General features: G+C 43.9%; 1 protein-coding gene across 1 annotated transcript; it reads right to left on the bottom strand.

Moving 5' to 3' along the window:
* Nucleotides 1–20,084: 20,084 nt before the first annotated feature.
* sike1 (suppressor of IKBKE 1) lies at nt 20,085–51,827 on the bottom strand. The gene is made up of 6 exons (XM_078546824.1): nt 51,699–51,827; nt 35,488–35,649; nt 33,916–34,021; nt 31,672–31,814; nt 24,216–24,329; nt 20,085–22,844 (listed from the first exon to the last, which is right to left on the bottom strand). The coding sequence occupies exons 2-6, from the start codon at nt 35,644–35,646 to the stop codon at nt 22,752–22,754; spliced, it is 615 nt and encodes a 204-aa protein (XP_078402950.1). The 5' UTR covers nt 35,647–35,649; nt 51,699–51,827; the 3' UTR covers nt 20,085–22,751.
* Between the last annotated feature and the right edge of the window lie 20,262 nt (nt 51,828–72,089).

Here is a 72,089-nt window from a genome sequence, read left to right on the forward strand (position 1 = left end):
TGTAGTACAGAACACAAACAATTAGCTCACATTTATGCACAATCCCATTTCCCAGTGCAATGTCACACATGCTTCCTCTATGCCCAGTTCTCAACACCAGGTTGGAGACATTCTCATTGTTGTATTAATACCCCAGCCTCGCCTTCCGCAACTAAGTGTCTGCTTTGTTCCCCAGCCAGTTCAGCCGCCTCCTAGGGACATCGCCACCAGTCCAAGTGCTCCCTGATGTTTTGTGTTTTTTTTGTCCTGCAGGCAGACAGGATTGAGTGTCATCTCAATGGTCCACAAACTCTTTTAAGAGCGTGCAGGCCAATGACAAATAACGTCACCTCCCTTGTGAGTGTTCCACAAATACACGCTCCTGTAACTGGTGCAACTTTCATAGCCTGAACTGGCTCCCACACATTCAGTGCACATTTTCTATCTGGTGCTGAGGCCTAGAATCCAATCTTCTGCCTGGCATACCTCTCCACTCGCACATTTACATTGCTTGATGCCATTATGAGTACTTTGTAGTGACTACTTTCCCTTGGGGAAAGCAGGTCAGGAAGTTGTTGACCCTTTAGAGGCATTGGACCGAGTTTCACTTATTTACCCCTTGGCTGCTACTCTCTGCTGCAATCTCCATCCAGGCCAGCTTGGTCAGGTGGGAGAGTCCCTTCACCTCAGCTGCCTTAGCTGGAAAACAGGATTGCCCGCCGTTGGAGGAGAAACAGCAGGGAAGAATCACTAAACCGTGGGGCCATTAGTTCTCTGCACTGAGCCATGTATCCACTTTTGAATTCGGTGACAGCAGATGATTAGGTTTAATAGGTAGGCATGGGGTAGCAGCAGCTCCAGGGATCCCAGGGTGGCAGGTGGGGTTGGGTTGGCAACAGCTCCAGTTCAAAGTCCTCCTCTCAGACAGGCAGAACGATGCTACTAGCTTACAGGGAGCAGATGTCCGCATGGGTGCTGTTTAAATATGATGCTGGGATCTTCAACCCTGTGAGGTAATGGCAGGGTTGGCAACTTCCTGCCCACCCTCACTGCACAACTGGCCAGGCTCCAAAACAGTGTACAGATAATTGGCTGGCTGCAGCATGATTGCATGTGGCTAGCCGTCCCTACTCCGAGTAGAAGTCTCGCTCACTTCCTGTTCTGCCGTCAGGATATTCACCTCTGCATAGAAAATAGGAGCAGGAGTAGGTCATTCGGCCCTTTGAGCCTGCTCCATTATTCAATATGACCATGGCTGATCCTCTATCTCAATGCCATACTCCCGTTCTCTCCCCATGCTCTTTGACGCCTTTAGAGTCTAGAAATTTATTTCCTTCTTAAATATCTTCAGTGACTCTGCCTCCACAGCCGCCACAGAGTGCACCCACAGTGGCATCTAGAGGAGAGTGCGACCTGAGGACCCTGGGACAGGCAATCAGCAGCACCTAGAGTGCTGAGGTTCTACCTGTCCCTGGTGTTGCGAGGAACACAAGGAACGCTCCAAGTAGTTGGACTGTGCCGTACCACCTGTCCCTCGTGGAACAGTTTATGCAGAGAAACACCTTTGACCACAAGTCCATCAGGCAGTGGTCGGCACGTAACATCCTAGAGGCCCTGCGGGAAAAGGAGATGGCGGGTCCTGTCGGATGGTTTCCCCGAGCAGACTTTCAAAGTCATTTGGCAGAATGCCTCATCGCCAGAACTTTCCAACAAGCACCAAGATGTAGCTTGGCTGGTGGTGTGCAAGACCCTCCCCGTCAGATCCTTCCTACATGCCATGAGTCTCACCCCCTCTGCACGTTGCCCTCAAGGTGGCTGCAGTGGGGAAGAGACCATTGTTCACCTCCTTGTGGAATGTGCCTTTACAAAGAAGGTCTGGAGAGAGCTGCAGTGGTTTTTATCGAGGTTCATCCCGAGCAGTGCTGTGACACAGGACATTGTGCTCTATGGGCTGTTCCCAGGGACACACACCGAGACAAACATCAACTGCAGCTGGAGGATCATCAACTCGGTGAAAGATGCTCTTTGGTCTGCCCGAAACTTGTTGGTCTTCCAGTGCTAAGAGTTGTCCCCGACACACTGGCACATTCCAAGGTCCAGGACTACTTGCTGAGGGACACACTAAAGCTTGAGGCAGCCGCCGCAAAGGCCCAATGGGGAAAGGCCGGTGTCTAAGACCTTTCTGCCTCAGTGCATTGAGGGGCTGGGAATTGTATAGACCCCTCGGGCTGTATGACTCTCAATAAATGTATGTAGTGATTACTAAATGTATCATAATTGTATTAAGCAACCTCTGAGTGCAACATGGTGCATGTCGATATATCCAATCCCATTGTACTGTCTGTCTGTAATGGCCATACTGAAATGACCGTAATGTTCATTGATTGCATTAAAGCACCTCATGATCCATGTGTAAAAGTTGAATCTGATTGCACTTTTTGTGATGGCCATTTAGAAATGTTTTGTAATGTTCATTCAGATATTTTATGAATAAAGTATATTTTTCCAAAAAAAAATGTCAGAAGCACCTAGAGGATCTAGTCTATTTAAAAGAGCTAGTCTATCTAGAGGATCTAGTCTATCTAGAGGATCTAGTCTATTGAATACTAATTGTATTATAATTGTATTGAAGCACCTCAGAGTGCAACATGATGTATGTTGATAACTCCAATACTATCGTCTGATTGTCTGTAATGACCATATTGAAATGACTGAAATATTCATTGATTGTATTGAAGCACCTTGTGATCCATGTGTAAAAGTTGAATCTGGTTACACTTTTTGTGATGGCGATTTAGGAATGTTTTGTAATGTTCTTCCAGATATTCTATGAATAAAGTATATTTTTCAAAAAAAAATCTAGAGGATCTAGGCTATCTAGTCTATACTCAAGTAGAAGTAAGAGTAACATAAAAGCAAGGGCCCATATTCTATTTAGTTAAGATATGCCTGGGGAGCTCAGTCCTGTGGTTTGCACATCCTGCGCTATGTGTGAAACCCTAGATGCTCCTGGTGGTCTGGATGACCATGTGTGCAGGAGGTGCCTCCGACTGGAGCAACTCGAGCTCCAGGTTTTGAAGCTTGAATGGCAGCTGGGGGCACCACGGTGCATTCACGAGGCTGGGAAGTTCATGGATAGCACATTTCAGGATGTGGCCAATCTGTAGCTTAAGGAGATGCAAGCAGCGAGGGAATTGGTGACCGCCAGACAGAAGAAGGGGACCAGGCAGATAGTGTGGGAATCCCCCGAGTGCATCCCGCTCACAAACCATTTTGCAGCCTTAGAAAACGGTGAGAGTGATGGTTCCTCTGTGGAGGCCAACCAGAAAAAAGGCCAAAGCACTGTCAGTGGTCCAGCTGCTCAGTGGGGGAGGAAGAAGTGTGGAAGGGCAATAGTGGTAGGGGATTCATTAGTGAGGGGAGTGGACAGGTATTTCTGCAGCCGTAGATGTGTCTCCAGGATGGTATGTTACCTCCCAAGTGCCAGGGTCAAGGATATTACGGAACGGCTGCAGGACATTCTGAAGGTGGGGTGGTGAACAACCAGAGGTCGTGATCTATGTTGGGACCAAATGACATAGGAAGAAAGAGAAATGAGGCCCTGCAAGCAGACTTTAGGGAGTTAGGTAGGAAATTGAAAAGCAGGACTTGAAAGGTAGTAATCTCCGGATTACTCCCGGTGCCACGCATTAGTGAGTATAGGAACAGAACGATAGAGCAGATGAATGCGTGGCTGAAGAGATGGTGCAGGAAGGAGGCATTGGGACCGTTTCTCGGGGAGGTGGGACCTGTACAAGCTGGACAGGTTACATATGAACAGGCACAGGACCAACATCCTTGCAGGGAGGTTTGCCAATGTTACAGGGGTGGATTTAAACTAAATTGGCAGAGGGATGGGATCCTGAAAAGTAGTTCAGAGGGGAGAGAAGCTGAGATGGAATTAGAAGTTAAAATGCTAGTAAGTGAGTCTGGAAGGTAGAGGAAACATAGCCTAGATAAGAAAGAAATGAGTTTAGCAAGGCTAGGTGGAATATATTTTAATGCAAGGAGCCTGAGGAATAAGACAGACGAGCTGTGGGCACAGATATGCACATGGGAGTATGACATCATAGCTATGACTGAGACTTGGCTACAGGCTTGGCAGCTCAACATTCCTAGTTGTAGGGTATTCAGATGAAATAAAAAGGGGGGATAGAAGAGGAGGGGTTGCAATGTTGATCAATGAATCAATTAAAGCAGTGAGAGTGATATTTTGGAAGGATCATCAAATGAAGCCATATGGGTAGAAGTAAAAAACACAAAAAACACGTTGTTGGGTGTGTTCTATAGGCCCCCAAACGGTCAGGGAGAGATAGAGGATCAAATATGTAATAAATTTCAGAGAAGTGTAAGAATAATAGGGCAGTAATACCAATTTTTAAAAAAATTCATCCATGGGATGTGACCCATGCCTAATTTTAAGAGTCAACCACATTGCTGTGGGTCTGGAGTCACATGTAGACCAGATCAGGTAAGGGCAGCAGATTTCCTTCCCTAAAGGACATTAGTGAACCAGATGGGTTTTTAATGACACTCAGCAATAGTTTCATGGTCATCATTAGATTTTTAATTTCAGTATTTTTTCTTTGAAGTCAAATTCCACCATTTGGGATTTGAACCCAGGTCCCCAGCACATTACCCTGGGTCTCTGGATTACCAGTCTACTGACAATACCACTACACCATCACCTCCCCTGGGATAATTTTAGTGTGCAAGGTAGGGAGGGAGCAAGATTTGGCAGGAGGGAGCAAAATGGCATCCATTAGAACTTTTTTAGCCTGTACGTAGAAAGCCCAACAAGGGAGGGAGCAGTTCTGCACTGAATATTCGGAAATGAGCCGGGGCAGGTGGAAGGCATATCAGTAGGGGAGCATTTTGGAGACCATAACTTGGTTAGATTTAGGATAGCTATGGAAAAGGATAAGGTTGGGCCAGGAATAAAAGTTCTAAAATGGGTAAAGGCTAATTTTACTAAATTGAGATGTGGTTTGGCCCAAGTGGACTGGGAGCAGCTACTTGCAGATAAAACAGTATCAGAGCAGCGGGAGGCGTTCAAGGAGGAAATAGCGAGAGTACAGGGCAAATATGTTCTTGTAAACATAGCCCGGACCAAGCCCGGAGAACCCTGGATATCAAGGAACATAAAGGTTAGGGTTAAGAAAAAAAAGAGAAGCTTATGGCAGATACTGAGGGCTCAATATGACAGAGTCCCTAGAGGACGATAAAAAGTGCAGAAGGGAACTTAAAAAGGAAATTAGGAAAGCTAAGAAAGTGCATGAGAAAACATTGGTGGGTAGAATAAAGGCAAACCCAAAGGAGTTTTTTAAATATATAAAGAGCAAGAGAATAACTAGGGAAAGAGTAGGGCCAATTAGGGGCCATAGAAGCAATCTATGTGTGGACCCAGAAGACATGGGTACAGTCCTCAATGAATACTTTACGCCGACCTTCACAATGGAAGGGTAGAGGACTGTGAAATATTAGAGGAAATTAACAGAGAGAGGAGGTACTAGTGGGTTTAGTGGCCTTAAAAGTGGATAAATCCACAGGCCTGGATGAGATGTATCCCAGGCTGTTGAGGGAGGCAAGGGAAGAGATATCAGGAGCCCTGGCAGTAATTTTCAAATTCTCTCTGGCCACAGGTGAGGTGCCAGAGGACTGGATGACTACTAACATTGTCACATTATTAAAAAAGGGAGGAAGGGATAGAGCAGGAAATTACAGGGCAGTCAATCTAACCTCAGTAGTGGATAAGTTACTAGAAAGAACTCTGAGGGACAGAATATGCCGGCACTTGGAGAGACTTGGATTATTCAGGGAAAGTCAGCATGGATTTGTTAAGGGAAGGTCGTGTTTGACAAATTTGATTGAATTTTTTGAGGAGGTAACCAGGAGTGTTGATGAGGGCAAAGGATTTGATGCAGTCTACATGGACTTTAGCAAGGCTTTTGATAAGGTCCCTCATGGCAGACTAGTCAAGAAAGTAAGAGCCCATGGGATCCTAGGCAAAGTGGCACGTTTGATCCAAAATTGGCTGAGAGGCAGGAAGCAGAGGGTGATGGTAGAGGGATGTTTCTGTTACTGGAAATCTGTTTCCAGTGGGGGTCCGCAGGGCTCGGTGATGGGACCCTTGCTGTTTGTGGTGTACATAAATGATTTGGACTTAAATGTAGGAGATATGATAAAGAAGTTCGCGGATGACACGAAAATTGGTAGGGTGGTAAATAGTGAGGAGGATTGTCGTAAACTGCAGGAGGATATCGATGGACTGGTTAGGTGGGCAGAGCAGTGGCAAATGGAATTCAACCCAGAAAAATGTGAGGTAATGCACTTGGGGAGGGCTAACAAGGCAAGGGATTACACTATGAATGGTAGGACCCCGGAAAGTACTGAAGATTAGAGGGGCCTTGCTGTGCATATCCATAGATCCCTGAAGGTAGCAGGGCAGGTAGATAAGGTGGTTAAGAAGGCATATGGGATACTTGCCTTTATTAGCTGAGGCATAGAATACAAGGGCAGGGAGGTTATGCTGGAACTGTATAAAACGCTGGTTGGCCACAACTGGAGTACTGCATGCAGTTCTGGTCACCACATTATAGGAAGGATGTGATTGCACTGTAGAGGGTGCAGAGGAGATTTACCAGGATGCTGCCTGGGCTGGAGAGTCTGAACTATGAGGAAAGATTGAATATGCTGGGGCTTGTTTACCTTGGAGCAACGGAGGTTGAGAGGGGACCTGATAGAGGTGTATAAGATTATGAGAGGCATAGATAGGGTGGATAGGAAGACACGTTTTCCATTAGCAGAGGGGTCAATAACCAGGGGGCATAGATTTAAGGTAAGAGGTAGAAGGCTAAGAGGGGAGCTGAGGAGAAATTTTTTCACCCAGCAGGTGGTGGGGGTCTGGAGCTCACTGCCTGAAAGGGTGGCTGAAGTCAGAAACTCTTGTAATATTTAAGAAGTATTTAGATATTCACTTGCATTGCCAAAGCCTCCAGCGCTATGGGCCAAGTGCTGGAAAACGGGATTTTCCATTGTTGACCGGCACGGATACTATGGGCCGAATGATCTCCTTCTGTGCTGTAAACGTTAAGAGTCTATGTTCTGTGGCAGATAATTCCACAGGCTCTCCACCCTCTGAGTGAATAAATTTCTCCCCATCTCAGTCCTAAATGGCCTACCCCATATCCTGTGATTGTGATTCCTTGTTCTACTCACCGCCCACAGACAGAGGGAACATCATCTCTTCATCCAGTCTGTCCAGCCTTGTCAGAATTTTGTACGTTTCAATCCCCTCATTCTTCTAAATGCCAGTGCATACAGGCCTAGTCAGCCCAATCTCTCCTCATAGGACAATCCTGCCTTCCTAGGAATCAGTCTGGTGAACCTTCGGTGCACTCCCTCTATAGCAAGTATATCCTTTCTTAGGTAATGAGACCAAAACTGCACACAATACTCCAGGTGTGGTCTCACCAATGCCCTGTACGGTTGGAGCAAGACATCCTTGCTCCTGCACTCAAGTCCTCTCGAATTGAAGGCCAACATATCATTTGCCTTCTTAACTGCTCGCTGCACTTGCATTCTTAATTTCAGTGATTGGTGTACAAGGACACCCAGGTCTCTTTGTACATCAACATTTCCCAATCTATCACTAGTTATTCCCTGGATTTGGGGGAGGTTGAAGAGGACTGGAGAATTGTAAACGTTGTAACCTTGTTCAAAAAATGTTGTAAAGATCTGCCCTGCAATTACAGACCAGTCAGTTTACTTCAGTGGTGGGGAAACTTCTCGAAACAATTATTCTGGATGGAATTAATTGTCACATGGAAAAATATGGATTGATTCGGAAGAGTCAACATGGATTTGTTAAAGGAAAATCATGTCTAACTAACTTGCTGGAGTTTTTTGAAGAGGTAACAGAGATGGTTGATAAGGGCAAGGCCATTGATGTTGTGTATATGGACTTCCAAAAGGCATTCAATACAGTGCCACACAACAGGCTTGTGAGAAAAGTTATAGGTCATGGAATAAAAGTGACAGTAGCAACATGGATACAAAAATTGGCTATGATGAATTGGGAAATGTTACTTGAAGGGATGACGGTGGATAGGCAATGGCAAACGTTCAAAGAGCGCATGGGTGAACTGCAATAATTGTTTATTCCTGTCTGGCACAAAAGTAAAATAGGAAAGGTGGCCAAACCATGGCTTACAAGCGAAATTAGAGATAGTATTAGATCCAAGGAAGAGGCATACAAATTGGCCAGAAAAAACAACAGACCTGAGGATTGGGAGCACTTTAGAATTCAGCAAAGGAGGACCAAGGGATTGATTAAGAAGGAGAAAAAGGGTATGAGAGTAAGCTTGCGGGGAACTTAAAAACTGACTGTAAAAGCTTCTATAGGTATGTGAAAAGAAAAAGATTGGTGAAGACAAATGTAGGTCCCTTACAGTCAGAAACAGGGGAATTTATAATGGGGAACAAAGAGGCTGACCAACTAAATACATACTTTGGTTCTGTCTTCACAAAGGAGGACACAAATGTATTACCAGAAATGTTGGGGAACACAGGGTTTAGTGAGAGGGAGGAACTGAAAGAAATCAGTATTAGTAGGGAAATGGTGTTGGAGAAATTGATGTGATTGAAGGCCGATAAATCCCCAGAGTCTGATAATCTACATCCCAGAGTACTTAAGGAAGTGGCCCTTGAAATAGTGGATGCATTGGTGGTCATTTTATGAGATTCTATAGACTCTGGAACAGTTCCTACAGATTGTAGGGTAACTAATGTAACCCCATTATTTAAAAAGGGAGGTAGAGAGAAAACAGGGAATTATAGACCAGTCAGCCTGACGTTGGTAGTGGGGAAAATTCTAGAGTCCATTATAAAAGATTTAATAGCTGAGCATTTGGAAAACAGTGGCAGAATTGGATAGAGTCAGCAAGGGTTTACCAAAGGGAAATCATGCTTGACAAATCTACTGGAATTTTTTGAGAATGTAACTAGTAGAGTTGATGAGGGGGAGCCAGTGGGTGTGGTTTATTTGGACTTTTGATGAAGTCCCACCTAAGAGATTAGCGTGTAAAATTAAAGCGCATGGGATTGGGGGTAGTGTATTGAGATGGATAGAAAACTGGCTGGCAGACAGTGACTAGTGGGGTACCACAGGGATCGGTGCTGGGACCTCAGCTATTCACAATATATATTAATGATTTAGATGAGGGAGCTAAATGTAATATCTCCAAATTTGCAGATGACACAAAGCTGGGTGGGAGGGTGAGCTGTGAGGAGGATGCGGAGATGTTTCAGGGTGGACAAGCTGAGTGAGTGGGCAAATGCATGGCAGATGCAATATAATGTGGATAAATGTGAGATTAATGGGTCTTTTTCAGGTTGGAAAGATGTAACTAGTGGAGTGTCACAAGGATCAGTCCTACGGCCTCAATTATTTACTATCTATAATAATGACTTGGGGGAGGGGGCGGAGTGTAATGTACCCAAATTTGCTGACAATACAAAAATAGATGGGAGGGCATGTTGTGATGAGGACATAAGGAATCTGCGATTTTAAAAATAGGGAAGTCTTGGTACAACTTTACAGGGTGTTGGTGAGGCCGCACCTGGTGTACTGTGCACAGTTTTGGTCCCCATATGTAAGAAAGGATATACTGGCATAGGAGGCAGTTCAAAAGAGATTCACTAGGCTGAGTCCTGAGATGAAGGGGTTGACTTATCAAGAGCAGCTAAACAGTTTAGGCCTTTATTCATTAGAGTTTAGAAGAATTAGGGGTGATCTTATTGAAACGTGCAAGATTCTGAGGGGGCTTGACAGGGTAGATATTGAGAAGATATTTCCACTAGTGATGGGATCTCAAACCAGGGGACGTAGTTACAGAATAAGGTGACACTCATTTAAAACCGAGATGTGAAGGAATTTCTTCTCGCAGAGGGTAGTGAATGTCTGAAATTCTCTACCTCAGAGTTGTGGAGGCTAGATCACTGAAAGTATTTAAAGAGGCGGTAAATAGATTATTAAAATATCGGGGAGTTGAGGGCTATGAGGAGTTGGCACAAAAGAGGAGTTGAGGCCTCGGGTAGATCGGCCATGTTCTTATTGAATGGCGGGGCAGGCTTGAGGGGCCAAATGGCCTACTCCTGCTACTACTTCTTATGTTATGTTCTTACATGAATGCATTGGAGAGAGTGCAGAAGAGGTTTACGCGAGTGGTTCCACTTCAGTTATGAGGAAAGATTGGAGAAGTTGGGACTGTTTCCCTTGGAAAGGAGAAGGCTAAAAGGAGGCTTGATAGAAGTTTTCAAAATCATGAGGGATCTGGACAGAGTGGATAGGGAGAAACCGTTCCCGCTTGTAAATGGATTATCAGAGGGCACAGTTTTAAAGTGTTTTGCAAAAGAAGCAATTGTTTATTCCAGACAGGAATAAATCACAAGAAGCAGTGATAGTTAGGGTTTGGAATGCACTGCCTGGAAGTGTGGTGGAGGCAGGTTCAATGGAGGCATTCAAGAGGGCATTATTTCTCTTTAAATAATAATCCAATGTGCAGGGTTAGGGGGAAAAATCAGGAGATTGTCACTAAGTTAAAATGCTCAGAGAGCCCGTGCAGACACGGTGGGCCGAACAGCCTCCTTCTACACTGTAACAATTCAGTGATTTGGATAATACTCTGCCATTCTGTTTTTCCTACTGAAGTGGATAACTTCACACTTGTCTACATTATACAGCATCTGATATGTATTTGCCCACTTACTCAACTTGTCTAAATCACCTTGAAGCCTCTTAACATCCTCCTCACTACTCACATTCCCACCAAGTTTCTTTTCATCCACAAACTTTGAAATATTACATTTGGTTCCCTCATCCAAATCATTGGTATATATTTTGAATAGCTGGGGCCCAAGCATAGTCCCCTGCGGTACCTCACTAGTAACTGCCTGCCACTCCAAAAGAGACCCATATATTTCTACTCTGTTTCCTGTCCGCTAACCAATTCTCAATCCATGCCAATATATTACCCCCAATCCCGCGTGCTTTAATTTTGTACACTAACCTCTTACGTGGACTTTATTTAAAGCTTTCTGAAAATCCAAATACTCCACATCCACTAGTTCTCCCTTATCTATTCTGCTAGTTATGTCCTCAAAAAAGTCCAGTAGGTTCATCAAACATGAGTTCCCTTTCATAAATCCATGCTGGTTTTGTCTAATCCCATTGATATTTTCTAAGTGTCCTGTTATCACATCCTTTATAATAGACTCTAGCATTTTCCCTACTACTGATGTTAGGCTATCCAGTCTATTTCCTTGTTTTCTCCCTCCCTTCTTTTTAAATAGTGGGGTTACATTTTCCACCCTCCAATCTGCCGGAAATGTTTCAGAATTTTTGAAGATGACAACCAACCCATCCACTATTTCCATGGCCACCTCCTTTAGTAACATGGGATGTAGGTTATCAGGCCTTGGGGATTTATCAGCTTTCAGTCCCATTCATTTCTCCAGCACTTTTTTCAGTAATACTAATTTCCTTCAATTCCTTCTTCTCACTAGACCCTTGGATCCCTAGCATTTCTGGGAAGTTATTTGTGTCTCCCTCCGTGATGACAGAACTAAAGTAGTTATTTAATTGTTTTGCCACTTCCTTGTTCTCTGCTATAAATTCTCCTGTTTCGGACTGTAAGGGACCGGCATTTGTCTTCACTAAACTTTTTATTTTTACATCCTTATAGAAGCTTTTACAGTCCGCTTTTAATGTTCCTTGCAAGTTTACTCTCATACTCTATTTTTCCCCTCATAATCAATCTCATGGTCCTCCTTTGCTGAATTCTAAACTGCTCCCATTCCTCAAGCTTACTACTTTTTCTAGCAACTTTATATGGCTCCTCTTTGGATATAATACTACCCTTAATATATTTTGTTAGCAATGGCTGAGCTGCTTTTCATGTTGTTGTTTTGCACCAGAAAGGAATGTATAACTGTTGCAATGCATACATTAGTTCCTTAAATATTAGCCATTACCCACCCACATTTTAATGAAATTCCCCAATCTATCTTAGCCAACTCATGTGTCATACGTTCAAAGTTTCTTTTTTTTTTTAAGATTTAGGACCCTAGTTTCCAGGGTGGCTACTTCACTTTCTATCCGAATGAAGAATTCTATCATGTTATGGTCACTGTTCCCTAAAGGACCCTGCACAACAAGATTATCGATTAACCCCTTCTCATTGCACAATACCAAATCTAGGATAGACTGTCCCAAACAATCCCCATCCACCACTACTCTCCTCCGTCTGGCTGAACTTGTTCTCTCACTGAACAATTTCTCCTTAAACTCGTCTCACTTCCTCCAAATAAAAGGTGTGGCTATGGGTACCCACATGGGCCCCAGTTATGCCAGTCTCTTCATGGGGTATGTGGAACATTTCTTGATCCAGTCCTACTCAGGCCCCCTCCCACAACTCTTTCTCTGGTACATCGATGACTGCTTCGGTGCCGCTTTATGCTCTCGTCCGGACCTGGAAAAATTAATTTTGCTTCCAATTTCCACCGCTCCATCATTTTCATATGGTCCATCTCTAACACTTCCCTTCCTTTCCTTGACCTCTCTGTCTCAATTTCTGGTGATAGACCAATATTCATTACAAGCCTACCGACTCCCACAGCTACCTTGGCGACAAATCCTCACACCCTGCTTCCTGTAAGAACGCCATCGCATTCTCTCAGTTCCTTCACCTCCGTCGCATCTGTTCTGATGATGCCACTTTCCAAAACAGTTCCTCTGACATGTCTTCCTTCTTCCTTAACGGAGGTTTTCCACCCACAGTGGTTGACAGGGCCCTCAACCGTGTCTGGCCCATCTCCCGCGCATCCACCCTTACACCTTCCTCACCCTCCCAGAACCATGGTAGGGTCCCCCTTGTCCTCACTTATCACCCCGCCAGCCTCCGCATTCAAAGGATCATCCTCCGCCATTTCCGCCAACTCCAGCATGATGCCACCACCAAACACATCTTCCCTTCACCCCGTCTGGCGGCATTCCGCAGGGATCGTTCCCTCTGGGACACCCTGGTCCACTCCTCCATCACCCCCTACTCCTCAACCCCCTTCCACGGCACCTTCCCATGCAACCACAGAAGGTGCAACACCTGCCCCTTTACTAACCCCACCCCCCCCACCCCCTCACCATCCAAGGGCCCAAACACTCCTTTCAAGTGAAGCAGCACTTCACTTGCACTTCCCTCAATTTAGTCTACTGCATTCGCTGCTTCCAATGCGGTCTCCTCTACATTGGAGAGACCAAACGCAGACTGGGTGACCACTTTGCGGAACACCTTTGGTCTGTCCGCCAGCATGCCCCAGACCTCCCTGTCACTTGCCATTTCAACACACCACCCTGCTCTCATGCCCACATGTCCATCCTTGGCCTGCTGCAATGTTCCAGTGAAGCTCAACGCAAACTGGAGGAACAGCACCTCATCTTCCGACTAGGCACTTTACAGCCTTCCGGACTGAATATTGAGTTCAACAACTTCAGATCATGAACTCTCCCCTCCATCCCCACCTCCTTTCCAATCCCCCCTTTTCCAATTATTTATATTTTTAAAATATATTTTTCCTTTCCCACCTATTTCTATTATTTTTAAATGTGTTTCCATCCATTGTTTCATCTCCACCTTTTAGCCTATTTCGATCCCTTCCTCCCACCCCACCCCCACTAGGGCTATCTGCTACTTGCTCGTCCTGCTTTCTACCCTTAATGTCACCATTGGCACATTTCTTAGCTAATATCACCACCGCTAACACCCCTTTGTCCTTTTGTCTATGGCATCTTTGGCAGTCTCTTCTTTGTCTCCACCTATCACTGGCCCTCTACCCAGCACTACCTGTCCCATCCCCCTCAACCAGCTTATATTTCACCTCATTTCTATATTCCCTCAGTTCTGATGAAGAGTCATACGGACTCGAAATGTTAACTATATTCCTCTCCACAGATGCTGTCAGACCTGCTGAGTTTTTCCAGCTATTTTTATTTTTGTTTCAGATTTCTAGCATCCGCAGTATTTTGCTTTTAGCCTGTTCCCTAGTTGGTTCCTCAACATACTGGACTAAAAAAACCATCTGGTACACACTCCAGGGATTCATCTGCCACTGTATTTTGCGAATTTGGTTTGCCCAATCTATACATAAAGTCACCCATGATTACTGTAGCACCCTTGTTACATGCATCTCTAATTTCCTGTTTAATGCCATCCCCTACCTTACCACTACTGTTTGAGGACCTATAGACAACTCCCACTAATGTGTTCCGCCCTTTGTTTCTCCTAGCTCTATCCAGACTGATTCTACATCTAGATTTTCTGAGTTAATATCCTCTTTCACTATTGCACTGACTTCATTTTTAACTAACAACGCAACCCCACTTCCTTTTCCTTTTTGCCTGTCCTTCCTAAATACCAAGTATCCCAGGATATTCAGTTCCCAGCCTTGGTCACTCTGCAGCCTTGTTTCTGTAATCATAACCATAATCATATCGTACCCGTTTACACCTATCTGCGCTGCTTATTCGTCTACCTTATTGCAAGTGCTCAAGGATTCAGATACAGTGCCTTTAGATTTGCCTTTTTAACATTTCTACACATTTTTTTTGTACTACGATCCTATTTGCTGCTAGTCCTCGTTTCCTCTGACTTCCACTTTTGCTTTCTACTTTTGTCTTTCATTCCTATCTTTGTTTCCCTCTCTTGTGTCTCCCTGCTCAGCTTCCCATCCTCCTACTACTCTGGTTTAATCCCTCCCCCACAGTCCTAGTGAATACCGCCGTAAGGATATTGGCCTTGGTCCTGCTGGTGTGCAACCTGTCCAGCTTGTACAGGTCCCATCTTTCCCCTGAATTGGTCCTAATGCCTCAGAAATCTAAATCCCTCCCTCCTACAACACCTCTCCAGCCACACATTAATCTGGTCTATTCTCCTATTCCTGATCTCGCTAGCATGTGGCACTAGAAGTAATCCTGAAATTACTACCTTTGAGGTCCTGCTTTTTAATTTGTTTCCTAGCTCCCTATATTCTGCTTTCAGGACCTCATCCCTCTTTCTACCTGTCATTGGTACTGATATGAACCATGACCTCTGGCTGTTCACTCTCCCCCTTCAGAATGTCCTGCAGCTGCTCAGTGGCATCCTTGACCCTGGCACCAGGGAGGCAGCATACCATTCTGGTATCATGCCTGTGGCCACAGAAACGTCTCTCTGTTCCCTTTATGATAGAATCCTCTGTCACTATTGCTCTCCCACTTTTTCTCCACCATCCCCCACCCCGGTGCAGCTGAGCCGCTCGTGGTGCCATGGACTTGGCTGTTGCTGCATTCCCCTGAAGAACCATCTCCCCCAGCAGAATCTAAAACGGAAAATCTGTCAGAGAAGGAGATGGACTCAGGGGACTCTTGCACTACTTGCAACGTGCTTTTACTCTGTCTGGCAGTCACCCATTCCCTTTTTCTGCCTGTGCACTCTTTACCTGCAGTGTGACCACCTCACAGTATGTGCTATCCATGAAAATCGCATCCTCGTGGATGTTCCAATGACTCCAGCTGCAGCTCCAGCTACGAAACGCGGATTTCGAGTATCTGCAGCTGGAGACAATTCCTGCACACATGGTCCCCTAGTCCACTGGAAGTGTCCCTGACTTCCCACATCGCACACGAGGGGCATTCCATGTGGCCAAGCTGCCCTGCCATGACTTACCCTTAAATTGTTCCCTTTACTTTTACTTCCTCTAGTTTAGACAATATCAAGGACAGTAGAAATACTCACCGGGTGCTACTTACCAAGGCTGCTGCTCTTCTTTGAGGAAAGGTAGAAAATGAAAGGATCACCTTCTTCCCTCTTCACCAAACTACAACGTAAGCACTCAAATGCAGCCCAAATCAGCACTCCAGTGCAGACCTGATTCTGCCCCATGACACATCATCATAATGCATAACTATCAAAATAAAATAGAGACCCGTTTCCTAAGGTAAATGATTTACCTGGTTTTGGTATGTGCCACCTTGCTGTTGAGGTGTGGCTTGGGTAAGTGGGATTACTGGAACGAGATCTCTGGATTTTTGGTGGAGGGTTATAAAGAGGCAAAAAAAAAATCAAGACAGGTTTACAGATAATTCAAAGTTCAGGCAGAATTCTTCTACAGCAGTGCAGGGCTTGTGACACACATCCTACTTCTAACAAAACAAAATGAAATACAGCAAAGTCTAAATCCCCAATTAGTCATGTAAAACCCCATCTGCTGACTGGCTGAACAGTCTGAGAGATCTCATTACTGCTAACAGTAACCAGGTTTTTTTGTAGTAAGCAGCAATCTGCTCAGTTATTTCTTAAAAGGCATTTTTACAACCATTCTTCCTTTCCCCCCCTCAAAGCATGAATAAAAGGAGAAAAGCAGCAAGCATTGTAACACAGAATGGCCTACCCCAATTTTAAATTGGCCCAGCCCAGCTGCTCTAGTCATTAACATTACTGCAATGCAGATGATATGAGATATCACTTCGTCAAAGATAGGAATTTGATTTCACTGAGAAAAACTGTCAGAATTGTTTGGGGGCACTAATACAGACAGAGTAACCTTTAATGAACCACAAATTAAAATCAATATTTCAAATTAAACTCAATATTCACTTCTTGGCATCCTGCTGGAGACATTAAGTCATTCAAAACGATGTTCCCAGATTTTAATGTCATGTGGAAAATGTGTTATTGAATCAATGTGACGCCGTCAAGATTTCCAACTCAAGATGGGCTGCAATTCCACACATGGAGATATTCCAATCTTATCCACATGTCAGGGTGAGGTACTGAGAAGGGCACCATCTCTCTGTGAGGGGACAATTATCAACAGGGGCAAAAGGAAAGGGCAGCAAGTCTGCAGGTCATTCATGCACTTTGTTGTGATCTGCCAGCTAGAGTAACAGAGGTCTCGGAGTGATAGGGGAACAAAACGCATGGGGAGAAAAATCTTCAAATTACAATAATATCAGGATTCCTCCAATATCCTATCATCTCGCAATAAATTTAAACTCACACAAGGCAAAATACATGGATGCCAGAAATCTGAAATAAAGACCCTTCTGATGAAAGGCATCGACCTGAAATGTTAACTCTTTTTTTACTCTCTACAAATTCTGCCAGTTCTGCTGAGTGTTTTCATCAAATTCAACTCCTGATTTAACAAAATTGTTAGTCGCGGAGAGGTCATCCAGTCAGTTAGCAGCTTTGGAAACAATGAGAATATTTTTATACCTCCATTATCTCCTAATCATAAAAAAACTCTCTTCTCGACAATATTTATCATTGCTATACATTTAAAAGAGGAAATTTTCCCACTGAACATCATTTATATCATGTTCTGGATACACTTCAAATTCCACGTGGTCAGTGAGAGTTTGCATGTTAGGGCACTCCATGAAATGACAGTACAGAAAAAACAGAACAATGTACTTGCTAAATCAAACAATAAAAACATTTTGGTAAGACTTAACATTTTGCAATAGCATATACATTTTTCTACAGATTTTTTTTCTTGCGAGACCAAATCTTTTCAGATTACTGCCTTCTTCCTCCTTTTTCTTACCAATTGCCATTTCTTTCCCTGAGCCTGTTAACTACATGGTGCTCCAGGCTTACCCACCCACCCTGCATTCACCTGCCCATTAATCATGGTTGAGCCTTGGGGGTGTGGGTCATCACAGCCAAGGCTGATGTTGTTCTTGTCTTGCATGCACGCACATCCACTTTCCAGCTGGGGTGACTGGATAGCAATCAAGTGCAGTAACCTTGGCAGATTTTTCCTCCTGAACACAATGACACTGAAGCTAGTTATAAAACCTTTACAGCAAGGAAAGACCAGGTTAAAACCTGAAACCATGCGATACTGGATAGTCCAGATACTCACTGAATAAATTTACTGAGTACAGGTAGAGTCAGATAACAAATCGTTAATTGACTGATTAATTTGGGGGTTAACTTTTTTTGCTCACAACACGAAGGATGTATGGATCGTGCCGATCTCGTGTAATCCCAGACCTCTCCGCCAAATTGATCTCAGTAACTGTCTGAATCCAAATTTAGTTAAATTTCCAACCTTACACCAGTTGTACTCAAATAATTTTTCAAAGTGGCTGTTCATTTATACTGAATTCTAGTTGTGGGTCCAAACCTATTAAAACCTGGGTTGGTTGCCAGTAATTTAACTTCCATGAAGGTTGGAAGAAATTTCCATCAGTCTGGGCCAAATTCAAAACTATGTTTCAAAAGATAAGCTCTTAAACATTAATTATTGGGATATGGCATCACTGGCATTTATTGCCTAACACTTGTTGCCCTTGAGGTGTTGGTGAGCCATCTTATTGAACCGCTGGTGAAAATGCTCCACAGTGCTGTTAGGATTGCGTCCCAACGATAATGAAAGTGACATTTTTCAAGTCAGGACAGAACGTGACTGGAGGAGAACAAAGAAAATAATGAAATTCCCTTGCCCTTCTAGCTACAGGAATTCACAGATTTGGGAAGTACTGTCAAAGAAGCCTTGGTAAGTACAGCAGTGCATCTTGTACATGATATACACTGAAGCCAATGAGTGCCAGTGGTGGAAGCAGTGGATGTTGCCAATCAAGCTGTTGTCGTGGATGATGTCGAGCTTCTTGTGTATTGTTGGAGTGGCACTCATCCAGGCAAGTGAAGAGTATTCCATCACTTACCTAACTTCTACCTTTCATGTGATGTAGAGGCTTTGTGGAATCAAAAGGATACCCACTACAGTATCCCCAGCCTCTAATGTATCCCCAGCCACTACAGTATCCCCAGTCTATAATGTTTTCAAAAAAAGAATGAGCCTGTTTAATATAAAACCAGACAAAAATATAACACAGAAAGAATTTACAATACATGTTTTAAGATACAGGCAATCAACACAGCTAACAGAATGCAACTTTAGTACCTGGATAGTGGAATCATGCCAGGACCACGACTGTCACTCAATCGCCGCATGTCTTGATAACCACTGCCTTGGGAACTGGGTCCAGCAATGCTAACTGTTCCGTGGTCCTCCTGAATCACGACCATGACGTTCTACCACTACGTGTCTGTTATCATGTCATACTGTCTTGTAAACACAGTATTTACATGGTCCAGTTGAGTTTCTGGTCAATTTCAACCTCCAGGATGTTGCTGATTGGGATTTGGTGATAGTAATGCTATTGAATATCAAGGGGAGGTTGCTAGCCTCTTGTTTTGAAGGTTATTGCCTGGCACAGATTCACTTAATACTGGTCAGCCGAAGCCTAGATATTGTCCAGGTCTTGCTGAATGACAGCACAGACTGCTTCATTATCTGAGAAATTGTGAATGGAACTGAACATTGCAGTCATTCATGAACAATCACATACTTGACCATACAGTAGAGGATGAACATTGATGAAGTAGCTGGAAATAGTTGGGCCTCAGATGCTGTCCTAAGGAACTCCTCCAGCAATGTAAAAATTTGGTAATGCACAGAATCATCCAGTTCCTCAGCAAAAATGTTTACAGGCAACATGACATTGCCCTTTGTACTAACAAGACACAATTGAACCATTGGCAGGGTAGCACCTTTAATATCTCAAAGCACTTTACAGGAGTATTAAACAAAATATGAGAGATAACCAAAAACTTGGCCAAAGCTTTAAATGAGCAGAGCTTAGGTCCTAGGCAGCTGAAGGCAATGCTCGAATAGTTAAAATTGGGATATGCAAGAGGATAGGACTGAACCAGAAGGACCCATTGCAAACAAAAAACTCAATTAGACCTTCATGATTAAAGTTTTGGATCTTTTCATACTTTGGATAGATCTGCAACAACTCTCCATAGGTAAGTTCTTCATGCAGTTTTAACCGAAAGTGATTGTTTTGTATTGTAGGTTTTTAAACCTGTGCTTTTTAACCATTTTTGTGATTTACCTATACATTTATGATTCTGTAAACGTTTGGCACAAACACTCAAGGTGTTATATATCTTGAAACATTTGGTAAAAACTGAGAAAATTTATTTGGACATTTACAAACTTTAGGCCTAGGCTGAACAAGTTAAAGGTTCCAGCTATAGCTCCCCAGTCTTATAAATGATAAGATGCAAGATGAGCACAACTCCCATTACTCATACCCTAGGCTCCTCTTAAGTCTTGCTGTCAATGCAGGGCAAGCAAAACTCTTACTGAAAATAAAAGCTCATGGTGTAGGGGGTAACATATTGGCATGGATAGAAGATTGGCCAGCTGACAGGAAACGGAAAGTAGGCATAAATGGCTCATTTTCTGGTTGGTAGGTCATGACAAATGTTATTCCATAGGGGTCAGTGCTGGGGCCTCAACTATTTATAATTTATATAAATGATTTGGAGGAAGGGAGCAATGGTACGGTTGCTAAATTTGCTGATGACACAAAGATAGGTAGGAAAGCAAGTTGTGAAGAGGATGCAAGGAGGATACAAAAGGATATAGAAAGGTTAAGTGAGTGGACAAATATCTGGCAAATGGAGTATAATGTAGGAAAATGTAGGGTCATCCATTTTGGCAGGACGAATAAAAAAAGAGGCATATTATCTAAACAATGAGAGGTTGCAGAGCTCTGAGATGCAAGGGGACCAGGATGTCCTCATGCATGAATCACAAAAGGTTAGTAGGCAGGTGCAGCAAGTAATTAGCGAACCTAATAGAATGTGATTGTTTATTGCAAGGGGAATTGAATCCAAGAGTAACGAGGTTATGCTTCAGTTCTGCAAGGCATTGGTGAGACCACATTTGGAGTACTGTGTACAGTATTGGTCTCCTTATTTAGGAAAGATATAAATGCATTAGCAGTTCAGAGAAAGTTTACTAGATTAATACCTGGAATGGGTGGGTTAGCTTATGAGGAAAGGCTGGACAGGCTAGACTTGTATATGCTGGAGTTTAGGAGACTAAGAGGCGATTTTATTGAAACATATAAGATCCTGAGGATGGATGTGGAAAGGATATTTCCTCTTGTGGGAGAATCTAGAACTCGGGGTCACTGTTTCAAAATAAGGGGTTGCCCATTTAGGGCAGAGACAGGAGAAGTTTTTCTCTCAGAGGATTGAGAGACTTTGGAGTTTTCTTCCTCAAAAGGTGATTGAGGCAGAGTCCTTGAATTATCTTTAAGGCAGAGGTAGATAAATTCTTGATAAACAAGGGGATAAAAGGTTATCAAGGGTAGGCAGGAATATGAGGTTAAAATCAGATCAGCCATGATCTTATTGAATGGCACAGCAGGCTAATTCGGATGTTCGTATATCTCCAAATCGTCCCAGGACAGAGAGACTTCCATTCTGGATAAAATATTGTTGTACTGACCATTTTTGTTTTAATCAACAACAACATTTTCCAAAATATTCTCTCAGAGTAGGTTAAGTGCATAATAAGTAATGATCAGAATTCAACGATGTGATCCTTCTGGCCTCACACAGCCATATAAATTGTGGAGGAAAGACAGGAAGGAAAAGAACCAGGAAAACAAAGTAAGATTTGCTTGTGTGGAGCAAGAACACCAGCTGGGCTTACTGTTCTATTTGTTCTATAAATTCTTGCATATTCTAACTGATTAATCAGCAGAGAACAAAAGATAAAGTGTTACAGTTTAGATCTGCTTGAGCCTTCACCGTAACCATACTCCTGCATAACGAGGGGGCAGCATGATCACTAGTCTTAAATATTTGCTGCCTCAATTATTCCCCCACATCTCTTCTAAAGATTCTAGCCCATGTTGGGATGACATGTTGACAGTAACAGTAGTCCTTTAGTGACTTATCCAGGTAGTCATTCATCCTGTGCAAGCCTGCGACAGGAGGATAGTCACTCTGTGGGGCATCAGAGTCCGATCTATGCTCACCCCAAGCCCACACACATTCTTCAAAGTAAAAGTCAACGAATAAGGAGTGAAATTCTTGGTGGATTATCCCCTCTAGGCTGGAACATTAAGGCCAATAATACAACATTGGCTGAGATCAGCTAACTCAGCAAGGATCAATCGTGAAGCTTTCAGGCCTGTACAGCTGCGCCACCGAGGGGAACTCAGGAACATACATTCACACACAGCCCCCCCAATATTTCTCAGGTCAGAAGTTTGAAGTCAGAGCTGCTGGTCCACTGAAGATTTTCTTTTTTGTTTCTCAATTGGCTCATTGCACAGTGCACTAAAGATCTGAGGCAATCTTCCTGGATAAGAGGACCAATAAATCAGGCAATAAATCAGAACCGGACCCACCAAATCTGAAGTGATTGTCCTTTTGGTGGGTTCTGGAGCAGTGGCCATCACGTGAAGAGATCCACAGGCTTAGTTCGACGTGTCTTCTTACCAGAAACAGATCTCAAGGAGATGAGTGACAGTGATGGTGGGATAGAAATGTCAATGCGAAAAAAGAAAATGCATTTTTTTTAGAACAGGTTGTATTGGGGAAAAGGACACCTGCTTCACTAAAATTTCCCCAAAGCCAATGAAAGCACCATAACATTCAAATTTAACATACAGCTGCATTGATTTCTAGTGAAAGCTTTGATCTTTGTTCCAACGTCAGTAACATCAGTAGTAACACAGCCACCTGTGAACTGGAGGCACTGTTCCAGTGGCTGCAAGGCAGTGCAGGAGCCTGATTCAGAGATGTTCCAGCACAGTAAATTTACTTTCCACATTGAGGAGGCAGGTGAAGATTCTCTGGATGTAATATTTCCTTACTGAACGACATAAGCTCCCGTAATTCTTTATTTTCAAGCTTGAAAACAACAGAGAAAAAAAATGACATGAGACTTTGCGCAGCTTAAGATACGTTAATGTACAAGTAATTTCTAGGCCTTGCTTATGTCCCATCCTCTTCTTTCCTCCGTCTTATTGCTTCTGGAGGAGAGATTCATGCTGAGCTGAGTCTGTAGCTATCAGCTTCACTCTGCCAGCCCAAATAATGAGTTGGCAGGTATACAATAAAGTGGTATCACAACCAAACTGTATCCTGCACAGATGTTGTCTGACTGGCTGAAGATTTCCAGCCTTTTCCATTCAAGAAGGGTTAGGTTCGGCTGTGATACCCCTGCTGTTGAATATCTTCCAATTCACTATCTGGAGTCACATGAAGTATGTCCGCGGAGACTGTCGGGGGGGGGAGAACTGAGCCCTATTAATGCATATCGAAGATTAACGCCACAGAGAGTCGGAATTGGAGGAAAGAGGAGCAGAAACTTGGGAAGTGACCACATGTTCAAGGACATGAGAAAAGGGAATTTAGAGATGCAGCAGTAGTGTGCAAGTGGAGAGGGGTCAACAGGGGGTGGCAGCAAAGTGAGGACGTCAGATTTGAAACAGAAAGGTGACCCATTTACAATATCAGGCAACATGGGGTCAGGAAGAACAGGTGGATGGTCAGCAGTTTAGAGGCAATGGGATTAATGGAGAAGGAGGTGGGTCTCATGGATAAGATGAGCTTGGAGATGATACGAGGAGAGATAATGTAGAAAGAGGGGAGAGTTCAAGGCTAGGGCAAGGTCAAAGGGGAGCAAGGTAGATGATGAGAAAGAGATGGTGGCTGAAACAGCACAGACAACAGAATGGATGGACTCAAGTCTAGTGTCAATCAATCCATGAACTCCTCACCAGGTTGAAAGCTAGGGTGGAGGGTGCTTGGAAAAGAGTTTAAGGAGATGGTGGGTAGTGGACAAAATAATTTATGGGTTGTCTTGGTTTTCCAGGGTGGTTCTGGAATAGTGGGAGTTTTAGTAGAAAAGAATGAGACCCAATAGCACTTGGCATGGTCCAGCCAGATGTGATGATGGATGCCTAAACCTAGGCCTTCTTCTTTTGCCCGGTCCCTACTTCTATGTTTTCCGCACCTGTAAATCATCCACCATTCGCTCCAGGTCCACACCAGGACTGACACCCAAAACACACTGTACAAGAAGTCCACCAGCAGGGTACTGGTACCCAGTAAAATATCACAGTGAAGGAACTCACTAAAATATCACAACAAAAGGACAATGAAAAGGAAACCAAGGATATATTGACTAAATAGGTTTTACAGATATTAACGCATTTCAGAGCTGCACCTGCACAGGGGCTATGTGAAATCCTGCAGCACCCACTGAAAATTTCTTACCTCCAGCTGGGCTATTTTCTCTTGAATTTGACAATACTCTTGATCATCCACTTGAACGGCTTTTCTCATTACTGTGGCCATGTCACATATCTGTTCTACCTGGGCTTGCAGCTCCTGGAAGTACAATAATCAATAAGGATCACTCAGCTCCATTGGACCTAGCAAAGTACGGAGTCTTGGTGTACACAATGACCAAGATGCTCAGTTCTGTAAACATCTTAATCCAACAGGTTGGGAATTGGAGAGAGCCTGCTGGAACACTGCAGCAGTCAGACGATTGTGGTCCAATGCTGCTTGGACATGAGATACCTTGGGGTAGGGTTCGCAAAAAGTCAGACAGCACTTCCAATTCTCACCAAACCTGTTACAAAAAGAGTGTACATGTGGGCATTGGGCAAGGACATGTTCAGGCTCTTTGTAATTCCCTAGTCAAATAGCTCAATAACAGTGTTGTACAGCAACCCAGCAGAGCCCTAATTCAGTATTTTATACCATCTGCTGTGTTGAAGACTTTACTGAACAGCCTTCAATAGAAGTTATAGGAAGCTCAATTGATAACTTGTACGAACATACATACGAATATACAAAATAGGAGCACAAGTAGGCCGTTTGGTCCCTCGAGCTTGCTCCGCCATTCAATAAGATCATGGCTGATCTGTTTGTGCTTTGAATTCCACATTCCCAGCTACCCCCAATAACCTCCGATTCCCTTGCCTAACAAGAACTTGTTACCTTCTGGGGCTGAGTGGGCCTGTGAGGGAGCACGTTCCAGAGCTGTGAGAAAAGAGAGGCCGAGTCTTGGGGCCTTTCACTTACCTTCTGGGGCTGAGAGGAGTTAGACCTGCATGAGTGCACATTCCAAGGCTGTGAATAAAGAGAGGCCAAGGCTCGGGGCCTTTCACTTACCTTCCGGGGGCAAGAGGAGTTGAGCCTGCGTAGGAGCACCCCTCCCGAGCTACTCCTTTTGAAAAAAGTGCGGGAATGACATCACAGGAAAGTCGTGAGTTGATTGGTTCTTGAGCAGCTGCTGTTAGGGACTGTGTTTCAACCCCAGTAATTTTGAAAAACAAACTTCTAAACTAGCACAGGGAAAGTAAGAATTTATAGGCACAGGAGAGGGGGTGGATTTATGAATAAGGCCGAAGAATTTCTACTTTCTATTAATCTCCAGTTTATAGCTAATAGCACAGGAGTAAGGTTAAAGTAAGTAAAAGTAACTAAAGTTAAAGTAAACAAAGTGATTTAAAAGTTTGAGGTTAAGGCATGGCAGGACAGCTCAGCCAAGCGGAATGCCTGTCTTGTGGCATGTGGAGAGTAGTGGACACTTCTCATGACCCAGACGAGCCCATGTGCAGGAAGTGTCATCAGCTGCACAGGTTTGAACTCCGCTTTTCAGAACTTGAGCAGCAGCTGGAGTCACTGAGGTCCAACTATGTGGATAGCATGTTCAGAGAGGTGGTCACACCTCATGTTAGGGGCAAGCAGGCAGATAAGGAATGGGTGACCGCCAGGCAGTCCAAGAGAATCAGGCAGGTGGTGCAGGAGTCCCCAGGGGGCCTACTCACTAACCAGTTTTCCATTCTGGAAAGGGCAGTAGTGATAGGAGATTCTTTAGTTAGGGGAACAGACGGGCATTTCTGCAGCCATCAATGTGACTCCAAGATGGTTTGTTGCCTCCCTGGTGCTAGGGTCAAGGATGTCACAGAACAGCTGCAAGACATTCTTGTGGGGGAGAGCGAACAGCCAGAGGTCATGGTCCACACTGGTGCTAACGACATAGGTAGGAAGGAGGATGTGGTTCTGCAATTGGAATTTAGGGAGCTAGGTAGAAAATTAGAAAGCAGAATCTTGAAAGTAATCATCTCCGGATTACTCCCACGTGCAAGTGAGTACAGAAATAGGAAGATTTGGCAGATGAATGCGTGACTGGAAAGATGGTGCAGGAGGGAGGGTTCTAGATTCCTGGGATAGTGGGACTGGCTCTGGGGGAGATGGCACCTGTACAAGCTGGACAGGTTGCATCTGAACCGAGCTGGGACTGAGTTCCTTGCCGGGGTTTTTGCTAGTACTGTTGGGAGGGCTTTAAACTAACTCAGCGGAAGTGTGGGAACCAGGAGAGAATATTAGAAAGTAATACCAGGGTGCATGAAATGCTGGGAGAGGCAGATAGCACTAAAATAGAGAATAATAAGTTAATAGATGGAGTCGCAGTAAGGGAGCAAGTAATAAAGTCTAAATCAGGCTTACACTGCATGTATGTGAATGCATGGAGTATAGTTAATAAAATTGGGGAGTTACAGGCACAGATTGTCTTGTGGGATTATGATGTTGTGCTGATAACGAAGACCTGGCTTAAGGAAGGGAAGATCTGGGAGTTAAATATTCCTGATTATAAGGTGTTCAGAAAAGATAGGAAGGGAAAAAAGGAGTAGGGGTGGCGTTTTTGGTTAAGGAGAATATTCCAGTACTGGAGAAAGAGGATGTGTCAGACGATTCAAGGACAGAACCAATTTGGCTAGAGCTAAGGAATAAGAAGGGTGCAATTACATTGCTCGTTGTAATATATAGACCACCAGCTAGTGTGAAGGATATAGAGGAACAAATCTGCAAGGAAATTACAGAGAGGTGTAAACATCATAGAGTAGTTATAATGGGAGACTTGAATTACCCATATATAGACTGGAATAGTGGTAGTGCAAGGGGCAGTGAGGGACAAACTTTCCTAGATTGTATTCAGTAGAACTTCCTACAGCAGTATGTGTCCAGTCCAACAAGAAAGGAGGCACTGCTAGACCTGGTAGTTGGCAATGGGGTGGGCCAAGTAGATAAAGTGACAAGGGGGGAACATTTAAGGAACAGTGATCATTGTATCATAAGGTTTAGGATGACGGTGGAAAATTACATTGGTCAATCCAGAGTAAGAATAATCAACTGGCAGAGAGCGGACTTCAATGGGGCAAGAACGGAGCTGGGCCGGATAGACTGGAACCAAAAGTTGGCAGGAAAAGCAGTAGCTGAACAATGGGCTACCTTCAAAGAGGAGCTGGGTTGGGCACAGTCAAGGTATGTTCCCTCAAAAGGGAAGGGTAGGATAAACAAATTCAAAGTTCCCTAGATGACAAAGGGGATAGAAATTAAGATAAAGAAGAAAAAGTGTGCTTACGACAGGTGTCAGGTAGCAAATACAATTAAGAACCATGCTGAATACAGAAGGTTCAGAAAGTATGTGAAAAAGCAAATATGAGAAGCAAAGAGGGATTATGAAAATAGACTGGTGGCTAACATAAAACGAAATCCCAAAGCACATCAATTGTAAAATGGTGGTAAAAGAAGGAGTAGGGCTGATTAGGGACCAAAAAGGGGATTTACACATTGAGGCAAGAGGCATGGCTGAGATGTTAAATGAATACTTTGCATCTGTCTTTACCTATGAGGCAGATGCTGCCCAGGCCATGGTGAAAGAGGAGGAAAGTCAGTCACCGGAAGGGTTTAAAATTGATAAGGAGGTGGTATTGGATAAGCTGTCAGTACTTAAATTTGATAAGGCACCAGGACCAGATGAGATGCATCCAAGAATACTGAAGGAAGTGAGAGTGAAAATTGCAGAGACACTAGCAATGATCTTTCAATGTTCCCGGGATTTGGGCGAGGTGCCAGGGGACTGGAGAATTGCAAACGTTACGCCCTTGTTCGAAAAAGGTTGTAAAGATCTGCCCTGCAATTACAAACCAGTCAGTTTAACTTCAGTGGTGGGGAAACTTCCAGAGACAATTATTCGGGATAGAATTAATAGTCACATGGAAAAATGTGAATTGATTCGGAAGAGTCAGCATGGATTTGTTAAAGGAAAGTCGTGTCTAACTAACTTGGAGTTTTTTGAAGAGGTAACAGGTTGAAGAGGTTGATGAAGGCAAGGCTGTTGATGTGGTGTATATGGACTTCCAAAAGGCGTGCAATACAGTGCCACACAACAGACTTGTGAGGTAAGTTATAGGTCATGGAATAAAAGGGACAGTAGTAATGTGGATGCAAAATTGACTGAGGGATAAGATGTGCAGGAGCAGAGAGACCTGGGTGTATATGTACATAAGTCATTAAAGGTAGCAGGACAGGTAGGGAGAGCTGTTTATAAAGCATACAGTATTCTAGGCTTCATTAATAGGGGCATAGAGTATAAGAGCAAGGAGCTTATGATGAACTTATATAAGACACTGGTTAGACCTCAGCTGGAGTAGTGTGTACAGTTCTGGGTGCCACACTATAGGAAGGATGTGAACAAACTGGAGAAAGTGCAGAAGAGGTTTACGGGAACGGTTCCAGGGATGAGACACTTCAGTTATGAGGAAAGATTGGAAAAGTTGGGACTGTTTTCCTTGGAGACGAGAAGGCTCAGAGGAGACTTGATAGAAGTTTTCAAAATCATGGGGGGTCTGGACACAGTAGATAGGGAGAAACTGTTCCCACTCGTAAATGGATCAAGAACCAGAGGGCACAGTTTTAAATGTTTTCCAAAAGAAGCAATTGCGAGGTGAGAAAAATACTTTTCCACACAACGAGCAGTTAGGGTTTGGAATACACTGCCTGGAAGTGTGGTGGAGGCAGGTTCAATCGAGGCATTCAAGAGGTCATTGGATAATAGAAACAATGTGCTAGGTTACGGAGAAAAGGCAGGAGATTGGCACTAAGTTAAAATGCTCAGAGAGCTAATGCAGATACGATGGGTCAAATGGCCTCCTTCTGCACCGTAACAATTCTCTGATTCTGTGAAGAACCTATCTACCTTTGCCTTAAAAATGTTTAATGATCCCACCTCCATTGCCTTTGGAGGCAGACAGTTCCAAAGTCGCACAACCTTCAGAAAAAAATTCTCATCATCTCTGTCTTAAAAGGGCAACCCCTAATTTTAAAACAGTGCCCCCTAGGTCTAGACTCACCCACAAGAGGAAGCATCCTTTCCACGTCCACCTTGTCAATACCATTCAGGATTTTATATACTTCAATCAAATCACCCCTCACTCTTCTAAACTCCAGTGGAAACAAGCCCAGTCTGTCTAACATTTCCTCATAAGACAACCCACTCATTCCAAGTATCAATCTAGCAAACCTCCTCTGAACCACCTCCAATGCATTTACATCTTTCTTTAAATAAGGAGGCCAAAACTGTACACAGTATTCGAGGTGCGGTCTCACCAACGCCCTGCGCACCTAGAATTTGTGGGCCGTGCCGATTGAACCGTAGCAGCATCTTGATTGGGCACAGTGGGAGTGTACAGTTCTCTCAGTCAATGTTGTGTGTAATCAGCACGCACCTCATTTCACGTGCCCTTGATTTGCAAGCGTATCATTTTAGTTAAACCGGTAGGAAAAAAAACTAAGCGGACAGAAACCAGCAGACTCTGGCAACCCTGCATGTGGGCAACGGTCAACAAAATGTCTCGCAGGCCGCACTCAGGACCCTGATGTACCACATGCAGTCCGTGGGCCGTAGGGAATTGCCCATCACTGTGCTAGAGGACCAACACTCACCTTACCTACTCTTTCCCTTTTTAAATATCTGTGGAAACTCTTGCTATCCGTTTTTACATTTCTGGCTAGCTTCCTCTCATACTCTAATTTCTTTCTCCTGATTAACCTTTTAGTCATTCTCTGCCATTCTTTATATTCTGACCAATCATCTGTCCTGCCACTCCATCTTTGTGCAATTATATGCTTTTTCCTTAAGTTGATGCTTTCCCTAACTTCTTTAGTTAACCACGGATGGTGGGTCCTCAATTTAGAATTTTTCTTTATCGTAGGAATATACTTATTCTGAGTATTCCGAAATATCCCCTTAAATGTCTGCCACTGCTTCTCTATTGATCCATCCCTTAGCCTAGTATCCCAGTTCATTCAGCTAACTCAGCTTTCATGTCCACATGGTTGCCCTTATTTAAGTTTAAAATATAGTCTTAGACACACTCTTCTCCCTTTCAAACTGGATGCAAAATTCAATCATATTGCTGCTACCTAGGGATGCCTTCACTCAGAGCTCATTAATTAATCTTGTCACATTGCAGAGTACCAAGTCTAATATAACCTGCTCTCTGATTGGTTCCAGATGTGTGGCTTTTAAAAAAATCTCTCAAAAGCATTCTATGAACTCCTGATCCAGGCTACTACTGGCAATCTGATTTTTCTAGTTTACATGAAGATTAAAATCACCCATAATCATTGCTGCTCCTTGATCACAAGCACCCGATATTTCTTCTTGTATAATTTGTCCTATATTGTGGTTATTGTTAGGAGGTCTGTAGGTCACTCCCACTAGTGACTTCTTTCCCCTACTATTCTTCATCTCAACTCTAACCGATTCTACATCCCGATCTCCTGAACCAAGGTCATTTCTAACTACTGCACCAATGCCATCCTCGATCATTATGCTACCCCTCCACCTATACCTAGCTTCCTATTCTTCTTGAATATCGTACAGCCCTCAATATTCAGGACACAATCCTTGATATCCTGCAGCCACGTCTCCATAATGACTATCAGATCATATTTATTCACTTCAATGTGTGCTATCAATTCATTTATTTTGTTATGAATGCTACGCGCATTCAGATACAGAGCCTTTCATTCTGACTTTTTGTTATCTTTGTAACATCTAGTCTTGACTACTGGTGTACTTTAAGGTTTGATCTTCCTGTCCTTTCCCGCTATTTTATGACCCTCATTTCCCAAATTACTATTATGGTCTCCTGCCTTGAATCTACCCCTTGATTTGCCACATCCACCCAAACCTGATCCCTCACCCACCTTGTTTAGTTTAAAGCCCTCTCTATGTCCCTAGTTATGCAATTTGCAAGAACACACATCCTAGTACAGCTCAGGTGTAAACCATCCCAAAGGTACAGTCTCCATTTTCCCCAGTATTGGTGCCAATGGCCCATGAACCAGAACCCACTTCTCCCACGCCAGTCTTTGAATCAGGCATTGCCCTTGAATAAACTGGCATTCAGTACTTTGAAACAATCTAGAGTGGTGAATCAATTATACACTACAAAGAGCTTAGTTAAACAAAACTAATGTACAATAGAAGCAACTTTCTGTACAAACACAAATCTAATTACATATAACAAATATATGCTTTATAATCTCAGTGCTTGAAAAAAAAAATCAAGGTCAAACTGAACGCAGCATAACACTGCTGGAGCTCTACAACAGACACCATTTACACTGATGTAAATTGCCCCTAAACCCATACAACGCAGAGCATAGAACATCATGTAACAGTATAGGTATGGAGAGCCAGTTTGGCTTAAGGTCCTTTACTGTAACCTTTTCCAAAGTTGCACACCTCTCAATTTAAGTGCAAACGGAGATGAATTTGCACATTGAGCCCCAAAGGAAAAATCTGATTTCAGGAATATAGCCTGTGCCTGTATATTAGAATGCAGTTAGGAATGTAGCTTGTTACCTGGGAATGTTCCTGGTGTAAAGTGGTAATTGGTGCACTATCCAGCTTTTTCTTTGACGCTAGAAGCCGTAACATCTGCTTTCGGTATTTACTCATGATCAGTTCTAAGGCATAGCGGTGCTCCTCCAGGGAAAGCCACAACTCTGACAGAAACAAGAAGTCACCAGCAAGTTAAAAGATAACCGCTATAGTCTCAGGCCATGCAGGTAATAAAAATGTTCAAAACAATCCTCACTGTAGATCTTCACTTCCTTAAGAATAACATATTACCACACAGAACTGGATGAAACAGGAAGCTTCCCCCCTTGATGTGCCATCCTCATAGGAATTTCTGGCTGAAAATGGCCAGTGTCATTAGTTTATCATTTAATACCCTGGCATTTGTCCAACAAAGACAACCAAGTTGTTGATTAATCAGTCTCTGTCGATTAGTCCACAGCAGACTCAGGCATGGTGTGAAAAGAAACCCCACATGGAGGAGAGCTCTGGGAATCCTTGGCCCAAAGACCCCTGTTCCTCCCAAGCATGTTGCACTCAGTTATTGTTCAAATGATTCATTTTTCAGAAAGGAATTTAAATAGAATCCAAAAAGTTCAGTTCTATTCTATTTCATGAGGTGCATGTTTAGTGAGTTTCCTCTGATAAACCCATGTTCACAATGGCCAGCTGAGTTAAGGCACAATCTCCATTCTTCAACAATTTAAAGTGATAAGCTTTTGTATTGTTTTTTGCCCTTTACGGCTTCCATTCCTGTTGAGAAAGTTTAACAGGTTCTGATAACTCATCCAGAAAATCAATTCTTCATGTTTGAGTAAGTAGCCTCTTGCCCACAATTTTTACCAGGAGTTACTGGGTTATGTTCAAGAGCAGGAACCACCTGCTTTCTTTTCCCCAAAGCCCTGGGCAGAGACTAAACTGAATTACTTCTACCAGTATCCCAGCTAATGTACCACAACTATGATGGCAAGCAAATTTACCACAGGGCCATCAAGCCAGGCCAGGGCCTTCCTTCACCGACGTATTTGCGCCTTCCAGAAGGGAGCACTATCCGGTGTCCCAGGAGTGGGAACCTTGGCCGACTTTCCTCTCCTTAGTTCAGGGGCAGCAATTGTGATGTCACGGACACCCTAGTCAAGATCACCTAACACCACACAGACTTCCAACAGTTCAAAGCTGGAACACACTTGGTCCCGAATACTCAGGACTACACCATGTAATACCCCTACCTCTGTTGGGGAAAATCATCCACTCTTAAATCAAATGTTGAAGATTAAAAAGTAGAAGTTATAGCAACCAGGCTTCAGAGGAAATAAAAAGTTAGAAGGGTGTGCAGCACAAAAATTATAGAGTGCACAAATGCTCCCCTACATCCTCTCATAGAAATTCGTGACAGGAGCATTCAAAAGGTATACATGCTCAGTGAATGCACCAAATACAGTTTTATGCTGCTGAGAAAAGAAGTGCTATGACGACTCTCACTTCCTGCTAAACATTTACACAAAGTTATTTGACAATTGAACATTTTCAAACTTCCAGAAATAAGCATGGTTCATTTCAAAATATCTAGTTGCTGGGAATTTAAGTTTCAATAAAGTGGTTTCTCTTTGCAGAGAGGGTTTGACAGGCTTTCTGTCTTCAGCTGCCTGTACACACCCACACATCAAGAGACAGATCACAATTGGGAAAGATTTGGATAACCTCACTCAGGTGCCATAAAATAACAGGAATGGCATGATGTTTACAGCTTAGAGTCTGTCTTTTCTACAGGCTGTGTGAAATTGCTCTCTCATGGACACTATCCTCTTAATCACCCAATTATCTGAATAACCACACAAACTCTTTTGAGTACAATCACAGTTCTTGGTTTCCGGGAGTGGGACACTGAAAGTGTACAAGGTAAAACTCTTGGTTGAGGAGGAATGGCAGAAGAAACAGTACAATTACACTGATGCTGCTGTGAATTATGCTGCAATTTCCTTCTGCTTCTCTGAGCCGGGGTTTGCTAGGTTACTGTAGAGGGAGCTCTAAACCAGGCTTCACTTGACGTGCTCACTGAAGACAAGGAAAAAAATACATTGAAACTGAATTTGCTCAGCATGAAATCCCTCATCTTTGGTAAACATGTGATATACCATAAAATACACATCAATATCAGGTTGTAATTGTGTCAACTGAAATAACTAGACACTAGTTCACCATACACATGCACTGTAAATAGGTTTTAATTTGCAAGGAAAGAAAAACCTTTATTTTCCTGCTGCAGATCCCGGATCTGTGTGTTCTCCTGAGCGAGGATAGCATGTGGTTTGTGACTGGCCAGCTTTTTCAGCTCAGCAAAATCTTCTTGGCTCTGAAAATCGAGCAAAGCAAAATTACAGACAATCCGCAGGCCAAACCGTCACCATTTTTCCCTACTCTTCTGAACTTGGAGGCCTGCTGCTATTATCCACTTTACAAATTGTTCATAGGACACATGTATGCAGGTGCTGCTGCTTGTTCTTTTAATTAGACTGACACATAGAGCAATTAACAAGTCGGTTTTAATTGGCATGGAGATATTTCGTTCGGCAATTCCAACTCTGGCCTGCTCCAACTCCCTGCACCAAGCTGTTCCTCGATTCCAGGGGATCCTGAACTTGTAGAATGTTTCACTGCAGCTCTGTGACTTGGATCACCAGAGGGCTCCATTCACTGCTGGGAATTAAATGGTCAGCAACAGGGCGTTGTACAATGACTGAATCCAGCAGGTCCCATGGAAAATGTGTCACAGAGGTGGGTGAGAAATAGAAGAGGCACAACTGTAGGGAGGGACTGCAGAAACCAACTGGACTGCTAACGTTTATAAAAGCAAGACATTTCATAATTAGGTGTTTGGGCCGAATGAAAAAGACACTAAGCCGGGAAAAGTGAAATCAAAGGAGGCCTGACCAAAAACTTGGTGAAATAGGTTTGGTTTTTTTTTGAGGTTTTTAAAGGAATGAGGTGGAAGTTACAGACAGTAACTTCAGGTGGCTGAAGGCTCTGCTGCCAATGGTGGGCTGAAGGGGTGATATCCAACAGCGCTATAGGATCACCTTTTTTTTATTCTTTCATGGGATGTGAGCATTGTTGGCTAGACTAGCATTTGTTGCTTATCCCTAATTGCCCTTGAGAAGGTGGTGGTGAGCTGCCTTCTTGAACCACTGCAGTCCATGTGGTGTAGGTACGCCCACAGTACTGTTAGGGAGGGACTTCCAGGATTTTGACCCAACGACAGTGAAGGAATGGTGATACATTGCCAAGTCAGGATGGTGTGTGACTTTGAGGGGAATTTCCAGGTGGTGGTTTTCACATGCATCTGCTGCCCTTGTCCTTCTGAGTAGTACAGGTCCCTGCAGGTTTTCTCCCCTTCCTGTTCCACAGCAATATGTGTACTTCCTCTTCAAACCCCAACTCACCACGTGGACTGAGAGGCTTCAAGGTGGCAACTCACTAATACCTTGGTAAGGACAACTAGGATGGGCAATAAATGACAGCACCCACACCCCAAGAACTAATTTTTAAAAATGCACAAGAGACTGCAGTCAGAGCAATGGAGAGCGGAGGAGCTGAGGGGCCCCTGATGGAGGTGATTGCAGAGTTTGGAGGGGGAGGCCCTGGAAAGTGTAAAGATGAGGATAGAAAGAACAGGGACGCAGTTACACAGGGAAAGCTTTGTGAACTGAGCAAAGAACTAGCACAGAGCAGCACAGATAAATGGAAGAAGGCAGCCATTCCATGGCACAAACAGTGCCAGTTAGAGTTTCGGATTTATTTGCCAGCTGGCTTTAGACTTACCCTGTCTGGGATTGCTGTCCCAACTTCCTTCATGCTCTCCACCCGCTTGTTGAGTATTGTTGTCTGTTCGATTAGAGATTCAGCTGCATTATCATGATCCTTCAGTCGCTCCACCAAGACCTTTGCATCAGCCAACACCTTCTCTATTGTACAGGCCATCACCTGGGAACAGAAATAGAAAAAAACTGTTGGTTTGGGAACTAACAGAGAGCTTGGTTAGAGAACCTGCTGGTCTAGTCTGGTTTTTACTTCCCACTCTCCTTCTGTGAGAATGTTTCAATCCTGAGGTGAACTCCTGCAGTGCATCTTGTAGATGGTACACAATGCTGCCACTGTGTGTCGGTGGTGGTGGAAGGGGTGAAAGTTTGTGAATGGGGTGTCAATCAAGTGGGCTGCTGTGTCCTGGATGGTGTCAAACTTCTGGAGGTTGTTAGAGCTGCACTCATCCAGGCAAGTGGGGAGTATTCCATCACACTCCCGAATTCCGCCTTGCAGATGGTGGACAGGCTTTGGGGAGTCAGGAGGTGAATTACTCGCCACAGGATTCCTAGCCTCTAACCTGCTTTTGTAGCCACAACACCCAGGATGTTGATAGTGGGGGATTCAGTGATGGGAATGCCATTGAATGTCAAGGGGCAATGGTTAGACTCTCTTGTTGGAGATGGTCATTGCCAGACACTTCTGTGGCACGAATGTTACTTGCCACGTGTCAGCCTAAGCCTGGATATGGTCCAGGTCTTGCTGCATTTGGACATGGACTGCTTCAATATCTGAGGAGCTGCGAATGGTGCTGAACATTGTGCAATCATCAGCAAACATCCCCACTTCTGACCTTATGATGGAAGGAAGGTCATTGATGAAGCAGCTGAAGATGGTTGGTCTGAAGGCACTACCCTGAAGAACTCCTGCAGTGATGTCCTGGTACTGAGATGATTGACCTCCAACAACCACAACCATCTTCCTTTGTGCTAGGAATGACACCAGCCTGCGGGGAGTTTTGTCCAGATTCCCATTGGCTCCAGTTTTGCTAGGGCTCCTTGATGCCACACTCAGTCAAATGTGGCCTTGATATCAAGGGCAGTCACTCTCACCTCAGGAGTTCAGTTCTTATGTCCATGTTTGCACCAATGCTGTAATGAGGTCAGGAGCTGAGTGGCCCTGGCAGAACCCAAACTGAGCGTCAGTGAGCAGGTTATTGTTAAGCAAGTGCCACTTGATAGCACTGTTGATAGCCCCTTCCATGACTTAACTGATGATGGAGAGTAGACCGATGGGCGGTAGGGTAGGTAATTGGCTGTGTTGGATTTGTCCTGCTTTTTGTGTACAGGACATACTTGGGCAATTTTTCACATAGCCAGGTAGATGCCAGTGTTGTAGCTGTACTGGAACAGCTTAAACATAGAAACTAGGAACAGGAGTAGGGCATTCGGCCCTTTGAGCCTGCTCCGCCATTCATTATGATCATGCCTGGTCATCCAACTCAATAGCCTGCCCCCACTTTCTCCCCATACCCTTTGATCCCTTTCGCCCTAAGAGCTATATCTAACTCCTTCTTGAAAGCATACAATGTTTTGGTCTCAACTACTTTCTGTGGTAACGAATTCCACAGGCTCACCACTCTCTGGGTGAAGAAATTTCTCCTCATCTCAGTCCTAAATGGTCTACCACATATCCTCAGGCTGTGACCCCTGGTTCTGGACTCCCCCACCATCGGGAACATCCTTCCTGCATCTACCCTGTCTAGCCCTGTTAGAATTTTATAGGTTTCTATGAGATCCTCCCTCATTCTTCTGAACTCCAGCGAATATAATCCTAATCGACTCAATCTCTCCTCATATGTCAGTCCCACCATCCCAGAAATCAGTCGGGTAAACCTTTGCTGCACTCCCTCTACAGTAAGTACATCCTTCCTCAGATAAGGAGACCAAAACTGCACACAATATTCCACGTGTGGTCTCACCAAGGCCCTGTACAATTGCAGCAAGATATCCCTGTTCCTGTACTCGAATCATCTGGCTATGAAGGCCAACATACCATTTGCCTTCTTTACCGCCTGCTACACCTGCATGCTTACCTTCAGCGACTGGTGTACAAGGACACCCAGGTCTCGTTGCACATTCCCCTCTCTCAATTTATAGCCATCCAGATAATAAGCTGCCTACCTGTTTTTGCTACCAAAATGGATAACCTCACATTTATCCACATTATACTGCATCTGCCATGCATTTGCCCACTCACTCAGCTTGTCCAAATCACACTGAAGCATCTCTGCATCCTCCTCACAGCTCACCCTCCCACCCAGCTTTGTGTCATCTGCAAATTTGGAGATATTACATTTAATTCCCTCAGCTAAATCACTAATATATATTGTGAATAACTGGGGTCCCAGCACCGATCCCTGTGGTACCCCACTAGTCACTGCCTGCCATTCGGAAAAAGACCCATTTATTCCTACTCTTTGTTTCCTGTCTGCCAAACAGTTTTCTATCCATCTCAATACACTACCCCCAATCCCATGCGCTTTAACTTTACACGCCAATCTCTTATGTGGGACTTTGTCGAAAGCCTTCTGAAAGTCCAAATAAACCACATCCACTGGCTCCCCCTCATCAACTCTACTAGTTACATCCTTGAAAAATTCCAGTAGATTTGTCAAGCATGATTTCCCTTTCACAAATCCATGCTGATTCTGTCCGATTCTGCTAGGGGCGCGGCAAGCTCTGGAGCACAAGTCTTCAGTACTATTGCTGGAATATTGTCAGGGCCCATAGCCTTTGCAGTATCCAGTGCCTTCAGCCATTTCGTGATATCACATGAAGCAAACTGAATTGGATGAAGACTGGCATCTGTGATGCTGGGGACCTCTGCAGGAGTCCAAGGTGGATCATCCACTCAGCACTTCTGGCTGAAGATTGTTGCAAATACTTCAGTCTTATCTTCTGCACTGATATGCTGGGCTCCTCCATCACTGAGGATGGGAATATTTGTGGAATCTCCTCCTCCGGCGAGTTGTTTAATTGTCCACCATCATTTACGACTGGATGTGGCAGGACTGCAAAGCGCAGGTGAGTGAAAACGTGAACCAGGAAGTCGCAAACGGCGGGACTTTACTACATATTACCCCCAACACCAAGAGCTCTTATCTTAGGTAGTAGCCATTTATGTGGCACATTATCAAATGCCTTTTGAAAATTCAAATACACTACATTCACTGGATCCCCTTTATACCAGCTGCTTGCTAAATTTATTAGCGTTCTTTGAGAATGTATCAAACACAATTTCGCTTTCATACAATCAAGCAGAGTCAACATAGTTTTGTTATTATTTTCTAAATATCATGCTTCTACTTCTTTAATCATGGGTTCCAGCATTTTCTCAATGAAAGATGTTAGGTCCCTGCTTTCGGACTCCCTCCTTTCTTGATTAGAGGTGTTACATTTGCAGTTTTCCAATCTACTGGGACCTTTGCAGAATCTTGGGAATTTTAGAAGATTGCAACCACCATCTCTGCAGTCACTTCACAGAGTCACAGAACTGTTACAGCACAGGAGGCTGCCATTCGGCCCAGTCTGTCTCTTTGAATGAGCAGTTCACCTGGTGCCATTCCCCCATCTCCCCGTGATATATTCTTCCTTTCAGATAATGATTCAATTCCCTCTGGAATGCCCCATTTGACCCTGCCTCCAGCATTCCAGATCTTAACTACTGAAAAAGATTTTCATGTCGCCATTGCCTCTTTTGTTAATTACCTTAAATTGGTGTCCGATAGTTCTCAATTTAAAAAAAAAAAATTCTTTCAAAGGATGTGGGTATCACTGATTTATTGCCCATCCCTAATTGCCCTCGAGAAGGTGGTCGTGAACTGCCTTCTTGAGCTGATGCAGTCCATGTGGTGTAGGTACACCCACAGTGCTGTTAGGGGAGGGAGTTCCAGGATTTTGACCCAGCGACAGTGAAAGGATGGCAATATAGTTCCAAGTTAGAATGATGAGTGACTTAGGCCCCTCCAACTTGCAGGTGGCAGTGTTTCCCATATGTCTGCTGCCCTTGTCCTTCTAGATGGTAGAGGCTGCAGGTTTAGAAGGCACTTCCACCAATGGGAATAGTTTCTCCTTATCTATTCTATCCAAACCCCTCATAATTTTGAACACCTCTATCAATCTCCTCTCAATCTTCTGTTCTGCAAAGAAAACAGTCCCAACTTCTCCAATCCTTCTACTTAACTGAAGTCCCTCAACCCTGGAGCCATTCTCATGAATCTTTTCTGCACTCACTTCAACGTCTTCACATCCTTCCTATAGCATGGTACTCAGAACTGGACACAATACTCCAGCTGAGGCTAAACCAGTGTTTTATACAAGTTTAACATAACCTCTTCGCCTTTATACTTTATGTCCCTATTAATAAAGCCCAATAGACCGTATTCTTTATTAATCACTCTCTCAACCTGTCCTGCCACCTTCAATGATTTCTGCACATATACACCTAGGTCCCTCTGCTCCTGCACACCTTTAGAATTGTACCCTCTATTTTATATCGTCTCTGCACGTTCTATCAAAATGAATCACCTCACACTTCTCGGCATTAAATTTTATCTACCACTTGTCCACCAACCTGTCTATGTCCTTTTGAAGTTCTACATTACCCTCCTCACATTTCAGTGCTTCCAAGTTCTGCATCGTCCGCAAGTTTTGAAATTGTGCCCTGTACACCAAAGTCTAGGTCATAAATATACATCAGAAAGAGCAAGGGTCCCAAGTTCCACCTTCCTACAGTCCAAAAAACATCAATTAACCACTACTCTCTGTTTCCTGTCACTCAGCCAATTTCATATCCGTGTTGCTACTGCCCCTATTATTCCATGAGCTATAACTTTCAGCACAAGCCTGTTGTGTGGCACTTTATCAAATGCCTTTTGGAAGTTCATATGCACCATATCAACAGCATTAGCCACATCACCCTCTGTTACCTCATTAAAAACTCAAGCAAGTTAGTTAAACATGATCCGTCCTTATCAAATCTGTGCTGACTTTCCTTAATGAACTCCAACAGCCTGGCACCGGCACCGACCCTGCGACAGTGCGGCGCTCCCTCAGCACCGGCCCTGCGATAGTGCGGCGCTCCCCCAGCACTGGCCCTGCGACAGTGCGGCGCTCCCTCAGCACTGGCCCTGCGACAGTGCGGCGCTCCCTCAGCACTGGCCCTGCGACAGTGCGACGCTCCCTCAGCACTGGCGCTGCGACAGTGCGGCGCTCCCCCAGCACCGGCCCTGTGACAGTGCGGTGCTCCCTCAGCACTGGCCCTGCGACAGTGCGGCGCTCCCCCAGCACCGGCCCTGTGACAATGCGGTGCTCCCTCAGCACTGGCCCTGCGACAGTGCGGCGCTCCCCCAGCACCGGCCCTGTAACAGTGCGGTGCTCCCTCAGCACTGGCCCTGCGACAGTGCGGCGCTCCCCCAGCACCGGCCCTGTAACAGTGCGGTGCTCCCTCAGCACTGGCCCTGCGACAGTGCGGTGCTCCCCCAGCACCGGCCCTGCGACAGTGCGGTGCTCCCTCAGCACTGGCCCTGCGACAGTGCGGCGCTCCCCCAGCACCGGCCCTGCGACAGTGCGGCGCTCCCCCAGCACCAGCCCTGCGACAGTGCGGCGCTCCCCCAGCACCGGCCCTGCGACAGTGCGGCGCTCCCTCAGCACCGGCCCTGCGACAGTGCGGCGCTCCCTCAGCACCGGCCCTGCGACAGTGCGGCGCTCCCGCCAAGTGACTATTAATTTTATCCTGAATTATTGTTTCTAGAAGCTTTCCCATCACCAAGGCCTGGCCTATAGTTGCTGGGCTTATCTTTCGACCAATTTTTAACAAGGGTGTAACATTTGCAATTCTCCAATAATCTCAGACTGAGGAAGACTGGAAAATTATGGCCACAATTTCTACTTTCACTTCCCTCTCCATCCTTGGATGCAACTCATCCAGTCCTGGTGCCTTATCAACTCTAAATATAGACAACCTATCCAATAGCTCCTCTTTTTCAATTTTAAGCCTTTCTGGTGTCTGAATTACCTCCTCTTTCACCATGACCTGTGCAGCATTTCTTCCTTGGTATAAATAGATGTGAAGTATTCATTTAGTACCTCAGCCAAGCTCTCTGCCTTTTTTGGTCCCTAATTGGCCCTACTCCTCCATTTACCACCATTTTTACTATTTATATACCTGTACAAGACTTTTGGGTTCCCTTTATGTTAACTGCCAGTCTCTTTTCATACTCGCTCTTTACTTCTCTTATTTGCTTTTTCAAGTTCCCTCCGAACCTTCCTATTCAGCCTGATTCCCAGTTTTATTATTCCCCGACATCTGTCATAAGCATACTTTCTCTTCTTCATCTTAATCTCTATCTCTTCTATCATCCAGGGGGCTCTGGATTTGTTTGCCCTACCTTTCCCCTTTCTGGGAATATACCTTGTCTGCGCCCAAGCCATCTGTTATTTAAAGGCAGCCCATTGTTCAGTTGCAGTTTTGCCTGCCAATCTTTGATTACAATTGATTTGGGTCAGATCCACTTTTACCCCATCGAAATTGAGGTTTACCATCAATTAATTATTCTTACTAGATTTTTCCTTGCCCCTTTCCATTATCAACCTAAACTTTATGACACAATGATCACTGTCCCCTAAATGTTTCCCTACTTGATCCACCTGGCCCACCTCATTCTCAGGAACTAGGTCAACAGTGCCTCCTTTTTCATTGGACTGGCAACATACTGTTCTAGAAAATTCTCTCATCCCTCTCTGGCCTTTATACTGCTACAATCCTGGTCCATGTTCAAATAATTAAACTCCCCATTATAATAACTACTCTATAATTCTTGCACCTTTCTGTAATTTCCTTGCAAATTTGTTCCTCTACATTCTTCCCACTAGTTGGCAGCCTATGGGCTACACCAAGCATTATAATTACACATTGTTTTGTTCCTTAGCTCAGGCCAAATAGATTCTGTCCTTGATCCCTCTAGAGCATCCTCTTTCTGCTGTACAGGTTGAGTATCCTTTATCCAAAACCCCTGGGGCCAAAAGTATTCAGATATTTTTGGTTTTGGATGTGATATGCCTACTGTATTGGGTACAGTAAGGATGATTAAGTAGTGACTTGTGGAAACCTAGCTAGTAATGAGGAGTTGGAGAAAAGATTTTGTATCCCGCAGTGGTACGTTAAACAGTCTGTGAAGCAAGGGAAAACAGCCGGATTTGGCACTCGTACCTGTACTCCAAAGACTTACTGGATGAGATATTGTTATTTACCCCAGGGGCAGCATTTTCTTAGTTGAACATAGTTGCCGTGATAGGGTTTGGGTTCAGAAGCAAAAACTCTCACAGCAGCTGGGCACACAGTAAGGCAAGCAACTAGACTTCCTGCGCTAAAAGTTGGGCATGATCAGCAAGGTTCGGGTCATGTAGACTCGGGTCAGGGGCTTTCTGCGCTAAAGGTTGATGAGATTCAAAAAAATGTCCAGTTTTTGGACTTATGGATAAAGGATACTCGATCTGTATTGCAGTGTTTTCCGGAATCAATACTGCAAACCCTTCCTTCCTTTCAGACCCTAGGATGCAGGCCATCAGGTCCAGGGGCCTTGTCAGCCTTCAGTCTCATTAAATACCTTAGTACTTTTTCTCTAGTGATTGTGATTGTTTAACTTCCTCTCTCCCTTTTGCTCTTAATTTCTACTATTATTGGAATGCTTTTAGTATTTTCTACCAAGGTATATACAAAATATTTGTTCAAAGTCTCTGCCATTTGTTTCCCATTATTAATTCCCAGTCTCATCCTCTAAGGGACCAACATTTACTTCAGCTACTCTCTTTTTAACACATTTGTGGAAGGTCTTACTGTCAGTTAGTATAAGATTTTAATCCAGGAAACCATCACAACCCTGAAGTTATTTCATGATGATACAATTGACACTGTCTTGAGTGGGAGATCTGAAACAGGTACCTTGAAAATCCGGACCGGGGTCAAGCAAGGCTGTGTGACAGCCCCCACACTATTTACAATCTACCTGTCAATAGACATTCACCTCATCAAAGACCAACTGCCCTCTGGCGCCAGCATTAAATACCACCGAGATATAAAACTCTTTAATCTTAGTCACCTTTGTGCCAAAACTAAACTGGCCACCATAGACATACATGATCTACAGTGTGCAGATGACTGCAGTGTCATTTCCCACTCTGCAGCAGATTTGCAAGCCACTCTCGATCTTTTCAAATCTGCATACAAGAAACTCAGCCTGTCCTTAAATGTTGCCAAAAGCATATCAATCCACACCTGGTCAGCCAAATATTTCACCCCTCATACAAGTTGAAGGAGAGTATCTGGAATATGTTGAGCATTCCCATACCTTGGCAGCCACCTCTCTCAAAAGGTCATCATTGTTGAGCAGATACAACACCGGATCAGCTGTGCCAGCTCGACCTTCTACAAACTACAGCAGTGAGTGTTTGTCAACAAAGACTGCCACAAATCTAGAATTGAAAATTAGTCTCAGTAATGGTGACCATGAAACTATCATCGGTTGTTGTACATCCGATCTGGTTTACTACTGTCCTTTAAGGAAGGAAATCTGCCATCCTTACCCAGTCTGGCCTACACGTGACTCCAGACCCACTGCCCTCAAATGGCCTAGTAAGCCACTCAGATCAAGGACAATCAGAGATGGGCAACAAATGCTGACCTTGCCAGCGATGCCCAGGTCCCATGAAAGAATTTTTTAAAAATCAACAAAAGTTCTAGTTTACAGAGCAGTTGTTGTAACCACACTCCAGTACTGCAATGAGATCTGGACTGTGTATCAGCAACACATAAGGGTGCTAGAGAAATTCCATCAACAATGTCTCCACCACATTTGCCAGATTCAATGGGAGGACATTTGAAAAAATGCTATTGTCCTTCTTGGAACCAACTCCACAAGCATTCAGTCAAAACTCCTGCAAAATCAACTTCGATGGACTGGACACTGTGTCCGGATGGCCAAAAACATCTCCCCGCCAGGTCCTGTTCTCTTATACGAACATATGAATTAGGAGGAGTAGGCCACTTGGCCCCTCCAGCCTACTTCACCGTTCTAGAAGATCATGGCTGATCTGATTGTAACCTCAAACCCACATTCCTGCCTACCCCCAATAACCTTTCGTCCCTTTGTTAAACAAGAATCTATCTAGCTCTGCCTTAAAAATATTCAGACTCTGCTTCCACTGCCTTTTGAAGAAGAGAGTTCCAAAGACTCTCAACCCTCTGAGAGAAAACATTTCTCCTCAGCTCTGTCTTAAATGAGCGACCCCTTACTTTTAAACAGTGACCCCTAGTTTTAGATTCCTCCACAAGAAGAAACATCCTCTCCACATCCACTCTGTCAATACCCCTCAGGATCATAAAGGTTTCAATTAAGTCGCCTCTTAATCTTCTAAATTCCAGTGTAGACAAGACTAACCTGTCCAACCTTTCCTCATAAGACAACCCACCTATTCCTGGTATTAGTCTAGTAAACCTTCTCTGAACTGCTACATCATTCTTTAAATAAGGAGACCAGATTTGTACATAATACTCCAGATGTGGTCTCAACAATACCCTGTACAACTGAAGTATAGCCTCCCTACTTTTGTAATCAATTCTCTTCACAATAAATGATCATTTATTAGCTTTCTTAATTACCTGCTGTACCTGCATACTAATCTTTTGTGATTCATGCACTAGGACACCCAGATCCCTCTGAATCTCAGAGCTCTGCAATCTCTCACCATTTAGATAATAAGCTTTTTTTTTATTCTTCCTGCCAAAATCAACGATTTCACATTTGTCCACATTATACTCCATTTGCCAGATCTTTGCCCACTCACTTAACATATCTATGTCACTTTGTAGCCTCCTTATGTCCTCTTCACAATTTACTTTCCTACCTACCTTTGTGTCATCAGCAAATTTAGCCACCATTCCCTCGGTCCCTTCATCCAAGTCATTTATATAAATTGTAAAAAGTTGAGCCCCCAGCACATGCCTGTGGCAGGCCACACATCTGCCAACCAGAAAAAGACCCGTTTATGCCAACTCCCTACTTCCTGTTAGCCAGCCAATCTTCTATCCATGCCAATATGTTACCCCCTACACCATGAGCTTTTATTTTCTGCAATAACCTTTGATGTGGCACTTTATCAAATGCCTTCTGGAAATCTAAGTACAGTATATCCACCAGTTCCCCTTTATCCACAGAACATGTGACTCCTTCAAAGAATTCCAATAAATTGGTTAAACATGATTTCCCTTTTACGAAACCATGTTGACTGCCTGATTGCCTTGAATTTTTCTAAGTGCCCTGCTATAACATCTTTAACTCCAGCTTCTAATATTTTCCCTAAGACAGGTGTTAAGCTAACTGGCCTGTAGTTTCCTACTTTCTGTCTCCCTCCTTTTTTGAATAAAGGAGTTATATTTGTTATTTTCCAAACTAATGGAACATTCCCCAAATCTAGGGAGTTTTGGAAAATTAAAACCAACGCATCAACTATCTCACTAGCCACTTCTTTCAAGACCTTAGGGTGAAATCCATCCGGACCTGGGAATTTGTCAGTCCGCAGCCCCAACAATTTGCTTAATACCACTTCCCTGGTGATTGTAATTTTCCCCGAGCTCCTCCCTCCCATTTCCTGATTTTCAACTGTGGTTTTATACAAAGTGATTGGAAAAAATGCAAGTGGCAAACGTATGTCCATCCTATAAAAACGTGCTTAAGCATGAAAACACGGTAAAGCGCTGAGGATGTGAGATAAAGAAAAATCTGCAGGGGTGGGGAGCATGATGCAGAATCTTTTAATTTATTCTGTTTGATAGAATCAAAGATTTGGGACAAATATATGAGTAACCCACATAATGAGGTTTGCAGGCAATTCCCCTTCATGTCAAGAGTCAACCCTTGGGCCAGAATTAAAAATTCTGAGTTACAAATAAACACAGCAGAATTGTTATTCAACAGTCCCAACAAAATGCACACCCCACCAGCACACCATCTCCCAATGCAGCCCATCTCCACCCCCAATCCCAATCTCCCAGCTCAGCCCATCCCCACCCACAATCTCAATCCCAATCCACTAGCTCAGCCCATTCCCAACATCAATCACGATCCCCCAACTCAACCCATTCCCAACAGCAATCCTGATCCCCCAGCTCAGCCCATTCCCAACCCCAATCTCAATCCCAATCCCCCAGCTCAGCCCAACCCCACCAACAATCTCAATCCCAATCCCCCAGCTCAGCCCATTCCCAACCCCAATCTCAATCCCAATCTCCCAGCTCAGACCATTCCCAACACCAATCCCAATCTCCCAGCTCAGCCCATTCCCAACACCAATCCCAATCCCCCAGTTCAGCCCATCCCCACCAACAATCTCAATCCCAATCTCCCAGCTCAGACCATTCCCAACACCAATCCCAATCCCCCAGCTCAGCTCATTTGTCAACACCAATCCCGATCCCCCAACTCAGCCCATTCCCAACACCAATCCCGATCCCCCAGCTCAGCCCATCCCCACCCCCAATCTCGATTCCCCAGCTCAGCCCATTCCCACCCTCAATCCTCCAGCTCAGCCCATTCCCAACACCAATCCCAATCCCCCAACTCAGCCCATTCCCCAAACCAATCCCCCAGCTCAGTCCTTTCCCAACACCAATCCCGATCCGTCAGCTCAGTCCATTCCCAATACCAATCCTGATCCCACAGCTCAGCCCATTCCCAACACCAATCCCGATCCCCTAGCTCAGCCCATTCCCAACACCAATCCCGATCCCCTGGCTCAGCCCATTCCCAACACCAATTCCGATCCCCCAACTCAGCCCATTCCCAACAAGAAGAGGGGAAGAGCAATAGTGTTAGGAGGCTCGATAGTAAGGGGAACAGACAGGCGTTTCTGTGGCCTTAGACCTGACTCCAGGATGGTATGTTGCCTCCCTGGTGCCAGGGTCAAGGATGTCACTGAATGGTTGCATGACATTCTAAAGGGAGGGCAAACAGACAGAGATTGTAGTACATGTTGGTGCCAATGACATAGGTAGAAAGAGGGATGGGGTCCTGCAAGCAGAATTTAGGGAGCTAGGAAGCAGGTTAAAAAACAGGACCTCAAAAGTAGTAATCTCTAGATTAGTTCTGGTGCCACAGGCTAGTAAGTATAGGAATAGGAGGGTTAGTCCAGATGAATGCGTGGCTGGAGAAATGGTGCAGGAGGGAGGGCTTTAGATTTGTGGGACATTGGGACCGTTTCTGGGGGCAGTGGGACCTGTACAAGGTGGACAAGTTGCACCTGAACCAGATGGGATCAACACCCTTGCAGGGAGGTTTGCTAGTGCTGTTGGGAAGGGATAAACCCTAAGTCCTAAGTTGGCAGGGGGATGGGATCCTGAGAGGAGGTTCAGCAGGGGGAGATGCACAACCAAAGTTAGAAGAGAGAGCAAGTGAGTCTGAAAGGCACAGAAATTATAGGCCAATTAAGGCAAGGGAGTTTGGCAAGGTTGGATGGTATTTATTTTAATTTAAGGAGTCTGACAAATAAGGCAGATGAGTTGAGGGCACAAATTGACACATGGAAGTACGATGTCATTGCTTTCACAGAGACATGGTTGAGAGAGGGGCAGAATTGGCAGCTCAACATTCCAGGATATAGGGTCTTCAGGCGAGACAGGGAAGGAGATAAAAGAGGAGGGGGTATCGCAATATTGATCAAGGAATCAATTACAGCAATAAGGAGGGATGACATCTTAGAAGGCTCCTCAAATGAAGCCGTATGGGTAGAACTTAAAAACAAAAAAGGAACAATCGCAATGCTGGGTGTGTCCTATAGGCCCTCAAACAGTCAGAGAGAAATAGGAGAGCAGATAAGTAGGCAAATTTCAGAGAAGTGTAAAAATAATAGGGTAGTAATAGTGGGGGATTTCAACTTCCCCAACATTAACAGAGTTACTCAAAGTGTGATAGGTTTAGAGGGAGCAGAATTCTTAAAATGCATCCAGGGGAGCTTTTTAAGCCAGTAGAAGGTCCTACAAGAGAGGGGGCGGTCCTGGACTTAATTTTAGGGAATGAAGCCGGGCAAGTGGTAGAGGTATCAGTGGGGGAGAAGTGGTAGAGGTATCAGTGGGGGAGCATTTTGCAGATAGTGATTATAACTCCATTAGATTCAAGGTTGTTATGGAAAAGGGCAAGGATGGGCTAGAAATCAGAGTTCTAAGTTGGGGGAAGGCCGATTTTAATAAGATCAGATATGATTTGGCCAGGGTGGATTGGGAGCAGCTACTTTTAGGTAGGGGACTCTTTCAAGAAGGAAATAGGGAGAGTACAGGGCCAACATATTCCAGTAAAGATAAAGGGTGGGACCAACAAATCTAGGGAACCCTGGATGTTGAGGTATATATAGGATTGGATAAAGAGAAAAAGGGAGGCTTATGGCAGATACGGAGGGCTCAAAGCAGCGGAAGCCCTAGAGGAGCATAGAATGTGTAGGGGGGAACTTAAAAAGGAAATTAGGGGAAACCAAAAAGGGGGCATGAAAAAAATTGGCAGGTAAAATAAAGGAAAATCCAAAGTTATTTTACAAGTGCATTAAGAGTAAGAGGATAACTAGGGGAAGAGTAGGGCCCATTAAAGACAATAGTGGTAATTTGTGTGTGGAGCCAGAAGACGTAGGTAGGGTTCTAAATGAATACTTTGTGTCGGTGTTCACAAGTGAGAGGGATGACGTGGGTATGGAAATCAAGCAGAAGGACTGCGATACAATTAAAGAAATTAGCATAGAAAGGGAGGAGGTTCTTAGCGGTCTGGCGTGCTTAACAGTAGATAAATCTCCAGGCCCGGATGAAATGTATCCCAGGCTGTTGAGTGAGGCAAGGGAGGAGATAGCAGGGGTGCTGGTAATAATCTTCAATACCTCTCTGGCCACAGGAGAGATGCCAGGGGACTGGAGGACAGCCAATATGGTACTGTTACTCAAGAAGGGAGGAAGGGATAAACCAGGGAACTACAGGCCAGTCAGTCTAACCTCAGTCGTGGGGAAACTACTGGAAGCAATTCTGAGGGACAGAATTAATCTACACTTGAAGAGGCAGGGATTAATCAAGGACAGTCAGCATGGTTTTGTTAAGGGGAGGTCATGTCTGACCAATTTGATTGAATTTTTCTAAGAGGTGACCAGGTGCGTAGATGAGGGCAATGCATTTGACGTAGACTACTTGGACTTCAGCAAGGTTTTTGATAAGGTCCTGCATGGGAGACTGATAACGAAGGTTCAGAGCCGATGGGATCCAAGGCAATTTGGCTAATTGGATCCAGAATTGGCTGAGTGGCAGGAAGCAGAGGGTGATGGTCGAGGGGTGTTTTCGTGACTGTGTCCAGTGGGGTTCCACAGGGATCAGTGTTGGGTCCCTTGCTGCTTGTGGTATATATAAATGATTTTCATTTGAACATAGGAGGGTTGATCAGTAAGTTCGTGGATGACACAAAAATTGATGGGGTGGTAAATAGTGAGGAGGATAGCCTTAGATTACAGGAGGATATAGACGGACTGGTCAGATGGTCTGATCAGTGGCAAATGGAATTTAATCCGGATAAGCATGAGGTGATGCACTTGGGCAGGTCAAACAAGGCACGGGAATACACGATGAATGGTAGGACCCTGGGAAGTACCGAGGATCAGAGGGACCTTGGTGTGCATGTTCACCGGTCCCTTAAGGTAGTGGGACAGGTAGATAAGGTGGTTAAGAAGGCATATAGGATACTTGCCTTTATTAGCCGAGGCATAGAATATAAGAGCAGGGCGGTTATGCTGGAATTGTATAAAACACTGGTTAGGCCACAGCTAGAGTATTGTGTGCAGTTCTGGAATCCACATTATAGGAAGGATGTGATTGCACTAAAGAGAGTGCAGAGGAGATTTACCAGGATGTTGCCTGGGCTGGAGAATTTTAATTATGAGGAGAGGTTGGATAGACTGGGGTTATTTTCCCTGGAGCAGAGGAGATTGAAGGGGGACATGATTGAGGTGTATAAAATTATGAGGGGCATAGATAGGGTAGACAGGAAGGAACTTTTCCCCTTGGTGGAGGGATCAAAAACCAGGGGGGATAGATCTAAGGTAAGGGGCAGGAGGTTTCGAGGGGATGTGAATTTTTTCACTCAGGGTGTGGTGGGAATCTGGAACTCACTGCCTGAAAGGGTGGTTGAGGCAGAAACCCTCATAACATTTCAGAAGTATTTGGATCTGCACTTGCGATGCCATGTCATACAAGGCTATGGGCCTAGTGCTGGAAAATGGGACCAGAATAGTTAGGTACTATTAATTAGTAATTATTATTACTATTATTATTTTAAAAATTTATTTCCATCTATTGTTTTATCTGTACCTTTTAGCCTATTTCAATCCCTTCCCCTCACCCCACCCCCACTAGGGCAATCCATCACTTGCTCATCCTGCTTTCTACCCTTAGTGTCACCATTAGCACATCCTTGAGCTAATATCACCACCGTCAACACCCCTTTGACCTTTTGTTTATGACATCTTTGGCAATCTCTCCTTTGCCTCCACCTATCACTGGCCCTCGTTCCAGCTCTACCTGTCCCCCCCCCCCACCCCCAGCCCGCCCGCCCGCCAAACAGCTTATATTTCACCACATTTCTTATTCCTATTTAGTTCTGATGAAGAGTCATTCGGACTCAAAACATAAAGAGTTAAGAGTCTTCCTCGCCACAGACGCTGTCAGACCTGCTGAGTTTTTCCAGCAATTTTTGTTTTTGTTTATTAGTTAGGTACTTGTTTGACCGGTGCAGACTCGATGGGCCAAATAGCCTTTTTCTGTGCTGTCGACCTCTATGACTCAATGACTCTATGACCAATCCCAACTCTCACCTCAGCCCATTTCCAACATCAATCCCGATCCTCCAACTCAGCACATTCCCAACACCAATCCTGATCCCCCAGCGCAGCACATGCCTAATTTGCAGCACTTTTCCCATCCCCACCTCCCCAGCTGAGCCCAATCTCAGCACCAACCCCAATGCCCCCAGTTTAACCCATTCCTTTCCCAATCCCTCCCCCAATCTCCTCTCCATCAAGATGCTGATTTGTCCTTTCCCAGTTATTCAATCCAGTGCCTCGCAGCTGCTACTTTAAACGCTTTGACGCTCTCATTACCTCTTCCAATGGCTGCAGCTTCCTCTTTCACCAAGATCTCCTGCTCCTTATTTAACCCTTTTCAAATCTTTCACTGATTCTTCCCCTCTCCCCGCAGCTTTCCCCCACTTCCTGTTCCACACCAATATGCATCACTTCCGCTTCATACCCCAACTCCCCCAGGTCCTAGCGCGCGTCAGGTAACAAGAGTTCATCATCACTCGGTGTCTCGCAGGTCCTAGTGCCCGCATTGATGAACCAACATTCAATGTTTATCAGCTCATGCCTGCTGAGTTGCAAGCGAAAGGAATACCTTGCTGGTTACACTTCATTCAAAGCTCCTTTATTCAAATTATCTGTTAATTTGAATCAGAACAATGCAAGGTAGATTTCCTGTTGAAGATATGTTGAAAACGCAAAACAAAAGCAGAATTACCTGGAAAAACTCAGCAGGTCTGGCAGCATCGGCGGAGAAGAAATCAGTTAACGTTTCGAGCCTTCATGGCCCTTCATGGTCCATGACCTGCTGAGTTTTTCCAGGTAATTCTGTTTTTGTTTTGGATTTCCAGCATCCGCAGTAGCTTTTAGCTTTTTGTTTTTATCTTTGAAAACTCAAATATCAATGTACCGTAAATTATTGGGTAACTGGGATTCAAATTCCAAATCCAAGTACATCGTAATTCAAATCCAAACCCTGTAATAAACATCAAGTGGGTGAGGTGTGGGAGTCCCTCCCCTACATCAGGAAGGGGCTGAGTGGAGATCGAGCAGTTTGAAAAGAGTTTTGGATGGTAGTTCACAGCAGTTTATTAAGCAGATAGAAGTTAGTCAGAAGCAGAAGATCCCCAACAAAAACAATGTACTGCAGCTACTGGAAATCCTGCTCCTAATTTGTATGTATGCATGCACAATGCTGATAAACGCTCAGCAGGTCGAATAGCATCTGTGGCGAGAGAAACAGATATAAAGACACATCGAAGTCTCATTTGGTGATTATGATTTTATGTTATCTAATTATTGGTTCATTTACCTGTGGAAATACTTTTTCCTGACAGCATTAGCAAAACCTAACATAATGTTGAACAACTTTACTGGATTTCATTTTAACATTCTTTATGAAAATAAAGAGCCCCAGTTCCTCCTTACAACTAAAATCTCTCACCCATGATGTCATATTAGTGAATCTCTTCTGCATGGTCTCCATGGCTTCATCAGGTATCCAAAGCAGGACACAATATTCTAAATGTGGCCTAACAAATGATTTGTCTCAATTTACCTTTCCAATATATCTTTGCTTGTGTGCCGTTTGATCATATTTATCAAATCGAGAATCTCATAAAGCTATCTCACAATTCCATAAACTTTTAAAGATTTATATATCTGAACCCAATATTTTCTGTTCCTCCATTTTTAAATTTTAGCACTTAGTGTATATGTCCTTTCTCCATTCTCACCCCCTATTTCTCCATATTAAATGTAATCTGACATCTCTTTCTGTGATCTACAAATCTCTGTGTGCTTCTGAAGTTACACAAAGTCCTCTTCACACATAACCATGTTTTTGTGTTGTCTGCAAAGTTTGACTTACTCAAATCCAATTGAGAAGCGCAATGGTCCCAACACTGACCCCTAGTGACATTACTGTTTCCTTCCCTTCAGCCTGAAACCGTCGATTAAATACCACTCTCTTATTTTTTGCACTTTAACAGATGTCCTATTCATGTTGCCAAATTCCTTTTAATACCATCTGCCTTAAGTTAATCAACAAGCCTTTTAAATGGCAATTTATCAAAAGCCTTTTGAAAATCCATGCAGCCAACAGTCATTACACTTCCTTCACCAGAGCATTCTTATTATTTTCTCAAAGAACTCCATCAAATTTGTCAGACATGACTTTAACAATTCCCTATTGGCTATCATTAATTAACCTATGTCTTTCTAGGTGAGCATTAATGAATTTCAAAAACTTTCCATATTTTAAGCTGCCCACACAGTTATCCCAGGGTATTCCATGGTTAGTCCTCCAGTTCAGCATTTGTATCTAAAGATGTTGAAAGGTTGTGGCTTCAGTGTAAAGGGTTAATGTGAATACTCGCATCAATGTGATGTAAGTGATGTAAGATCACACGATTATCATGATTGGGTTCTCTCTTGCGGCCTCATGACAAGGATGAAGTCTCGTTCTAGATGTAGTTTATTACTTTTTGAATAAAGTTGATGTTAAACCGTACCTCAGAAGACTCCACAATAATCAATAACAACACTTCAAACACAAGAAGGTGATGGCAGCAGGTAAATGTACAGCAGGAAAACGAACAGCCAGTGACTGAATAGCACGTGGAGAAGCAGCAGATTAAAACAAAGAATGAAATGGAAAAATCGCTGCCATTACCAGAGTGCTTCAAGCAAGTTGCAGGTCCAAATCAAGCTGAATCATGGCCGAACTGGTGGCGAAGATTTGCAAGGTACCACACCGCATCATGTCTCGCTACAAAGCCGAGCAAGGAGCAGATCAGTATATTTCTGTATGGAATGGGTGGTTGTGCAGGTGAAATCGTAGTGAGACATGGGATCGACGAGCAAATCGCTGCATATGATGAAGTAATGAAAGCATTTAATGCTTACTTCAGTCTCAGGAAAAATACCATTGTTGAGCAGACAAAGTTTAATAAACTCACCCAGTGATTGGGGGAAAGTGTTGATTTGTTTATTAATGATCTATACCAACTGGCAGAAGATTATGAATTAAGAGGATAGAATCCTTGATGGAGTCTTAGGCGAAAACTTGTCGGACCTCTTGAAGTCAAGGGATGACATAACACCAACCAAGGCAGCTCAGTTGACCAGGCAAGCTGAGGTTAGGAAACAGAATTGTTCAGTACTTCAAGATAACAGGGAGAGTCATTTGCAAAGAAGAACTGACTCAGTGGAGTTTGTTAAATTTCAGAGTAAAAATGTGGCTATCCAGAAAGCGGGAGTCACGAAGAGGGAGTGGCAACCGCAATAACCAAATGATATTAGTCTGGCAGGAAAAGGCAGCATTGATGCAGAGATTGTCCCCAAAACTGCAGAGTGCCTTCTTTGTAAGAAGATGGGTCATTTTAAAGAAGTGTGTCATAGCAAGGAGTTAACATAGCAGAAACAAAAATACAAGCCCTCAAAGGTTAGCAGAACCCAACTCGTTGAAGATATTAATGATTTAGAGGTGCCATTCCTGGGCAAAATGAAAGTGTCAACGTGAAATTGTTGGAGTGCAGAAAGTTTAGTCAATGGACATAAAAAACATGTTTTAAACTGGACAATAGAGATGGGGTTTTGGTTCTTTGCGACACTGAACCATGGTTACAGCAAGGCAAGTGCGAGACAGCAGGCCCCAGCCGACGGGGAGGGAGCAGTGCCAGGCGTGGGCGAAGCTGCAGGCCCCAGGCGACGGGGAGGGAGCAGTGCCAGGCGTGGGAAAGGAAGTGAGCCCCAGCAGGAGAGGGTGAGGCAATGATCACCAGCAGGAGAGGGTGAGGCAGTGAGTCCCAGCAGGAGAGGGTGGGGCACTGAGCCTCAGCAGGAGAAGATGAGTCAGTGAGTCCCAGCAGGTGAGGGTGGGACAGTGAGCCCCAGCAGGAGAGGGTGAGGCTGAGCCCCAGCAGGAGAGGGTGAGGTTGAGCCCCAGCAGGAGAGGGTGAGGCAATGAGTCCAGCAGGAGCGAGTCAGGCTGAGCCCCAGCAGGAGAGGGTGAGGCAGTGAGTCCCAACAGGAGAGGGTGAGGCAGTGAGCTCCAGCAGGAGAGGGTGAGGTAGTGAGTCCCAGCAGGAGAAGGTGAGGCAGTTAGTCCCAGCAGGCGAGGGTGGGGCAGTGAGACCCAGCAGGAGAGGGTGGGGCAGTGAGTCCCAGCAGGCGAGGGTGAGGCAGTGAGACCCAGCAGGAGAAGGTGAGGCAGTGAGTCCCAGCAGGAGAGGGTGGGGCAGTGAGTCCCAGCAGGAGGTGGGGCAGTGAGCCCCAGCAGGAGAGGGTGGGGCAGTGAGTCCCAGCAGGAGAGGCAGTGAGCTCCAGCAGGAGAGGGTGAGGCAATGAGTCCCAGCAGGTGAGGGTGGGGCAGTGAGCCCCAGCAGGAGACGGTGAGGCAGTGAGCCCCAGCAGGAGAGGGTGAGGCTGAGCCCCAGCAGGAGAGGGTGAGGCAGTGAGCCCCAGTAGGAGAGGGTGGAGCACTGAGCCCCAGCAGGTGAGGGTGGAGCACTGAGCCCCAGCAGGTGAGGGTGAGGCAGTGAGCCCCAGTAGGAGAGGGTGGAGCACTGAGCCCCAGCAGGTGAGGGTGGAGCACTGAGCCCCAGCAGGTGAGGGTGGGGTAGTGAGTCCCAGCAGGTGAGGGTGGGGTAGTGAGTCCCAGCAGGTGAGGGTGGAGCACTGAGCCCCAGCAGGTGAGGGTGGGGTAGTGAGTCCCAGCAGGTGAGGGTGGGGTAGTGAGTCCCAGCAGGTGAGGGTGGAGCACTGAGCCCCAGTAGGAGAGGGTGGAGCACTGAGCCCCAGCAGGTGAGGGTGGAGCACTGAGCCCCAGCAGGTGAGGGTGGGGTAGTGAGTCCCAGCAGGTGAGGGTGGAGCACTGAGCCCCAGCAGGTGAGGGTGGGGTAGTGAGTCCCAGCAGGTGAGGGTGGGGTAGTGAGTCCCAGCAGGTGAGGGTGGGGCTGAACCCCAGAAGCCTCAGAAGTGAAAATATGAGTCTGAGTCTGGCAGCCAAAGATGCAAACAAATGAAGGTGAGGCAAGGAGAAGTAGCTAAGCAAAATAACAGTTTGTCATCTTATTTAAAAAGCTTGAAGTATTGAATAGTGGACATTCATCACAAAGTATGGGTGAGGAAAGATGTGAATTATCCGATCATTTGCCGAGTTGTGGAGATATCACAATGACTGCAAAAGTTGATCAATTGGACTCTGAAGTGACAATGGGACGACAAAATATTGGTGATTTTGTTGAAGTAAGGGAAGAAACCTCCATGAAGACATTGCATTATGGTCAAATTCTGTTTCATTGGATATGATAGAATATTTCTTATTAAATAAACTGGAAAACGTAGGTAATATGGAAAATCTGAGATAAGAGTATGAGGTCGGAGGCCGAAAGCAATTTAGAGTTCTTCATGAGTCCCATTTTCTGAGGATGAAGAAAAATGGGACAACAGAAATGAGAAATTGGTTGAATTTTTTTGGAAACCACTAAAGCAGTCTACTGTTATGTTTGTAAATTATTCCCTGACCATTGTAATGGAAAACAAATGTTCATCGACAGGCACTCTAATTGGAGGAACATTGGAAGAAATATTTCTGATCAAGAAACTTTCAAAGCTCATATTAACGCTATGTGTAATGTTATGATCCCCAGCTGAGTTTACCACTAGGCAAGCCTGATCCCAGGGTAGAACCCAGCTTGATAGATCCTAACTTTTATTTGTTTGTTTAGATGCATGAAGAGTCGCTACTGAACAGAGTTACTGGAGTCAGCTAATGAACTTTTAACAAAAGCATAAAACATTTATTAGGCAAGAAAAGATGAACTGTACTACAATACTCCTTCACCCACAACTATACCTTTACAGTTATATACAGATTTGTAAGGATAATACAAGTTACAAAAGCTATCTTACACTCTAACGTTCACAGTAAGTGTAATCCATGTAAACCAACTGGTGACCTATGGTCAGACACATCACACTCTGAAACCAAGTGACAGATGCCACCCCAAACAGATGCTATGGATCTCTCCTCAACTCCCCCACTGACGCTTGTTACACTGTGAGCCAATCAGTCTCAATGAACTCCATCTTTCACATGAGGGCTTCCACTCTCCACTTTCCAAGAATTTGCCTTAGAATCTTCTCCCAAACTGATGCTTTCTCTCAGACGCCTTCCGCAAGTGTTCACCTCCAGGGTTTCGAACTCTCCTTCCAATGTTCCTCTCCCCTGGGTCACCACATACATTCAAGCTTTCTCCCAAGCACCCTCTCTCACCATCAACTATCTCTCAGCTGTCAACAGTATACCACTGCTTCACACGCACATAGCAAAGAGTTATAGACCTTCAGTTGCCTCTTTGGACCTTCTGACTTCTCACAAACCTTTATATCGCTTTCACTCTGCTTCCTGCAGCTTGGAGCTTTAAGCTTGAAGCTCGGGGCCTTTCTCTGCCCCTCACTCTTAACTTCACTTTACAGAACCTTTTCCAGGTTCCTGTCCTTCCCTTGACTAGAAGGCCTTCTTGGGACTTTCTCCTGTTCCACTCCCCTGGATTCTTGGGGACTTTCTTCTTTAGCTTGGGACTGGCTATCTGTCCCCTTTGCTCCAGTCTCTCCATGGCAGCTACTTTCAATCAACTTTAGCCTGGAACTGGCTACCTGAGCCTTCTAGGCTGCTTCTGCTTAGCAGCTGTCTTCAAAACTGAACTCAAAACGTCTGTTTCTTTAGTTTTTCTGTGTGAGTGTGTATGTATACACGTGTGTATGGGGCCTGCTTTGCTAAACTCCTGTTGCTAGGCAACAGTCCAGTTTTTTTCTATTGTGTTTGCTTAACTTCTCTTTATGAGACGTAAACTCTCATTAGAAATGCAGGCACCTTTTAAAGTGAAACTAAACCTCAACTTGACCTTTTCTTAACACACAAATATAGAAATACAAATCAAACTTAAACTTTAAAACTAAAATTCATTCCTAACACCCACAAATACAAGTATAACTTACTTAAACTATCTCTATTTCCTAACAATAAGTTTGTTCAAAGATGTAAATCAGTGGTGGGCAACCTAGGCTAGTGAGTGGGGCTGGATGAGTGGCCCTCCTTCATCCCAGTGAGCCACAAGTTTGAAATCGGGCTTGTGCGATCCATTATACAATTAGTAGGGACAAATTAAATTACCGGCAAAAGTGACATAAAAAAGCACAACCTCCCATGTCCACCGGTGTTGTAATCAAGACGGTCTACTGGGGTAGAGTAATTTTGCTAACTGTGTTTGCATAACTAAAATTTGTGGGGTGTGCCAATTGAACCATAGCAGCATTTTGATTGGACGCAGAGGGAGTGAACGGCTCTCACAGTCAACGTTGTGTGCAATCAGCACGCACCTCACTTCACGTGTCCTTGATTTGCGTGTGTATCACTTTAGTAATACCGGTAGGAAAAAAACTATGTGGATGGAAACCAGTGGGATCTGGTAACCCTGCGCGTGGGCAATGGTCAACATAATGTCTCACGGACTGCACTCAGAACCCTGATGGACCGCAGGTTGCCCACCACTGGTGTAAATTATCTGGAAGAATTGATTCTGTGTTATCGGCTCAGTTTGAAAAGGAGCGTTCTTATTGGAGGGAAGTGCTGAGACATTTTGTTGCCATGGCCAAACTACTGTCTTTTTTGGAACTACCTCTAAAAGGACATGATGAGACATCATTGTCAAATCGAAAAGGTAATTTTTTAGCCCGCCTTGAATATCTTAGTGAATTTGATGATTTTCTCAAAGAGCATTTGAAAAGTTATCAGTATTGTAGCTCAGGGATGACCAGCTTTTTAATGCACCAAACCTATGATGGATTCATCAATATAATGACAGAGTGGCTCAGAAACCAGTTCACTGAGGAAGTAAAGGATGCCAAGTAGTATTCCGTAATTATCGATTCAACATCAGATGTGAATCATGTTGACCAATTAACATTAATTTTAAGATATGTGACCAGCGGTGGTGAAGCTGCAGAGCAATTTCTTTGTTTTGTCCCATAGAATCCCACACTTCTGAATGTCTAGACACAACCGTTTTGGAAATCATTGCAAATTTAGGTTTGGACATCAAAAATTGTCATGGGCAGAGCTTTGATAATGCTGCAAATATGGCAGGAAAATATTCAGGGCCTACATGCGAGAACCTACATGTGAACAATGCAAGCCCCTCTGCTTTATACATACCATGTTCCAGCCATTCCTTAAATTTAACTTGCAATGCTGTAGCCGAATCTTGTGATGGAGTAACACATTTTTTTGACTTCAGCCAAAACGAGTACGCCTTTTTTCAGTTTCCACGCATCGGTAGACTATGCTACAATCACACTTGGAGCAGGAAAATGAAAAAATATTTGACAATAAAAAGAATTTGTGACAGCAGGTGGTCTGCTTGTGCAGATGTTGTTTTGGTTTTGAAAATGAGCTATGATGATATAAAGAAAACCTTATTAGACATAGTCACATCAGGTTCAGAAAAACTGTGCGAAAATTGAAGCAAAATCCTTAGCAGAAAAGTTTGAAAAGTACGATATTGCTGTTATTTACTCTTTTGTGAACCGTTTACTTCAAAGAATTAATGCTGCCAGCAAACCTCTGCAAAAGGTTAATACAAATTTATTGAATGCTGCAGATTGTTAGCCTCAGTTAGACGTTTTGTCTTGGAAGTTCGAAAGGACTATAACTCGGTTGAAGCAGAAGCACCAACACTAACAGAAAATATAGATTCCTCTGATATATCTAATGAGAAGCATAAAAGAAGCAAGAAGTTATTTTTCGGTGAAACTAGAGACAATGAGATCAACTTAAAAGGGAAAGAGAAGATCATCGTTGAGACCTTCAATGCTATTTGTGACACAATAATGGTGCAATTGCAGAGTAGAGGTGAATGTCTAAAGAAAACTTGACTTATTTTGTGTGTTTTTTGACAGAAGTATGGACGAAATTGCTAAAAGCCAATACAATAATAAATAAAGTGAATTCTACCAGGAGGACATAGATAAAAATCTTTTTGAAGATGAAGTGAAACTTTCTATAATTTTATTGAAAATGCTGAGGTCTGTGTTTCGAGGTCACCAGTTGATTTGTATAGACTTATACAGCTTGCAGGCAACCTTTCCAAATGTAGAACCAATCTGAAAATATTTTTAACAATACCTGTCACAAATGTTTCTGGTGAATGTTCTTTTTCCATATTGAAATGAGTTAAAATTATTTGCCAAGTATGATGAGTCAATAACATTTGATAAGTTTGGCAATACTGACAATGAAAATTGCCTCTTTATAAGATATTACTTACGATGATGTAATTGATGATTTTGTAAAGAAAAAGTGTAGTGAAAAAGCTATCTAAATTGTCATGCCAACAAGGCATGAAAAAAAACCTTAAAAATCTGTTTCTTTTCCGTCTTCTCTTGTTTAAATTCTGTTTTTCAAAATGGACAATTGCTCGGCTGATAAAATGGCTGCAGTTGGTCACATGTTGGTAGTTCTGCAATAGCAGCCTGCCGCTGACCACCATCTCTCTCCAAGAGTGGTCGCCAGAAAGAATCCTGTTTTTCTCCTACAAAGTGGACTAATTCTCAGAACACAAGAATACTCTGCTGCATCTTCGAATGCCTCAACCAAGTTCCCATAGGACAAGGACCCGGAATCCTGCCAGACAAAGCCACCTGAAATTGGACTTGGACTACTGGACTTGCCTCACGCGAATTTATGCCAATATCTTTTTTTTATTTCTTCAGTGGAAGTTAACTTTAATTTTTCAAACTAAATGAGAATCTGTGAAATATAGTGAATGGCAGCCTATGTATCCTGCTGATTGGAGCATTTGCTCCTGCACAGATTCATTGTCAATAAATCCTAATTGTGATGGATGAATCTTTTAAAAAAAAGAGTTGCTAGGCAATGGTTTTACTAGCTCTACAGGTTGTGTACAGCATTTAAGTAATATTATCTAACAAAGGACTTGGCCATTCAAGGTGCTTCTATATGCATAGCCACATAGTTTTCATTGTCTAGGGTTGGTGGGCGGGTGGCAAAAATGAAACTGAGCACAGGGCCCCACTAACTGTAAATCCACCACTGGGTGCTGGGGAGAAGCCCAACAGATGTTTGACAGGATTAAGGAAATGTTAATACACCGGACATATTGGCTCATTATGATCCAGAACTGCCTAAGATTGTTGCTACAGTTGCATCATTGACTGGATTAGGGGCTGTGCTTTTGCAGACAGAGGGATGGTAAAGTAGACCAGTGTATTACACATCTCATTCTTTGACTGAAACAGTACAAAGCTATGCAGTTATTGAAAAAGAAGCCTTAACTGCTACCTGGGCTTGCAAGAAGTTTGCAGGCTATGTCCTAGGTCTTCAATTCACAACTGATACTGACCACAAACCTTTGGTTACTCTACTCAACACGAAGGAAATAGCAAAGATGCTGCCAAGGGTGCAAAGATTTCATATGAGGTTGATGAGATTTGATGCTAAAACTGAGTTTGTGCAAGGGGAGGAACAGACTACAATGGTCCACTCCTGTTCCTATTTCTTATGTTCTTATGGATGCGTTGTCACGTATTCCCATAGCAAGGCTAGAACAAGGAGATATAAATTTTATTGAAGATGTGGAGATCTTTACATCCGAACATCTACCAACTATAACACCACTCTAAAATGAGATCAGAAATGCACAAATATCAGACGAAGAATGTGCTCAAATCCATGACTACTGCATCAGAGGGTGGCTGGAATAGATGCCGCAAAATCCTATTCTGAGGCAACATTTTGAGCAAAGAAGACACCTCAGTGTCCTGGATGACTTGTTGCTTTCTGATGAGAGACTGATTATACCTAGAGTCCTATGACTTAATGTACTTCAGACATTACACCAAGGTGTCGTGTCGTGCCAGAGTGAAAATTTCTGTCTGGTGGCCAGAACTCTCTAAATCATTAGAAGAGATGATATCCAATTGCATCACGTGTGCTATCCATTGGCAGGAACAAAAGGAACCACTGATGGCATCCTCATTTCCGTCCAAACCGTGGGAACATCTCGGGATTGTTCTTTTTAAGCTCAGAGGGAAAATAATGGTTGACTACTATTCAAGGTGGATAGAGGTAAAATACTGAAATGGTCATACACCTGAGGCTGTCATTGTAGCATTGAAAGAAATTTTTGCTACACACGGGATTCCAGACCTCATCATTTCACACAGTTTCCTAATGAATACTTCAGGGAGTTCACTGAATCTTATTGCTTTGTCCACATGAGTAGCTCACTGAGATACCCTCAGCTAATGGTGAGCCTGAAAGGAGAGTGTGGATGGTAAAAGCTTTATTAAAAAAAAACAATGACATTAACCTGGCACTGCTAAGTTATCATTCTCCCCCATTCCAGAATGGTCTGGCTCCTTGCGAGCTTTTAATGGGAAGGGGGCTGGGGACTCAACTACCTACTCTTCCACATACACTTATGCCGTGTCTGACAGCAGCAGGTTTGGACAATATGAGAGAGAAGGAGGCTAAGTACCGTTCTAGTCAATCGCCACAGAGTGCACAAACTACCAGACTTGCAGCCTGGAGAGTCAGTCTGGGTTTGTGATTAAGCTCGTCAAGGCCAAGATCTTGAGAAAACATGACACATGTTTGATCCTATCATGTGGCGCCAGAAAATGGTATTGTGCAAAGAAACAGGAGTGCAGTCATTTCTAGAAGGAGGTGACCTTCTATAGAGTTTACTAGTTCTTCAGAGCAGCTGGGAGATGGCCTGGACTGAATTAGTATCCTCTGACAATTCTCATTTTACCCAACAGATTTTGAGAGAATGCATGCGGAGCTTGAATTTGCAGTCTCCTCTGAGAGAGCCGAGAACAGTCAGGTAGACTGGTGAAATCACCACAGTGGTTGTCTCTGTGAATCAGAGATGAAGTCAGAGATTTGGGGGGATGTAGTTTAAAGGGTTAATGGTGAATATGTAAGTGAGGCAGTTCTCTACTCTTCTGGTACCAATTCTTGGTCTATAGATATCTCTACTTCCTTGTTCTACTTCCTCCCCATACACCCTATCATTCCCAGTAGAATACTCTTCGATAAAAATGAGGGCAAAGTACTCATTTATTATTTCTGCCATTCCTTCATTTTCCACAAGAAGATTGACTTTTCCATCTCAAATTGATCCAACTCTATTTTAGACTATTTTATCTTTTATATGTTAATAAAATCCTTCACTACTTCCCTTTATGTTCCCCGCTAGTCTCTCTTCATCCTTCAATTTAACCTTTCTATTTTTCTTCTTTCTTGACTTCTATTTTGGCCTAATTCTCTTTTGTATTTAAGATCTCCATTTTCAAGTACCTCTTCTGAGTTTATTTTAATTTTAATTGCACTAGTCATGCAAAGAGCCTCAGTTTTTGTGACAGCATCTTTTCTTGTTCTGGAAATACATTTAACTTTGTACCCGAACCATCTTCTGTATAAAGTTTCCCATTGTTTATATATTGTTTAAATTAGCAATTATTGGTACCCATACATAGACTAATTTCCTTTTTATCCTTATCTGTTCCTTCTCTTTTCAATTATGTTGAATTATGATATGATCTGAATTTCATAGATATTCCTTTACCCTTACATTGCCTATTTGCAACACTTCATTTTTTAAAATTAAGTCATATACTGCCTCTCCCTTCCATGTGCTATTTACCCAGAACATTCCTGGACATATCTTAGAATTCCGTCTTTTTCCTTGTCATGTAATTTATCTTTAAACCAGTCTCCCTTTAGATAATTAATTTCATGCATTATTGAAGTCCTTTTGTTACTGCATTTTTATCGATTTTGTCTACCAAACTCTTTCTCTATCGCCTTTCCAATTTTTTGTCCTCGATAATTTATTCTTAAAAGGGTAAAAGTTCCCTTCCTATTCCCTTATTCTAACTAAATATGTTCATCTTTTGCACCATCACCAAATCACCATGGCCTGCATTTTCTGGTTGGCGAGCGGGGGTGGGGCCCGCTCGCCGACGTGTAAAATTACGCGGGGTGACGTCGGGCGGGCATCCTGACATCACCGCGCGTCATTTAGATTGTCAGTTCGGCAGACATGCCACCAACTGTCAACAGCCACTTAAGGCCTTTAAAAAAGTAATTAAGGTAATTAGTGGACCTGCCTGTCCAACCTTAATGTTGGCGGGCAAGCGAGGAGGCCAGGCGGCCTTTAGAAAAAATATGAAACCTCATCCACGCGCGGGATGAGGTTTCATGAGGGATTTAAAATGTTCATGAAATGTTGAAATGTAAGAAATTGACATGTGACAGTGGCACGAGTGGACATGTCAGTAATTTTTTTACCCTTCTTTATTGGAACTTTCAAACCTGAGCCGATCTCCCTGAGGCAGCACTTTGCCTCAGGTAGATCTGTGCGCTCTTTTGTGCGCGTGCGCACGAAAGAGCGCACTCCCGGCTGAGGGAATCCCCCCACCCCCGCCCGCACAGGGAGCGCATAGCACTTCCTGGCGGACGTCACGCTGGGGGGGGGGGCCTTAATTGGCCTGCCCACGTAAAATGGCGGTGCGGCCCCAACCGGGGGTGCCAATCAGGAACCCACCCGCTAGCACCCGCTTCCGCACAACCCCTCTGACGGGGGGAAGATCCTGCCCCATGATTCCCCAATGCCACTGTTTTCCATCCCTGTCACAAACTTCATTTCCTAGTCATTGGCTCCATTCTCTCCTTGGCCCTATTTGACCTTGAGCTGAGCTTCTGACCCCACATCCTCCAGCTCACCAGTTTTATTCATAATATACTTTGTGCATTTATGTACAACTCAACTCAAACATTCTTCTGCCTGCTGGAAGTGTTACTCATTTTACTTCCTCTTCCTTCTAATCTTTTTTCCTCCAATTTAACTTAACCACCCTCCTTTGATTTGCTTTTTGCTTCTTGATCCTATTTTTTTAAATCTTCCCCTGCCATATTCAGTTAAGCCCTCCCACAGTGCTAGTTACTCTCCCAACAAGGAGTTTGGTCCCAGCCTTGTTCAATCAAAACCCTTCCTTCATTGTCTCTGGTCGTGTGTCTATCAGGCAATTTTCTAATTATCATATTTAAGGGCATCAATCCCTCAATTCCACACCACCCTAAGTGGAAGAGTGTAACTTCTAACTCACTGAGAATAACACTATATGTTATAAATTACATCACATCAACAGCACAGAAACAGACCATTCAGCCCAACTGGTAAATACTAGGGCTAGTTCATGTGTTTGTGAAACTTGGGATTATCACATTCTGAATGTCATGTTTTGTTACTGGTGCAAAACAATCTAAAAATGTTGTGAGCCTCTGAACTGTATCCTCAAACTTGCAAGCACCTTTCAATCTGCAATTGACAATCTCTGATTGAACAGAGTTTATTGTTGCTGAGTTATGATTAGGCTTTATGGCACTAAAGGAATACAGCACCACCTTAGCAAAATACATTGCACATTAACACTCCAGGTTCTATAAAATAGGATGTCATCCTGAAATGCAGGAGGGAAAATTGCCACCCTGTAAACATTTTAAGTAAGTTTGGTTAGCTGCAAAGAGGTTTCAGCTTTGCACTAATAAAAAACTTGTGCTGTAAACTTGCACTCCTTGACTTTGTGGCCTTAAATGACACAATGTAACAGTGTGTAGCATTCCTGGCCTTACAAAACAACATGGTAATTTACCCAGGGATATACACTAGTGTGCAGCTTTGAAACAGGTACATCCTCTTTCAGAAATCATACTTTTTGTAAAACACTGACAAATCATAACTGAGAATTGTTATAAAAATGAAGCATAAGAGGGAGAACTTCCAGCTTCTAAGTGATCTCCTTGATTAACCCTTGTAGCCTTTAGACAGGCTAGATATCGCAACTCGTGGAATCTTTCAGCGCAGAAACAAGCCCTTTGTGGGGACTTTAATCTTCATATTAACTGGACAAAGCAAATTGGCAAGAGTAGTTTGGAGGACAATGTCATGAAATGCATTTGAGACAATTTCCTAGAACAATGTATCATGGAAACAACCAGAGAAGGGGCTATTTTAGATCTTGTCATGTGTAATGACAAGGTTAATTAGTAATTTCATAGTAGGAGACCCTCTAGGGAAGAGCGATCATAATATGAAAGAATTTCACATTGAGTTCGAGAGTGACATACATTAGGGTATTAAATTTAAATCAAGTTAATTACGTAGGTATTAGGGGCATGTTACCTAAAGTAGATTGGAAGGTCAGATTAAAAGGTATGATGGTGGATGAGCAATGGAGATAATTTAAAGATATATTTCATAATTCTCAATAAATATATATTCCATTGATAAATAAAAACTAAATAAGAAAAGTCATCTATCCGTAGCTAACTAAAGAGGTCTTAGATTAAAAGAGGTGGCTTATAATATTGCCAAAAAGAATAGTAAACCTGAGTTGGGAACATTTTAGAAACCAGCAAAGAATGACTAAAAAATTAACAATGAGAGAGAAAACAGAATATGAGAGTGAACTAGCAAGAAATATAAAAAACAAATTAATAGAGTCATATAGTTATTTTGGCTCAGAGGGAGGCCATTTGGCTGATCGAGTCTTTGCTGTTGAGCAATCCCCCACTCTATTCCCATAGCCTCAATGACTTCAGAAAGTCATTGATCACTTCCATTTCCACCACCCTCATAGGCAGTGAGTTCCAGGTCAATATCACTCAAGACATTAAAAACTTCTTCCTCACAACTGCCCTGGATCTCTTGCCCAAGGCTTCAAATTTGTGTCCCTTAGTCATTGTACCATCAGCTGCTGGGACTAGCTTTTCCTTGTCTACCTTATCTAAACCTGTCAAAATCTTGTGCACCTCTCTCAAATCTCCCCTCAATCCCCTTTGTTCCAAAGAGAAGAACCCCAGATTCTCAAACCTAACCTTGTAGCTAAATTCCTTCATCTCTGGAACTATTCATAGAAATCTCCTCTCTACCCTCTCTAGGACCTTCACACCCTTCCTAAAGTGTGGTGACCAGAACTGGATGTAATACCCTAGCTGTGGCCTAACTAGAGGTATATAAAGGTTCAGCATAACTTCACTGCTTTTGTAACCAATACCTACATTTTTAAAGCCCTAGATTCCAATGTTTTCTCTCAATATGTCCTACGACCTTCAAAGATCTATGCTTATGAGCCCTAAGGTCCCTCAGTCCCTGCGCTCTTTAGAACTGTTCCATTAAGTATACAGTGTATTGCCTCTCCCTATCCCTTCTGCGAAAATGCATCACCTCAGACTTCCCTGTATTAAATTCCATCTGCCACTTGGCTGACCATTCTGCTAGCCTACCTATGTCCTGTTGCAGTTGGTTGGCATCCTCCTCACTGTTTGCCACACCTCAAGTTTGATATCATCAGCAAATTTTGAAATTTTACTCTGTGTTCCAATATCCAAGTCATTTGTGTCCACCAATGGTGCCAGCACTGACCCTTGTGGAACACCACTGTCCACCATCCTTCAGTCTGAATTTTGTTAACCAGCCTTTTATTGGGTACTTAGTCAAACAATTTCTTAAAATCCATATAGACAACATCCACTGCATTTCCTTCATTACCATTCCCTGTTACTTCATCAAAAGATTCAATTAGATTAGTCAAACACGATCTGCCTTTTGCAAATCCATGCTGGCTCTCCTTAATAACTCAAACCTCTTCAAGTGTCTGCTAATTTTTTCCCTGATTAGTGCTTCTAAAAACTTAATGACTACTGATGTTAAACTGACAGACTCATCATTACTAGGAATGTTCTTACACTCTTCCTTGACCATTTGCCACTCTCCAGGCTTCTGGCATTATTCCCATATCTAGGGAAGATTGGAAGGTCAGAGAAAGCCCTTTCACTCTCTCTGCCACCATTTCCTTTAATAACCTGGGATGCAAGCCATCCAAGCCAGGCCATTTATTTACCCTCAGCATAAGCAACCATTCCGGTCAATGCTGCCTATCAATTTTCACCCCTTCCACTACCTCCACCACCTCTACTTCTACTGATATTTTGTCCATCATCCTCTTCCTTAGTAAACACAGATATTAAGTAATCTAGCCTTGCCTTGTGGCTCTAAGCATATGTCACCTTTTTCCCTAATAGGTCCCACCTTGTGTCTTTCTATCTGCTTAATATTTGCATGCTGGAGAAGATTTTTGGATTCTCTTTTTTGTTAACTGCCATTCTATTCTCATATTCTGTCTTTGCCAGTCATATTTTCCTCTTCACTTCCCCTGTCAACTTTGGCCTGGTACTTGTAAGAACATCTACAAGTATGTAAAAACAAAGAGGGTAGTGATAGTAAGTGCCGGTCCCTTAAAGGCTGAGGCAGGATAAATTATAATGGGGAATGTGGAAATGGCAAAGACATAATACAACTATTTTGGGTAATCTTTAATTGTGCAGGGGTGGGTGGGGTTTAGGAACAGAGGCAGGCCAGTCTGAAATTTTGTGCCACCAACTGACGTGCCAGCTTCCCAACGTGGTACCGACCCATAGCAATTTTGATACTGATGTCAGAAGCGGAACTTAGCTACCCACCCGGAACAGCAGGATGAACAATTGTTAATGCAAATGAGCTAGTCAACAGCCTGTTGAGGGCCAGTTTGCTAATTTAGAAAGGAGGCATGGGAATCACAAAGGTTCTTCAACACATCCATCAGGAGGAGGCGATAACACAACGGGAGCCAATTGTTTTCGCAGGAGGTGATCATACGGCAGCATAAAAGGAAGGCTCAAAGAGGCCCTCCACACATGGCATATAATTGCCATTACTCGAATAGAGCTACTTGAACATCTAGACTCCAAGTGCTGGGACAATTGGGTCAGGGTATCTTGAGCTGGTAGGGATCACAGAGCCAAAAGAGGGTGATCTGGGAAGTCTTGACAGTTTAACTGATGGCAAGCAAGGCCAGACCTGGCAATGGGAATTAGCTACTCTGAGATAGAGATGAGTAATGATGAGGAACAGGGGCAGGAAGATAATGTAGGCTATACCCTCAGCACGGGATGTAGTGCCAAAGAATACGTCAGAAGATCGGTGCAGCAGGAGGCTTCACGTATCTACGCAGATGGTTTCTGAACTGTGTATTCTTGTATAGGATCACCCCAGGCCTTGCAGGTTCAGTGGGAATGCCCTGCCAGTCAAAATCAAAGTTAATCTGAACTTCTTTGCCTCCAGCTCGTTCCCAAGACCTTGGTGCAATTCTCAGGCAAAGAACATTATTGCATAGGCAGGTCACAGATATCCTGTTAGAGAGGGAAGTACATAGAGTCCCAGACGGATGGGGCAATGCAGCCAGAGAGGGCAGTGGGATTTGACTCCACCGCTGGATTCTCTGAGATGCAGGGGATCATCGATTGCACCCATGTAGCTGTCAAGGCACTGAGTGAGCAGCAAGGGAGATTCATCAAGAAGAAGGGATTTTACCCCTGAAATAACAACAAACATTTTATGCAGGTGTGTTCATGCTATCCTAGCTGCTGCCACAATACCTTCATCCTCTGGCAATTCCAGGTGACACAGCTCTTGAGTGTTAAGCGGTGCCCATGATTTGCAGGAGGCTCAGGAGTTCAGGGTCTCATCAGGATGGCAGGCCCACAAGGGTCACTCTGAGTTAACGTTTCGAGTCCATATGATTCTTCTTCAGAGCTCTGAAGAAGAGTAGTACAGACTTGAAAGGTTAACTCTGTTTCTCTCTCCACAGATGCTGCCAGACCTGCTGAGCTTTTCCAACATTCTTTGTTTTTATTTCAGATTTCCAGTATCTGCAGTATTTTGCTTTCACCTTACGGTCACTGTGATCCAGGCGCATTTCACCTAGTTATATTCACCCTGTAGGAGAGTTGGCTCTGAGAGTTAACTTCCTCCACGTGAGGGAACACATTTACAATAAACACAGTCCTGAATACTTCCATTGTTACCAAACCTGAATGGGACACATATCTCCCTTGGCCACATTCCTCCCCCACACAGAGCTTGGCCTCGCTCTTCATCTTCTCACCTCTTTTGTTTTAATGCAATCAACACACAAGTTTATGTGTCCATTGTGTGTCCAACAACATGTCCATTGTATTGATTCATTTGTCCTTAAACATAAATACAGAAACTGCCAGCCAAGTGAACCACAAAGTGAAATTATCAATCTGGTGTGGTGCTGTGGCTTCTCTGACACAGTGCTCCCCCTGTGGCCGGGGATGGGGTAGAGGCAGACTATTCACTTGTGTATTCTTATGGCTGAGATGCCTGTGACATTATCCTTGGTGTAGAGATGTCAATGGGAAGAGGGGAGTGTAGAGGGGGGGAACTCCAGAGGCTACTTCACCAGTGACAATACAGGGGCACCCTCTGTCACAGGACTTTGTTATATAGATAGTTTGTCAGTCAGAGGGGCCAAGGAGGCAGATGATGATGGTGGTTCCCGATGGGGGCTGGCCCCCTCATCATCCTCTGTTACTGTCTCAACCCTTTCATGGCACACGTGACCATGAAAGGAAACCACTAGCTGGAGTGAAACAGACATCCACTCCATGGCTCTTTGCACCATTAGCATCCTTCATCAGTCAATGCTACAGGATGTGTCACACATTCTGTGTATGTCATTGTACTGCTCCTTCATCCAACTCCTTTCCAAAAGATTGGTCATTCTCTCAATAGAGAAGCTCATGCACTCAAAACCCTGAGATATAGCAGATCACATGTGACAAATGGACTCCTCCATTCTGTACCAGTGAGACTGCACTGCCTCAGGGAACTCTGATATGGGGCACATATTTCTCACTGCTGGCCCAGGAATACCTGCCTTGTTTGTCCCGACACTCTTCATCTCTGCCCAGCTGAGTATGGCTGTGCCTGTCCTCCATCTTCTGAGGGGGACTGCCCGCAAATGTCTCTTCCTCATCACCTCCTCCTCACTCATGCAGTCCGTTTCACCTAATTCCCCCTGTACTAAGCTTGATTGAGGACTCAGTGAAGTGAGGATATAAGTGCTGGTGAAGGATGCGCTTGTGAGATGTGACAGTTTAGGCTCTGGTGCTTCATTCTGCATGGATGACATTTCTCCAGTAGCCGCAGGTTCTACCTCCTATGGGACACATAAAAAGGGAGTTTGAGAACTTGCCCCTGTCAGCAAGATGCTTCTACGGAGCTGAATCCTGACATCACAGTTGGTGTATTAGTGAGGCATCGACGGGGAGGAGTGTGTTCTAACCCCTTCACCTGGAGATTTTGAGAACATTTCACCCCGTCTTTGATGGATTCCTATCTTTTCATTGCCCCTCCTTGAAGCGATGCCACTCTCACCGAATCAAGGACCATGGATGTTAATACGTCAAGTTGGGCACTTCACTGCCTGAGCAAGCTCTTGCTCTCTCTTGTATTATGCACTATTTTCTCCTCAAGATTGAGAGAGCAAGAGAGAGAGAGAGAGAGTTGCGACAATAAGGTCCTCACTTTCCACTTCTAGGGGAACAATCAAATGAGATTTGACAGTATTCAGTGTTGCCTGCTCCACAATAGTGCTAGGTTTGTGAACTTTGCTCAGGGCTCTTGGGCAAACATTTTTCCTATGGTTCAGGTGTCCTCAGGCTGTGGAGCTCATGTGTATGCTGGTTACAACAGA

Source organism: Cetorhinus maximus, chromosome 8 (assembly GCF_964194155.1).
Source record: "Cetorhinus maximus chromosome 8, sCetMax3.hap1.1, whole genome shotgun sequence".
Taxonomy (NCBI): domain Eukaryota; kingdom Metazoa; phylum Chordata; class Chondrichthyes; order Lamniformes; family Cetorhinidae; genus Cetorhinus; species Cetorhinus maximus.

Coding starts and splice junctions, on each gene's coding strand:
- sike1 (XM_078546824.1), bottom strand. CDS start 35,646: ATGGCCTGTACAATAGAGAAGGTGTTGGCTGATGCAAAGGTCTTGGTG. Junction 31,815..33,915: donor TCTGCAGCAGGAAAATAAAG/GTTTTTCTTTCC, acceptor TGTTTCTGTCAG/AGTTGTGGCTTTCCCTGGAG. Junction 22,845..24,215: donor AGAAAATAGCCCAGCTGGAG/GTAAGAAATTTT, acceptor GTTGTTTTCAAG/CTTGAAAATAAAGAATTACG.